Genomic DNA, 72,089 nt, shown 5'->3' with positions numbered 1-72,089 from the left:
TACAAATCCACGAGTTGTGAGTCAGTACCGAGTAAGTGTATATTTTTAGTGTGTCTGTGTTTGCGAATGTTTCTCTTGTTGTGCGCTGTTACGTTATTCAACATAAACTACCAACTCGCCCAGTCAGCAGTCTTGTCAGAGTGAACAACATTTTTATCCACTCGCGAAAATATTTTTTTTTCTCTCTAAACAAATTTAAACGATCTCATCATAAAGGGATACTGAGTCGAAACATAAATATACCTCTCACGTTCAGAAATAAGTAAAACATGATCAACTCTCTCTGCCAATGACAATCGCACGCTTGCAATTTTGAACGGATGGCCATGTTTTTCGTTGTAAAGGACCGATTCCAGTGAGCGCTTGAAAATCAGCCAGCAGAGAGCGCGACGCATCCCGGGAGACGTGACGTAAACTGGCCCATCATGGACAAGTCTGCTTGGGGGCTGGCGTGGTTATGAGCTTCGCCACTTACTGTCGTCACCGCGTTGCAACCTGGCCGTTTTTAGTTGCCCCTGCCCGCTCCCCACAGGAGTTAAATTGGCAACAGAGAAGGAAACTCGGGTTGGACAGGGCTCGCTCGGACGCATCTTGAATTATTGCCTCCGCAGAGCGGCTCTGCTTTTAAGTCCAGGGTGACGCAGCTACATTCGGTTAATTCTTTTCTAATAATTCTTTGGTGTCGTTTTGAGCAAAACATCGCTGTCTCTGTGGTGTTTTTCCAGAACGTTATTTACATTTAAGCGAATGAAATGGGACCTACAATTTTGGTGCAACATCCGTTTAAATGCGTTATTCCATGGATTATAAGACTTCGGAGATAAAGGCCGGAGTCAAGTTTGGGAGGTCGAGCCTCCTGTTGAAGAAAAGCAGAAAGAAACGCGGAATATTTAGCGCTGTTGGGATTTGGATGGGCTCACTTACTTTATTTCATTCGGTGTATGTAATGTAAACCTTTGTCTGCTTCTGTAACTCGTGTGACATGTCCTAAGGGAGCATTGCCTATTCCACTGAGAGTAATATCAGCGACCGCCAGAGGGCCACCAAAAATAACTTGATGTCCAGACCTTCTGCCCTTGCAATACCCGGCTCCTAGAGACCAACCCGTATGTCCGACTCTCTCCGTCTCTAGAGTCTCCCAGCCTCAACCACGGAATTTTCGGATCCCTTATGGCTGTGGGCAAACTTGCCCCCCTACCGTATGTGCACAAATAAGATCGAAACACCCTAGATGAAGGGTACGGTGTGTTTAAGTGTGATTTACTAATTGTCTTTAGAAAATTCATCACAGCTACACTAATGTTGTTTGTGCGATTTGTTAAGGGCGGTCCAAACCAACCCACAAAACATTTCCCGCAATAATTGGGAAGGCAGAAATGACGTAGCCCGCGACGTCACCGGTGACGTATTTCCTGCACTCGTACCGGGGCCTGCATTGAAAGTTCAATATATTCACTTTAGCCGCACCTGGGCGAGGTCAGATAACACCGGAATTTCGTAGTAGCCAATCAGGGAAAGGCCGGTCCACCCTCCTCGCCCTCCTCATATACCTTGCGCGGAGCGGGGTGGGTGGTGGTTGGGGGGGGGGGGGGGGTGAGTTTGCACGTATCGCTTCTTGCAAATCCTTCCAAAGGACAAACGAAGTCTTAAGAAGCATTTGGTTTTGTTGCATTCTCTTCCTAGAAGCCTGGTCCAGATGATTCTACACACATTCACCCATTCCGGCTTGAGGAAGTTTTTAAAAAAAGTACGTGTTCTGTTCCACGGATTGTTCCGGACGACGTTTTGCGTGCTTGTTTAAACCGCCTTCTACCCGGCAATGCGGACAATCGTCGTTATAATGCGATTTATTAAATAAAATTTCTTCGTTAGCATTTTAAGAAGCGAAAATAAACATTAGGTTCAAATTAGAAGCTCGCTGAGAGTCATTGAAAACCACTAAGTAAATAAAAATAAAATTAGAAGCGCTTTGGAAGCGCGGTTCTGCGCCGTAGGTACCACTCATACAACAAGGCCAAGGCCGGCATTGCGACAACGCAAATGATGAGCGAGCGATGGTGTTATCATCTGCATTTTCACAATCTCAGCCTTGAGCCTGTTGAACGAGTGGTAAATTTACCTCACCACCGCTTTTCCCACGCATCTCCAGATCTTTCTAAACTTTACTCAATTAATGATTTTTATGACGCTAAGCAGTTTGTTTATTAAGAACCCCATGGTAATTTTGACTAACAAAAACATTAATTAAGAAATCTTAAGTCCAATCCAGCCCGACCTAGATGGCCTGTATATCTTACCTATAGGTATAACATAAAACTTACATGCATTGCAATAGGTATTTGTGCACGCGTTGTAATAATAGTTTTATTTACAACCCCTCTATAAAAATATCTGCAACGTAAGATATTTTTATTACTCGAAACAAAGGCATTTACAGAAATCAACTGCCTCAAATATATGGAATGGTGCCAGTTCGGTTTTCTTCTATCGCAAACGTTCGCGTGTGTGTTTTTATAGCAGAGCTGTTAAGGGCTAGTTTCCCCAGGATCGTGTCCGCCAGCAAATAAATGTCGACACAACACTTCGGACAGCTACGGACATCTATGAGTGACGGCGGCAACCAGACAACCGGCTTACCGGTTGTCTTGTTGCCGCACTTTCCACTCTGGCTTTCCGACTTGCGGCCGGCCATCACTTCATTCTCACCATAGTATAGCTTCGTTGCTCTTCCTTCTCCGCCAAAGCAAAAAAACTGAGTTTTTTTTTCTAACCTTATCATTTATTTTTTTCATGTTGAGTTTTTACTGCTCCAGCGACTTGCGCTTTAGTTATCTTTGCTCACAGGATTTCTGACCTCTTGAAAAAGAAAACGCAATAAGGTGGTTCAAATAATGTTTTTATTAGACCGTTTTCATAAATTGTGGTCATCTTCTTTTAAGGTTATCTTTTCCCACATCAGTGCCAGTGGCCTTCGGTAGGTTCCTGCAACAATAAAACATGGGACATGGTTCACAGATCAACGCTTTGAGAGGCTATTCACGTTCTTTCTAATTGGTACTACGTCAGATTGTTCGTTTTTCTAAATGTATAAAAACAACTTTCTGAGAAGGCACACAGCGGCATTGCAGGTTGCGATACACAGAAAACTGCCATACTGTTTTTCACTTAAATTTAAGTTTTAATTTCAATTAAATGCTTTGTTTATACTCATACCTAACCACTTCCAGTCTTCCCAGTGTGTGGTGTGGACTCCGTCGTAGGTAGCCCAGGAGGACTTCTTTTGGGACGTGTGTTTGGTACTGCCTGTTCGTCCGACCTAACAGATGCTGACGATTTGGTAGAGTTAGTGGTGGGAGTAGAGAGGTCAGACCTACTATACTCATCGGGCTCATTAACGGGTGAAAAATACTTTGATTCATCTCCAGAAGGTGTAGTTGGCATCTCTGACCTAGGTAGTTCATCGGGTTGAGAAGATCCACGAAATGCTTGAGGAGCTGCGGATTTCACCGATCCAGTAGATCCGGGAGATCCAAGAGATCCATGAAAACGAGAAAATTCAGGGTGAAATTGAGATCCTATTGACCTTTCAGAAGGATTAAATCCAAGAACAACTGTTTTACCTGACCCAAATCCACGGGGTCCACGATCTCCAGGTGACCCACCTGACTCCGATTCTCCAGGTGCTCCAGGCATTCCGCCGCCATTGGACTGTCGCATTCAAATACATTTCGTTTTATCATGCACCCCACCGTTTGCAAGCAATTAATTTCAATTCGAGTTAAGTTATTGTAGTCGGTTGCCGTAAAACGTAAATAAAAAAAATAAAGAAATACCACAAAGAAAGTAGCTCAGCGTTTCATAATGTCGTGAGTAAAAAACCGAGGTTAAGTGTAAACTTGTTATAAGTCATTTCAATTTTTAGATGAAGAGGTACACACCATTTAAAGGCAATATCACAAGCAGTGTATAAAACATCTTACACTACGGAATAATTGGAGCAAATTTTTTTCAGTGATTTTAGTTCTTTTAGGTACCATTTGAGTTTATATTGGTATTACTACCTAACTAAGAAAATAGTAAAATCTTAGATTTTTGCAACAAATATAGTAGCTTAATTATATATATAAAAGTAAGTATCCAACTCACACTCCCTCCAAGGTTGCCACTGGGCGATCTCCCTGCAATTGCACGTATATGTTTAAGGTTAACGAACATCTTAAATATGAAGTTTCCGACAAATAAATGTGAAGAGCAACAGGAATATTAAAGCAGTTGAAATAATGGTCATTACTCACTCGTAGAAGAGGGCATGGAGTAAATGTGTATAGCTAAACCACATTTAAGGCATTCATAGGGAGCACAGGTTTCTTAAAAAAAAATGCAGACGAATCTTCATACCCCTTTGCTTTATTTGAATCCGAAGCATTTGCACAAAAAATATTATCCTATTATCGCTCATACCACCTTCTCAAAGTGACTAGCTTGGAACTTATTACTCCATTCAGCCACTGCTTCGCAACTGTGACTTCAAGTCACTGGGTGCTACAATAGGACTTCATTTGGTATTTAATATTGTGTTAGTCTATGTCTCCTTCAAAGGGCACATATATTTCGGATCAATTCGATAACAACACATCATGGTTCTCTACAGTAATGTCGCATAAGAGATGACGTACTGGAAAGCCAAACAAAAGTTTTATCACCAGAGAGTGAACTGTGCAAAGATTGATGACAGAAAAATCAAGGAATTAGCTCTCACAAATATAAAGGAGAGTATTTTTTTTTCATATACAGTTATAAGGCGTACGTGGGGTCGCAACTAATCTAGTTAAGCCGTACCTGTGTAATACACAAAAGCTTCTTTATACGAACTAAATTAGTTCTCAGCGATTAGAAGCGAAACATGGTATGGCTCGGGGTTCCATATTAGGGCCAGTGTTATTTCTTTTATATAAATTTACATAAGAAATATCTCAAATTTCTCACATATGGTGATGTACGCTGACAACGCAAATATATATTTTTAATTTTTTAATAGAATTAAAAAATATATATACAACACAACGCACACCGAGAGAAGAATACAGAGTGCAATTTGCAAAATGGCTCGAAATAAACAAATTTGAACTTAGAGTGCACAAAACAAAATATATCTTATTCCAGCCCCGTCAGTAGAAAATATAAAACCCCAAAACAACTGCCTAATTTAATATTATCCCCATTTTTCAAGTACATGATCAGAAGTTTCTTGGTGTTTGGTTTAGTGAGCAGTTTACTTTGACAACTCATGTAACCAAACTAAAAAGTGAATTATATAAATCGGTCGGATGCGAGTGCAGAATATCAGATTTAATACCCAACTGGCTTAAGAAAACCCTTTAATAGTCACTGTTTTACTCGAGCCTCTGTTAAAGAATTCTTTTCGGGGGAGCAACAACAATGACGAATTATAATAAATTGCATACACTTCTGAAAAAGGTTCTGCGAATTTTTGAAAACTATCGAGGTAATTTTCGCGATTCTCATAGTAGTCCATATTTTAAAAAGCACTAATTACTCGAAGCACTCCAGATTTATTAGTTCGAACTGATGGAAGTAATTTACGAGTGGAAGCTGTATCAAATAAATGAATTTCCTAGACAACGAGAATTAAAAATTACAAAGCGAGGAACTCCGGAGGTAAGAACAAATTACGGAAAACAAAAATTCACTCTGAATAATTAGAACACACATGCCGACTTTTCGCTATCCTTTCATTCATATAAGGGAGAAATTAGAAATACTATAAACCACAAAAACATTGGTTTTGAAAAGCAAAATTTTTAAACTTTTGTAATCTGAAAGATATTACATCAAAACTCTGCCAAATGCTCTTGGGCCTGCATCAAGATTTTATGTTTGATTATTAGTATTTAAAATCTTTATTTTATTGCTTCTCTGTGTCAGCACATCTAAAGAGATTTTTTTTTGTGTGTCTCAATAATGAAACCAGAGTTCGTTTTTTCTGCCCCTGGGACGAGTCAAGTGTTTATTCTCATTTAAAAAAAAAATGATTTCATGAACATGACAATATTTTCAATGATTGTGGAATTAATATTTTGAGTCCTATGATTTTTAAAGGAGAAAAAGAAATGTGGCAATGACATTTTGTTGAGCATATTTTGAACTTTCTTTTATATAAATGTGTACATCCAATCACATAATACCCATGAATGTGCCAAGTGTAATGCTTCTCCTTTGGTTAATTTTTTTTTTATAACTGTGTACTTACTTTTTTTTTGTAACTGTGTACTTCAGTCAGGCAGAAATGCTTTTTGTCTCTGCCTCCCTACCGGGCTCGACCCGTGAAAATCAAATTGTACAATAAAACACACACACACACATGGACAAATCCGTGGTGTGCTTAAAATTTGTATTTTTTTCCGCACGTCAGCATAATTACGCTCATAACAAGGTGTAAACATATTTAGTTCAGAATTTATCCTGTATATTCCCATTCAATATCGTGTTCCTTGCGCTTTGTCGAATCGAAGTGGCGGACCCACCTTGTGGGCACGTTCGCGCCCGTTATCTCGATTACCTGGAAACCTGCTGCCGTTGGAAAACCTAGCAAAGCCTAGCACATAAAGAAACCTAAGTATGCCACATTGGCGACGACGGTGTACCGGTAAATTCATCATTAGTTTGAAAAAATTGCGTATAACAACTTCCTTTTATCAGGAGCACTCAATTGCCCTAACGTCCTAGAGGAACTAACATCTGCTCAGACGCTCGGAACAGGCCCCGCCGATGCAGTACCAACCAGATGAGGATGAATGATATTGATCGAATGTATTGAACCATGGTTAAAAGCGCTAAAAAAAAGGCGTACACAAGATAGATCTGTACGTATTTTTTTAGCGCTTTTAACCATGGTTTAATACATTCAACACCAACTAGCCCAACAAGTTCTTTTACAGTATATTGATCGACTTTCGCGATCTCGACAAGTCAAAATGATGTGGTCTATACCTAAATTTGCAAAATATTGCTCGTCGCTAGCGAGGTTGCAGGTGGCAAGAAGGGAGATGTTATGGCTGTGACACGTAATGTGTCGACCTATGCGTTTTTGCAATACCTTGTTTCTGTAAGCCGAACGGACTGTTTGCCCGGAGTTCCAAAAAAAAAAGCGCAAATTCAGCACTACAAGTCACACCTAATTACGAGTGCCGCATTATCAGTGTTCTACGTGCGTAATCAAAATTGAGGTGAAACGTTGTCTGGCTTAATGATGATACTGAACAAACACGCGCGCACGTGCGATTTTCAGGCCGTTTTGACGGAGGCCTTGTGCAATTGTTCTTGTATGTGGGTTAAGGGTCGGTTATAATATCAACTTCCTGTTGATGGAGAGGACGCTGACTTTTAAGTCAGCGCGCGAGATCGCGTTAGGCGTGTCACTCACGGTACAGCACACTCAGTGTGCAACTACTCATGACTTATGTTGTGAGCTTAAGGAAAACGTTCTGACCATCAAAGGAGGCGCCGCCAGCGGCGTCGAGCGCCCCTGTGTGACGTACCTTCTTCCCATGGGACGGTCATCATGCCCATTCGGATGTCTCGTTTAGAGGGATATTTTCCCATGGCTGTGGGGACAAGAAATAGATCGCTCAAGTTTTGTAGGAGCAAGTCGCGTAGGCGACTAACGCATTAAATTTAGGGGCCTCCGAAGCGCCGGAATTGTCATTGATGTTTGGCTCGGTCTGGAAGGAAACCAGGTGGAAATTCCGCTCAACTGTGAGAAGGCTCTGACCATCATCTCCGAGAGGAAATATTTAACGTCGATGCACAGTTTTTTTCTCCCCCACTCTCGTCTCTTTGTCTTCACTCGTATATGTGCGGCGCCTTCTCCGTTTTCAGAGAACAGCATGTTCCGGTCACCTATGCACTCTAAAACAAGCCCTTGCGTCTGCTTTTCCGCACATCTCTCGGAAAGCCAATCACCGCAACTTACGGTGGTAGCTCAGCGAATGACGATGCTGAAAGATATGTTTAGACTAAGAAACGCAGTCTGGGTTGTTACATTTAGCAATGCTAAGTGTCACGCTTGGATTGCTTAATGTCATAACTCAAACTGCGTTTTTTGTCCAAACATATGCTCCGGCATCGTCCTTTGCTGAGCTGCCTCCATAAGTTGCGATGATTGGCTCTCTTAGTGATGTGTGGGAAAGTAGACACATAGGCTTTTTTTTTAGATTGCGAAGACCAAGAAGTGGCGCTATCACTGATGATCGGTCATCCTAGAAAATCAACCCTTTCTTCTGAAAAATAAATGGTGTAAGCAAAGTATTTGTCTCAACTATTCTCAGAGTTCCCTCGCAGAGTTCGCTGTTCGGCACAGATTAGCCAGCCTGCTAGGCAAGTGCATAAAGCTTCTCAGTGAACAACTGGGAGAGCTTGAAGGAATCAACGGCACGCAGCCCATTTTATTTGAATTTCGTTAAACCACGTGACATATTATACGCCCTGCTAGAAATCGTGGAGAAAGGACTCGAAAACCTTTTAAATCCTCGGCATTATCGCCAAGGATAATAGGAGCGATGGGGCGGCGCCGATAGTGGTCGCCCCAAAAAAGGACAACTTCATTAGACTTTGGGAAGAATACGAGGCCGCTGTGAACCGTTCCGTCTGACAAATTGCAGAAGGCTTTATTTTTTTTTTTTTTGCTAGTGGCAAGTACTTTAGTAAGGTGGCTTTGACCAGTACTTACAACAGTTGGAGCTTTAGCCGTACTTGGAAGTTTTACACAACCAACGCTACGCTACACACAAAGTCACTTGCCAGCACTATATCTCATATCGTTCGGAATCTTCAGAGCACCATCGATTTTTCTGCGTATCATGAACCGGATCTTATAAACATTTTAACATGTGCGGTGTTATCTGGATTACCTCTTGATTGCATTAAGTGCTCTCGAGGACCACCTTCGATGGTCGGACCATGTTTTTGCTTGACTAATGGCGAACGAACTTCAGGCTAACCTTCAAAAATACGAGTTCTTAAAGAGCAGCGTCAGCGTGTTATCGATCGGCTACAAAATCAACGGTCAGGTAACTCATTCGGCCGAGAGCGGGTTACAATCCACCCAGAATATGATGTCAACGCGGAATGGGAAAACGCCTTCAAATTATCAAAGTAGGATGTTCAGCGTAGAAAGCAGCTTGCTCATTACAACCCGAGCAAGTCTTTCTACCTTACCTGCAATGCATCTCCATGCGGAATCTTGGCAGCCATCTTTATGCCATATTGCTGAGCGCGAATTGCTTTTACTTCCAGAACGCTCTCACCAAGCGAGCTCTAATACGCAAAAACTGCAACAGGAGCTGTTTGGTATTGCGCTCAGAGTGAAACATTTTAGAAGTACTTGTACGAGCGAATATGGTACACAAAATTAGGTGTGGGCGATTGATTGATTAAACTAGCGATTAATGAACTAATTCTTTAATCATGATTAATTTTCGAACCGTTCAATCGGTAACAATTTGACAAACCAATTTAAAGTAAAGATTGACTGCTTCACCACGCAGAGAGGAACCGATACACACATATAAAGGGCAAAATTTGGGTAAAATTTTAACCTAAATAAACTGTAAGGGCGAGATTTGTAACTCTAGAAAAGTGTCCTGTCCACTTCAACGCAGTACGAGTGTCCGTTTAGTGCGGTAGATACTATTCTGAGCAATCAAAGGAGACCGCTCTCGCCCGAGAATATCAACGAACCTCTTTGCCTCGTGCAGATGAAGTAATCTTTTCTGAGTGTGTCTATAAACTGTTCTCAACTACGTATAGAGGTTTATTCATAATCGAAATTGTATATTGCGCCGTTTATTACATCATCAGGGCAAAAAAAAAAATGTAAGTTTTACTTTAAAAAAAATAATATTTATAGGAATGAATGATTTATTTATCAATTAATTAATCGATTAAAGGGCGCGTTAAGTAGGGTTACAATTTGTGATTGAAGCTCAGCTCTACAAAATATATTGTGCGAACTCCTTTGGGGTTCTGTATTTTCAGTCACTGAAACCCTCATTTGCAGATCATAACGATAAAAAAAAAATCAGAAACAGCAATAACAACAACAACAAATAACGTGGTACACGCTGGGAAACAGGCCATAAGCGCGTACCAATCTTCCCTTTGAAAGTTGGTTTTCCAAGAGCTCCCTTAAAAAAAATCTGCGTTGTACAGACGAACTGGAGTAGACGTCTGCAAAAAAATATACTGCGCAGTACGTCAATTCCGTACTGCGCAGGTTTTGCAGCCCACGTGTCAGCGCCGCAAGTAACGTGAGCAGTGTTACGCATGCGCCAACCGGAACAATCCGCGCCATTGTCGCGCTTCTGTGGGTCACTTTCGGTTTTGAAGCTATGCGCAAGGATGACACTTTTCGTCGTGCAGCCCCCACTTTTACTTTTTTAATTAATATTTGACGTCACGGCTAGACTGTAAAAAGGATGAGCGTAACTGTACTATGCTCCAAAACCCGAAAACTTTAGAAGTTAGTCAAGACGATTTAAATATTAGCTTAGTAGTTAACCACTCTCACCTCTTTTTTGTGGCCCCCCTGACACCAACTTTCTCATAGGTTTAAGAACGTACTAAAGCAAGTTCCCTTTAAAAAATATATATTCTAGTTCTACAAAACATAATTTATATAGTTATAGTCGACAGGGGTGCCGCCATCTTGAATCGAGGAACTTCCGGTATGCTGGAAAACATAGTTTTACTTTCGCCACACCACTGAGAGAAGCACAAGTTTTTATTTCGACTGTCTATCATTCTTGTTTTTTTTTTCTTTTACTGCATTCGTATAATAGTTCCAAGTTGTAATACCTCGATTGTTTTTTGATCCCGCTTGCCGTGTTTGTCAACTACGTGGTTGGAAACGAGGATGAACGAAAAAGGTTTATAGCATTCAGCAAATTTAATACATGGAAATTCTTTTGAGTATAAGTAGGCGTCGTCAACTTCCTGCGTGGAGACACACCACAAGAAAAGCAGCAGGTGAGTATTTTATGCTTGGTAGAAGAGCGTGTTGGTTCAAGTCATGGATGAAGAAAGAACAAAACAATTAAAACAGGGACAACACAACCACATCTTTCATGGTTGTGGTTTTGTTGTCCCTGTTTTAATTGTTTTATTCTTTCTTCATCTATGAGTATTTTATTTTAGCGAAAATTACTGGTGAGCTCTTACCACATGGTATTCTCCGAAAGTGTAAATCGATGCCCAAATTCTCCTAGGAATGCGATTACCTTCATTTTTGCGTAAGAAAGCGTGATACCATGAAGTGCTATTGATTTAACATAGGGGACACACTTGCACTCTTTCTATATATATATATTCTTTTAACTTTAATAACACTCGATCAAGTGACCAACTGCGCAAATTGGAATAATTATCTAGTACAACAAGATTCAATAGCACATAGTAAAACAATCAAATTATTAGTACCGGCTTAGGGGTGTTTTAGAACAAGCGTCATATACGTATATTGATTTTATGTATGATACTTTTCTAATATGCTATAATTTTATTTGCATATACATGTACCGCGGAGCCTGCTCCACCACAAAATGTTCGGTGATTAAACATTATTTTTATTTTTCAACACACGCAACTTAACGAAAAAAAAAGCCGTCATACTTACATCTCTTTGCAACCACAAGGTTGGTCAAACAGAGAACCAATATTGGGAGAGCCAAACGCTTCATTATTGCAAGTGAGAGTTGGTCCACGAAGGCCAGCTTGTCATGAGAAAGACAACATATTCTGTCCTTTATATATTATTTTGAGGCCCGCCAGAAAGACTTTTAGTTGCCATGCGCGAACACTCCACTTTCCGCTAAATCTTACATAATTTCAAGCGGAAACAAACACCTGCAGTAAGTCTCGATCTGAAAAGAAGAGATTAAAAAAGAAAGCTACAGATTCCACGAATTTGACGCTATGATGAAATATGCAGTATGTATTAAACACTTCTCGTTTTCGCGCCATTAAAAAAAAAAAAAACAATAAGCACATACGTACCGCGTCACGCATGAGATACGTGAGGCTAGAATGAACGCCCGAGGTTGCGAAAGGAACATGTGCACATGAGTCACATTTCTTTTTTGCAGTATGTTTTTTGCGCGGTCTTTGCGTTTAGAAGAAATTATCCTGAGCACAAATTCTGTTTCATTTATTCTCGCTCGCAAAATTATTTTAAAAACAGGGTGTAATATAGTTATAAATAATTCTAATTATGCGAGCTAGTATATTATCGAACATAATTAAACTTCCAAATAAGAATATAATGTGCTTGCACCAAACAAGATTTGAAAAAAAAAGTACTAAGGACCAGAATTATCCCCTATATTTCGTTGCAGTTTAGGAAATACAGGTGGGTGCCTTCTACAAAGACTCCCAGCTTCCTCCAGCGCCTTTGGACAACTTTACATGGGAAAGAAAACATCACAATTTAATAAAGACCGATTCAGGACGCGCATGGTTGTCAAGCTGCTCCATATACCGCACCATCAAAGGGATGTACCGAAAATGCCTAATAAATGTAGGTTCGCTATGCCATTTATCAGCTGATTCCGGACAGTTGCTTAATATTTCAGATATTTTATTTATTTATTTATTTATTCGTACTGCTCGCCTTTTTCAAGACTTTGGCAGGAGAGGTACAACATAAATTCAAATATACAATGCTCGGTTACATAAAATCAACACCGTTGGCAGTGCCGCACAGCACTGCAGCACTAAATACAAGCATCGATTGACACCAAAAGAAACACAAGCGTGCAAAAGATAAACGTGAAAATGCAGTTATTTCAAAATTAGAACACGATCTGAATCACACATATGAAGGAACAGTAAGGCAAACGTGCAACAAGGTTTTGACAGAATCATATCTACTATAGGTTCGCGACAAAAAACCGTGACAACGAGCCCCATCGACCACGTTGGCCAGCAATGACTCGCAAGACAAAAAAAAAAAAAAAAAAGAAACCGACAGGGAAAGCTCACAGCAAGGTTAAAAACACGATTGTCTATTCAATTTGTGATAGAAACTGTGATAAAGAAACGCTCTCGACCTTGTCAGCTGGCAAGGAATTCCACTCGCGGATAGTGCGTGGAAAAAACGAATGAAGAAATGCATTGTTTTTAGCAGAACATTTTTTTTTTTTAATTAACAGTCGATGTGGTCTCCTTGTGGCCCGTTGTTGGAAGAAAGAAATATAATTGCTTCTGTTGATTTTTAGGCTGTCGTTCACAATAAGGTACAAAAATTTTAATCTGTCCCTCCGGCGTCTTGCTTCCAGGCATTCAAGGTTAGTATCTGCTAAGAGCTGGCTTGGTGATACTGACCAGCTGTAGGTGTTGTAAATAAATCTAGTTGCCTTTCTTTGTATTCTTTCCAGCTTCGTTATGCTTACCTGCGTGTGTAGATCCCATACCACGGCGGCGTATTCAAAAATAGGCCGTACGTAAGTTTTGTAGGCAATCAATTTTGCTGATATGCTAGAGTGACCCAGGGACCGTCTTAGATAGCCTAGCTTTTGGTACGCGCAATTTACAATGATGTCGATGTGGCTGTTCCACCGCAGATCGGATGATGTGATGACTCCCAAATATTTATAAGATTCCACTTTTTACAAAAGTACGCCATCTATCTTGTAGGGAAATTGTGAAATGTTTTTCTTTTTTCGCGTGATGGTCATACATACGGACTTTGTTGCGTTGAGTGTCATCTGCCGCGTTTTGCACCACTGTTTAATTTTTTCCAGGGAATTTTCAATAAGGAGATGATCATCAGGAGTACTAACTTCTTTATAAAGGATGCAGTCGTCTGGAAAGAGATTAATCTAAACTGGAACGTCGTTTAAGAGATCATTAATAAATACGAGAAACATTAGGGGCCCGAGAAGTTACTACTATCTGAATTTACTACTATCAGTCAATTTGGCACATATCTTTGATGGTTTTATACGAACTGGCTCTGTCTCTTTTCAAGGGGCTCTGTCCTTTTATATATTTGTATTGACTAGTGAAAGAAAACGACACTTGAAAGTCAGCGCTGTGTCTGTGTATCCTTTCTTTTGCCCGTGCGTCTTTTTGTGCTGTTTTTTTTTTCTTGCTAGACATGTATGAGGTGTTGTTTGTAATCTGCGGTATGATTATCTATTTGCGTACTAGGAATATCAATTTTTTAAAGATAGATTTATGCTACACGTGAATGCAATGACAGAGAAAAAAAATTATCCTTCTCCGCCATCTTTATATATCTAACGGCTAAATATTATATTTTTGGTTACAAATTCCTTTTTCTTTCTGTCTCTGCGATTTGATTATTCCTTCTACTGCATCGTACAAGACGGTACTCGGATATCCAGAGGTCTTGAGTCGATGTATTTGTGTCCGAAAGCTCTTTCCCGCCTTGTGGTCTCTTGACTTCTTGAAGGCTGCGCTAAGACAGTTTTTGATAAATGCCATTTTAATGAGTTTTGGATGGAAAGGCTCATATTGGAGTAACATTTTTCTTGATTGGGGCAGGGCAAGTGTGGTTTAGTTGGAATATCATACGTAGATCAAGAAATTGAAGGCTGTTGTCTGTGGGTAGCTCGTGTGTGAAGTTAGGTCCAGTCCATGTGCATTTTCAGTCAAAATTGAACGTATTTTGATAATTTGTTGCTCGTTATTTATATCAGGTCTAGAACCAGTTTTGTACTATATTGATGTTATCACCATTTCAATCTGCCGAGCAAGATTCAATGCTTTCGCCATCAGAAGCAATGTGATACTCCCAGACATCGGAGGTATGTTCGGTCAGGCGAAATCATGAGACGCCACAGCAAAAGTATTTGCAGGATTCTCCGATCCGAGTTGTGGAGACAAGTTAGGTTTTACCGTGAGTGCCTGTGGGTACAAGCGAACACTTGCGCCTCCGGTTTCAACCATGAATCAAGATACAAGTCCTTGCTCCACACTTCAACCAGAATGACAGAATCTCTCTAGAGGACCTACATACCACACCTACGATATCTACGAGCGAAACAAAAGGAGCGCCAAGGCGAGTTGGTCAGATTTTTCGGCGAATCCTTCCTTCCTTTAGACGTTGAAAAATTCCGGTGAAAGGCCCCATATTTTATACGGCTCAGCACATACAAAGAGTACAGGTGCTGTCGACTATACCCGACATCGTTGCGAAATCTCCAGAAACTGACAGAACCAGATGTATTGATGAATGCATTGATGTTTGGTCGAAATTCTTACATGTTGATAGGAAGACAATGATACCTAGAGGAGTCGATTACTTCAAAACACACAATTTAAATCTCCTAGTTTCAGATAAGGAAGGGGAATTTGTAATTTGTAGTGCGCCCCAACAAAATGTATTTCCAAAAGGCGACTTTAGCCATACAAAACAACTTCAACCTTTTGCAAGATATAAAGATCAAAAACGTGAAAGCTAAAACACTTCAACTGTGCTTCAAGCTTAAGTTAACAAATCTGGAAAAGCAAATATCCGCATCCAAAAAAAGAGTATTTGGATATGTTCTTTATGGCAAAAACACACAAAGTGGAATGTCCCTTCCGTGTAGTCGTAACCGAAAAAGAGTTCATGGCAAGGAGCTATGTCAAGATTCATATTTAATCAGTTATCAAACCTTCGTCTAGAGGATCTGCACTTGTTTTCCAACTCATAACAAGTTATACATGATATAGAAATGACAACATACTAGTACAATATGGTTTTTCGCTTGACGTGGAAGATTTGTTTTATTCAATTTCTCATGACCATCGGTTCGTAGCTGTAAAAAACTGCATCGAGGAAAATGGTACCATGCCCTTCCAAAACAAACCTGTCCTAGATCTTTAATTATTCTTGGAGCTATTGACATTCTAACTAGCTTCCACTGTCGTCTCATTCAACGGGAATGCTTAGCTGCAAAAGAAAGGAATTTGCATTGGATCATGTGTGGCACCAGTGTTATGCGTCATTTTCTTATCCAAATGCGATCGGGCCATCACCTAGCGGGTATCCAACAATCTACTAATAATCCAGCAAACTACTACTAATAATATAATTAATAAATCTTTATTATTACATGCATCACAACAACCAAATTCTTTATTTGCTGGTGCTTGCGATGACGCTGCCCAAGGAATAATATGATGAGAGGGCACACCTACGATAGGAAGTTTTCTCTCGTTTTCTCCAGTATCTTCGATTACGCGGTTGTTCTGTGCTGCGGCGTCCTTTATTTACGCGAGCTTAGCTTTGCGGCGAACGGGTTTGCCGGAAGCGGGCCGCCGGGCCGAGCTTCATTTTAAGAAACGCGGCTAGCCAAGGGCTGGTCGGAAGGGGATCCGGACAATGTGGTCCTGGACATTATGGTCCTGGACAATATGGTTCCCGACAAAATGGTCCCGGGCAATATATAGTCCCGGACAAAATGGTCCCGAGTGTTAGGCCGGACGAAAACATACCAAGTCATTTTGCGGCATTTTTTTTATTTTTTTTTTAACTTTTTTTATTGCTTGGTCTTCGCAGCTTTCTGTTATTAAATGTGATCCTCGAAATACTTATGTTTTCGAGCCGTTTGTCAATCTAGAGTTTATCATTTTTTAGCTTAATTTTCACCATTCCTTCTTCTTTTCGAGCGTTTAACTTGAGTTCCAACCAGTCTACCGAGCAATGCAACGGCTACTTCTAACATTCTGCACACAGTACGTACAAGGGAGCCGTACCATGAATGACCCTCTGAACCGCGTGGGCCATATAAACACGTTCCCACAGTAAGTGCCGCTTCAAGATCGTAAACCTTTTATGGAACAAAAAATAAAACGTGCCATGTGTTTAAAATCAGTTTATTTCCATTGTTATTTCCCGATGTTGCAGCAAAACATGAGTTATTTGCACGATAAATTGCCTTTTACGAATCGACATTTGTGCGGCGGAGAGAAGGTCACGGGAAAAAAGCTCACCGCAGAATAGCTCACCGGAGAAAAGCTCACCGGAGAAACGCTCACCGCAAAACCGGCAGATGAGGTTTAGAAAAGCTCACCGGCCTTTGAGCGAATGTGAGGAAAAGGTCACTGATTGTTTTTCATTTGCCTAGCGGATTGTGCGTCACACGTGCCAATTTAACACTATTAGAATTTGTCACCTCATTAAAAATAATTGTCCTTTCTTTAATATTCTTGAAGTTCATTGGGCATATTTGCTAATTCCTCAGAAATTAAGTATCACGCATTCTGCATATGAATGATGACGCCAGTAGCCGTAAAAAAGACAACAATTTACAGCTCGACAGTGCGTCGTTAGTACATCTGTCAGGTAAAGAGTCTCTTTTTTTTATTTTTTTTTTGCGAGCTAATATGAATAGCAGTGTGTGAATCGTTTCAACTCCGAAGAGTGTGTGGTGCCTGATAGATAAGTAGGTGTTTTTTTTTAATGTAATCAGTGTCGGCTAACCTGTTTTCTTTCTCTTATTTTAATTCATCAAACGTTAGTTGCCAGAACAGTTTCGTCCTGTCGTGTTTGTTGTCTTCACACCATATTCGTCGTTTAAGCGGTTTTCATCATGTATAACGTTTACCAACTCGCCCAGTTCGCTACCTTATAGATGGCTAGTCCTTATATAGGTCACGAGTAACAACGGTTACAGTGTGCAGCTCTGAAGGTCATGGGTGACTCGCCGTAGAAGGGCACTATCTCACAAAGGCAACGTGTGAAAACACCAGCACGAATGGCTAAAAAACGTGCATTTCCTTGGAAAAGAGAAACCTCGATATCCCACTGACCGTCCTATCCTGTTTTCAAAGGTTAACTAAAGCTTCAAAGAGAATTCAGGCGCCGAGTAGTTGCGCATGCACTTTCGGATTTTCGGCCTTTACAGTTTTTCTTTTTCAGGTTTTAGGCAGACATTAATTTTTCGAACTTTTTCCTGTTCTTCAAGTTCATAAAGTTTTCAGTTAGGCTTTCGTTGCCTAGAAAAAAAAAAAACTCTCCCGGAATCATTAATTTGGGAGCAATATTCCCAATAGGCTTTATAAATATTACAAAAAAGGAAATTTTCTTTTTTACGAAGGTGACGAATTTCGATGATAAGAAATTGATATATATATATTACGCACGATCCAACAGCCTCCATATGAAAAGAGGAAAAACACCGGGAGCTTTTCTCCGTATCCGCCGGTTTTGCGGTGAGCTTTTCTGTGGGATTTATTCCATTTCTGTCACTCCCCTTAAAAGAAAACGCTGTAGGTATCAGCGACATTTTAGGCAGAGCGTAAAAACGGTCGAAAAATTTACTTGGGAACATTTTGTCCAGGTTTGCACTCGTGACCAAATTGTCCGGGACCATTTTGTCCGGGATCACATTGTCTAAGACCATATTGTCCACGGGTTGGATTTGGCCCGCTGGCCGTTGTTTGAAGAACCTTCGTTTAGCCGATCGACCGCTTTCGAAAAATCTATAAAAACTCCCAACGTTAACTGTTTATTTTTTCTGTTTTTCCAAATTATTTATTTGAGGTTCAACCATGCAACCGATAAATCGTCCACTTCAAAATCCGAACTAAGAATATGTGATAATTCAAAAAAATTCGCACGACTGAGTTAGCCGAACCTGTAAACGTTTTTGCAGACATTTAAAAAATAGCGCTGACATTGGTCTATAATCCGGTAAAAAAGATTTGGTGCCGAATTTATTACGTATCATTTCACATATATTTTATTACATACATATATATTGAAAACATCGCCAATATAAACGAGGAGGAATGCAGGGAAAAGACAGGACCTCGTTTCTATTCATCCGCACTTATGTTCATGCTGTTTTTCCAATGAAGCTCTTACCAACTTGCTTAACTTTATATTTGAATAAACTGTAATAAATATTGCGATGCCCATGAGGTGTATGTGTTAGCGATTGCGTTGAATAATTATCGCCTATACCAATGTTCGTAATTAGGCGATACTCTTCATGCGCACAGGAAAAGCTTATTCCATGTCGAAAATCAGCGAATTGAAGAAAAACGAAACAGACGTGAAACCCATTTAAGCGCGGAGGGAGCACTAAAAAGCAAATCATATAACATTCAGGTTATTTTGAATTTAACGGAGGTGAGCGTAATATACAAGACGCGATTAAAACCACGGTAAGCATGATTACAGTTTTAGAATCGTGCGTGTATTTCGGAATTTTTTTTTTTTTTTTTTTTAATTTTCTCTCGCCCCAGTCTGCCTGAAGACTGTTTTGAAGCCAGTGTCGTCATAACGCCCTGCCTTTCTGGGGCTGTCATTGTCCATCCCACTAGCCGCCTTGCCACCTTCTGCGCTCCGCCACGCTTGTGAACTGGGCTTTAAAATGTGTTTTGAGCATGCGCTGCTTAGCTCTCTTCTTCGGAATGTCAGACGCCGTGCATTCGTCTGCCGCCCAGTGAGGCTGCAATCTTAACTTCGATTGCAATCAGCGTAAAAAACGTATAGGACAATGCAAGTTTCTTTGTTTTTTTTTTTTTTTTTTTTTTTTTTTTTAATATCAGTCCTTCGAACACCCTTATCTTAAATATTTTCTGTTCTGCTGGTCAAATTCCTCTCACAAGCCACTCACACAAGGATGTAGCAAGCCCATAAACACCCGTGGCATATGTAGTATTTCGGTGTTCAAAGTGCCCGCGTTATAGACGTGTTGCAGCGTTTCTAAAAGCCGCTGTTCTGTTGGTGAATCATTAAAACACGTGGTTGTGAGTCATGTCGCCTGGCGTCTAGTGAACTAATCGTGGCGTTACTCAGAGTGATGTAATTTCATGCGATCGCGGTCCGTGCAGAGCTATCTTTGTTGAATCATGTTCGTTTTAACTTAGAGAAAGTGAAAGATTACGAAAGCCAACCATTTTTTTTTCAACCCGACAATACGAAGCGGCACTAAAAAGCATGTTTGTATAATTAGACAGGTTTCAAAATACAAAGAGACAAACGAGAGCAGTTCGTCTTTTGAGCGCAAGTTTCCTAGAGCGCATAATGACATTTATGATGAAACAGAAAACGTAACGCTTGTTAAACGCTGTATTCGAAAACGTCGCTTCCAACCACCTGCACTCTCGTTGCGAAGGATATTTTTTTTTCGTTTTTCGGGCAACAGAATTAAAAAAAAAGGAAATTCTTCACTAAACCACTCAGGAAAAAAAAAATCTTTTTTGTGAGTTAAAATATGAAGAATGCTTTGCATTGGTCAGCGTTTGGGGCATCTGTATATTGGCGAATTTATACAATATGTTATTGGTATATAGCCTCCGACAATTCAAAGGCGCACTGCAAGAAAAAAATCCTTTTTTAAAGAATATAGATAGAACACGAATTTGCTAAAACAATTTTTCAACGAAAAAAAAAAATTTTTTTTTCAAATGTTTACATTGTTAAGCACAATTGAGGTGCAGAAGATGGAGACTGCACCCCACTAAGCCCAGCCCCGCGCTTACAAGGTGTGAAGGTTACTAGAACAACTCAGTGACAATGTCGCAGTCTGAGTTGTGACATTAAGCAATGCAAAACGTCACGCTTGCATTGCTTAATGTCACAACTCAGACTGCATTTTTTGGTCTAAACATATGTTTCGGCATTGTCATTCGCTAAGCTGCCTCCGTAAGTTGCGGTGATTGGCTCTCCGAGTGTTGTGCGGGAAAGCAGGCTCACGGGCTTTTTCTAGAGTGTACGTGTCCCCCCTATGTCCTTTACGAATTTTTTTCCTTTTTTCCATGCAGTAGTGGGGCGAGTTGACTCTCAAACATCTCACTATCACCGCGCAGCCGATCAAATTGCGGCGTTAGCCGAGACGAGTGCAGAACGACGAATCAGGATGCGTGAATATAATAGGCCACGCCCCGCGTTTCTTGAGATGTCAATGACAATGTTACTGTATAGCCTGAAGAAGGCTTACTGTTTTCTTCTTTTAGGCCATATCATGGCCTCAACTCGTTTATTCTTTTAAATTGTACGAAATGTTTGTTTATCTGAAGAGAATTGCCAAAGAAACATATTGTTTTCGTCGCAATTGCAGCTGAATACCGTGCAGGACATTTTTTCCGCAATGCTTTAGACAGTCACGTCGACAAAACACGCACGCACACATGCACGTACACATACACACGGACACACACATCATTCCAATTCTCCTTCAAATTATGTTGTTCAATGTCCTCGTCGCTAAAACGGTACGGTTAACACTTGGATTTAGGAATCGGTCCAGGCAGGTATTTTCAGCAGGCACTAATAAAATAATTTAGAAAAGTAAGTTTTTTCTTGTTTTTTTTTCTTTTTTTTCTACAGGGAGATGCTCGTCGAAATCAGGAGCGAGATTATGTTGAGTCGATTAGTCGCCGCTGAAATTTATGCTTTATCTTCGACACGAGTTGTGGTGCTTATGCTTCCCGATAGCACGTTACAGCTCAAAACGGCAAAACGAGGCTAAGCATTGCGATTTTGATCACTTTCTTACTTTGCTATCAAGTCAACTTAAAAACAAAGAGGATATTTAAGAGTAATAAGATATTGGAGCCTGTATACTTGCTTGCACAAGGAAACAAAAGAAAAAAGTATTATCTACGACGCGGCACTTGACCTACCGACGTGAAGTCAGGTAAAAAAAAAAATGGAAAGAAACTTTTTTTTTTCTACTTTGAGCAATCATGTTTTCCGTAAATCAAGATTACTTGCTTGATTCTCTCGGGAAAACGTAGATGCTTCGGCAGAACTCACAAATAGTGCGAAGAATAGATTGACTGGGTACGTTACAAGTAGCTAGGCTCCTAAACTCTTTATGGTGCTTAACAAATTGACTACGTATAAAATAACTTGCTTTGCACTACCGTCAACGATATAACATAAGACGCTGTCGTGAAAAATAGAAATTAACTTTTGCATGCAAGAAAAATATCTCACGTCGCCACAAGCGTGTGCGTGAACAGTTTCGTAATACCATTACGATTCGTTCCTAATTGTTTCACAGACCCAGTAATTGAATACCTAAGAAAATACATAAATTACCATCGAGTGGCGTTTCAAAGCGTATCGCACAAGGCAGTTCGACATTTCTCCCATACGTGTAACAATCGGAAAGCAACCTGCAGCTCATATATTACCATAAGGCGTGGTGCTGCGCATAAAATTGCTTATAGAAGAAAACAAATCTTGGGGTGTGCGTATACTAGCTCTTGACATTACGTATTTAAGAAACGTCTAACGGTGTGTGAATACTGGTTTGAATCAAATACTGCAGTGTCGTCCCTAGCTTCAACACTGCAAAGAGTGATAGCATGTAGTGGCTTACCTTTTCCCTGTGAAGGCTGTGCATGATGCAGTGTTCAACAATTCGAACAACGATTCGCACGTAAATAATTAAAAAGCCTTGCCTTTCATTGTTTTGGTTCAATGCAGGTCCGAAGAAAAGACGCAGGTCAATATGGGTAGCGTTTATCCCATAAGCCCATGTACGGAGGCTTTCGCCCCTGTATGTGTACTGCGTAATTTCAGTTGTATTTGTGTCCCAGCCCAAAGAGTAAGGCTAAGTGAAGTCAGCAATTTGTTATCACGTCACCTCCTCCTCCCTTCTGTAGGTCAATCATAGCATATAAAAAAAGTTTAATGGGTCTGACTAGCAAAGACCCTTGCAAAATGCTAACGTTCCTTACTCAAAACACGTGAACCGAAAAATATTTAAATGGTGAAAGGAACATTTCCTTGAGCAAAATTGGCTTTTGGTCCTAATACATTCGCCAGAAAGTATCATAGAGGTCCGTGTGGCCAGCTGTTAAGCACATAGCGAATTAAGACTTCCAACACTGCTAGGATGCGTTCTACCAAGCACCTTATTCGTCATGCTGTTAATAGTAAATTCAAAAAGTAGTTTGTGCCTTGGGGCCTTCTCACCTTGTAGACACCGAAAAAACTGCACGAACTGTCCTGAAGTACGACGATGTTATACGTTGTTTTTAAGTGGGTGCAGACCTCATCTCTCCTTTTTGCTGCTTATCCACTGGTATAGACAGTGCAAGGCAACGCATACCATATTTCAATGTGCATAAAGGAGTATGGTTCTATAAGGCATTCACGACATGGACGTTCTCCAGATTTTAAGTTTACTTTTGCAATATATAAACAACGAGAATATACAATCTTTTTCATACCGCAAGATTCTAGTTTGTAGTCGTCTTTCAAAAATGTATCTTTTATTTATTTTGACACCGCATTACATTCGTCTTCATTACAAGGATCCTCTTCAGGTTCGTTTTTTGGGGCCGCTTCGGGTGCAGCTATTCCTGACTCTTCGGGTACAGAAGACCCCGGCTGCTCCTCCGGTTCGGGTGACTCCTGCCCAGGTACTGGGAAAGGCCCTTGCTCAGGTCCATTTGGTGCTACCTGTTCATTATCATCAGTTGGCCCCTGTTCAGACTGATTTGGTACCATTGGCTCGACTGCAATACCCGGCTCCTGCTCAGGCTCGTATGGTAGCCCCTGTTCAGGTACAGGCCCTGGCTCCTGTTCAGACTCGTTTGGTGCTACTTGTTCCGGTACAGGCTCCGGTTCTTCTTCAGGCTGATTTGGAACCACTTGTTCAGGCGAAGGCTCCGGTTCTTGTTCAGATTCGTCTGGTATCACTTGTTCTGGCGCAGCGCCCGGCTGCAAAATTTCGGGTGCAGGTTCCGGCTCACCTTCGGGCTCGGAGGGAGCTACCGGTTCGGGTGAGAATCCCGGCTCTGGTCCAGGTTCGTTAGAAGGTACTTCTTCTGTTCTAGGATCGGGTAGCGCTTCAGAACCGTTCGGCACGGCTTCTTCGGGTGGACCGAGCGGTTCCTCTTCAGGTCGAGGCGGCAACCCCGGTTCAGTGGCGGGAGCCCCCTGTTCCGACTCCGTCGCCGAGTTAGCGTCGGGCTCTATGGGATTCGGCTGTGCTTCTGTGGTTCTTGTCTCGGGTGTAGGTTCGACGTCTGCTCTGGACTCCACATTTAGGACGCACCTGCCGGCCTTGCAACTTCCTTTGCCTCGGAACCACGTCTGAATGTAAACAAAACGGTTCGTACATCATTATGCCGTATGCGGGAAAAAGCTTCTTTAGCAATATGCGTCGCTCTTACGCAAGCTAACAGCAAAAGCAACGCTGTTTTTACATGTGCAATGTTAAATAGCAAACTCTATTAGTTTTGCCAATTTTTGAAAATCAAGGTTCTTTTTTTTTAAGGGGGGGGGGGAGGGATGTTGGCTGAACTTTGTAGCAAGACGTCCCTTAAAATATATTCACTTACAATTTTTTTAATCTCCAGAATTTACGTCAAGACAATAACGTGTTTTCTAGCAATATTAAATTAATTCTAGGGATCGCTCGGTTATCCCAATTTTCTTTGCTTTCCGTTCAGTGCAAAATATCAGATATGAGGCTTTTCTTTTCGAAGAGAAAAAAAAAAACATATTGAGAGGAATTTACTTGTAGAGTACTTGCTTCTGGAACATAACTCAGCCTATTCGCATTGAATAGCTTTTGTTTCAATTTAGAGCACGTAAATTAACCTAAAATGCGATATAGCATCAGCATCGTTTGAGACTAAGAACGTTTTAGCGAGTACACTATTTTATCTACATGCTGTGTTGTGTTATATTGTCCGCAATTCCTAGAAATAAAACTTACTAACTTATCCATTATTTATTAGAACCAAGGAAATAAATGGCTCTCCGGCAGGCGTGACTCATTAAAATCTCTGGTTACAGCACATTTTGTCCCCAAATAAATGCTGAATGTTTTTTTTTCTCCACAACAGCGCGCATCTCTGCCTTAATATAGCGCTAATAGTCCGGACCCGATGGCAAAGTTTCAGAGCTGGCTATTATCCCAATCAAAAGTTATAAGTAATATGTGAAAATATCAGTGGAAACATGGCAGCCGATCTAACCCACAATGCACCCGCGAACACATGAAGATGAATATCGTCAGCTACAGGAAATGAGCCTCATTTTCGGATTCAAATTTTGAGAAGTCACCTATAACTTTTTAATATGCTAACGGTTAGTTCTGAAACTTTAGCGCCTGCTCCTCGGACCTGTAGGGCTACATTTGAGCATCGACTGAGCGTTTAACGATGTGTCGCTTATATTTAAAAAAAAAAATGCGAATCTTTTTTTTTAGTTTATAGAGCATTCTTGCTGAAGAAAACTTTATTTGTATGCTGAAGGCTTGTCCGCCTAAAGTGAAACGTTTTCAACTTGTAAATGTATTACTCGTGTTGGTTCTTTAAAAGGCATGGGCATCCTAAGATGGGAAAGGCAAAGAAGAAAGATTGTGAACTCACAATTTTCCACTTTTATTCTAAATTTCTAAGCAACTTTCCATCGTTTCACGTACGTATAGCTGATGCAAAATTCATTTCCAGTTAGCTTCTATCGAACGATTATGCTGTATTAAGCCTAGACCGCATGGAGTGTTTTTGTGCACGCGAAAGCGCGACGCGCTATGAACGCGCGGGCACCCGCATGCAGCCAAAGCCAAGCGCCGCCAGCCGCGCGTTATCAGCGTTGCCAGATAACAGAATTCTCAACACGCGATGTAAATGTTGACGCAAATACTACAAAATGAGAATTAAATAAGCAAATAACTAAATAAAACGGGTTTGTGTGTCAAAAGAAACACCTTTTAAATTTTTATATGGAAAATAAAAATGCTTTTGAACACTTTGAAATGTGCTGAATACGAAACAGCGTACTGCGCAGGATCACGTGATAGTTCGACCGACCCTCATTGGGCGAGAGCCGCTTCGACGGCTAGGCGCGCGCGTCTTTTTCTGGGTCGGCTGGAAACCAACGCTCCCGCGAAAACGCGCGCCGGCGCGCAGGAAATGACGTCAGTTTGACGCCAACGCGACTGATGGTACGTTTACACTTGCGGATCCGCTAGCGGATCCGCCCAGCTTTTGCCGCTGGGGCGAAACGCTGGGCGGAAAACGCGGCGGCGAGCCGTTTTGGTCCAGGACCTATTTCTGCCGCCGAACGAGGCGTTTCGCTGACCGGAAGTGACATTCGTGAGCGGCGCGACGCTGCCTACGTTACGAGTACGCGTTCTTCCGGGAGCAGCAACGCCCGGGAGAGAGAGCCGACGCGGGAACTCTCGCGCCTTCTCGTCATATTTGGCGAGATGTTACGGGAACCGCTGCCGCAGCCTGCGCTGCCGCCACTCCTCGAAGGAAATAGATGTAAACGCAACCCGCTCGTCACCGCCGCCGCCGGGAGCGGATCCGCTCCCGCGGCAGCGGATTTCTATTCAGGTGTAAACGTACCATGAATCGCGAGCAAAAACGCGCCATGCGGTTTGCGCTTTAAACTAAAACAACGCAGCGTTTTTTTGTTTGTTTTTTTCTACTTGAGTACATCACACCTAAATTTCAGCGTTTTCAGTTTAAACCGAAAAAAGTCGATAATAGTTTTTCGAATTTATTTTTCCGCATTCGGTTTGAACCGAAAGAGGTCAGTCTCTTCAACCGCCGGGCGCGCACGGTGGAGAGGGGGGGGGGGGGGGGGCGGCATTTTTGGGGATGAGTTTTCTTAGTACTTTGTGCGCACTGGGTAGTGCAGCACGTTGTGCTTGAAAACGTGGTACTCACGGGCCGGCCCTAGCGGTTGAGCACTTGGGCGTGAACCCAGGAAACTATCAAAAGGGGGATTTTGTATATTTTTTTAGCTTTTTGATTTATTTGAACACGTCTACTTGACACGACGCTATATGCTTCATCGCAGTTCGTTTTTCTAATGCGGTTCTAGTCCGACAAAACGCTCGCGTCGGGCTACTACTCACAGGTTTACTAACAACGTTGTGTCGTACATTGTAGATAAGGGGCGTATAAACCAAAAAGGGGGAGACAGGGCGCGCCGACCGGAGTTTGCCCAGGGTGCTTGATGGCGTAGGGCCGGCCCTGGAGGTACACACTAAAAATTTCAACACCCATGTTCGTGTTAAAAGGGTGTTTTTCCGAGCTCACACCCTTCCTACACCATTTTTACATGATTTTTGAATATTCAAGGGTGTACGGAAAGGCCTACACCCTTCGTACATCCTTTTTACACCCTACGGCTACCGAAATCGTGTTAAGAGGGTGTTGCGGTGGTACACCCATGATTTCCGAATCGTCGAACTCGGAAACCGCAGACATACGCGCCGACAGCAGAAGTCAAGAAGCAGCCTGCTTAATTTAGAGGATTTCGTGAAGTTCAAGTAAGCACAATGGGCAGCTGACATCCAAGCCAAGCCAACGCTCAAGTTGTTTTCAAGCCAGATGAATGCCGGCGTTGTGTACAAGCTCCTTGGTTGTTTACGTGCAAGCGACCACGAAAATAGCATCGGTTACTCACGCACTTCTGCTCAGAATGGTGAGACCACATCGGTTCTATTATGATACATTCCGTCTTATCCTGAGATGTACTAAAGCGAAGGCTAGACGTGCGAGACGGTTCGGGCTCACAGCTTTACTGTGAGCCTGTACCGTAAAGGTCGGTTCCGACACTTGCGTTTGAGTGTGTTTGTCTGCGTTGCGTTTAGAACCGAAAACGAGTCACCGGCACATCTGTGCTTCGTATGAAGCGTGGATTCCGATTCAAAGAATCATCTTGGCACGCGATATAAGCAGCAGGGATGTCCTGGTTTCTCGCAGCCGCAACGCGGTCAAACGCAACTGTTTGAACCAGGCTTTACGTGGTTGTCCTGTGCTTGTCCCTCGCGCTTTATTCTTTCGATTTTAAGTATTCATTTTCAACTCGCTCGCTTTTAACAGTACTAGTAGATACTCAGGCTGCACGAGGGTTCGTGCAGTGCGACCATCTAGCGATGCTATGAGCTTGTGCTCGAACCTTGGCTTTAATGGGCAATCATCGGGGATATATGACACACGATGATGCCAAGTCTGTTCACGGCGGACTCTCGTGCTGTTCTGATTGGAGGAGAAGGGGCGTGTAAAAAATTGGCAAATGGAACATGGTTAGCGACAGCGCAAATATATGTTGGAAAAAGTTCAGAACATTGAAGTGCAGCAGCCTGAAACTTTGGAGTTAAGCAATTAGAGAATCATTTGAAGACATCTTTAGAGGTTCAGCCTTCTCTCCCCCCACACCAATATCGAAGGCTGCTAGGATATTGGTTCAGGCTAAGCCCTCTGTCTTTCAGTCAGCGAACTCGAGCCGTTCCACCTGACCTTGTTATTTCATAACAGATATGTTAGAAAATGGAATGCAGATTTTCTTTACACGGCCAAAACATAAAGTGTTATCAAATAATACCTGCCATATTCATATTCTACATTTACAGACCGGGGCTGCCCCGCCTGTGGAGGGTGAAGATGCGAGCAGCCTCGAAGCCCACCAAAAGTGGCTGTGTGCTGAGAGCGAAAGCTGGTGCCTGACGAAGGCCAGATTGATCTTCGAAAGGATGCGACTGCCTGCAAATGGCTACATGTGTTGACATTGATGGGCATATAGACTGCACAGAATGCTTATCCCTACCTGATGGATGCTAGGAGGGTATGCGTTCCATATTTTTTTACTGATCTCTACGACAATTGCTAAATTGCGCTTCCCCGTTCCGTGATTGCGGCTGCCGGACGACCATCTTGGGACACGGAAAATTAACCTTTTGGAGCGTTGCAGAGGCTGGCCGGCAGCGTGCTGAAGACATGTTTTTTGCTCGTTTGTCGTCATTGGGAGCGTTAAAGTGGCCCTGCAATAACTTTTTGACTGGTTTTTAATTTGGACCGAACCTGAGCGCATTGAACGTAGTAATTTAAAGAAACTTTTCTTTTCTCAAATTTCGCTTTATTTTAAAAGTTATAGGCAAATTAGACTTACAGAAACAAGCAAAAAATAACATCCTTCATGACGTCGTAGGTCCTGGTTTGAGTGGCCGTGAAGTAGTGAGCTCATCGAGCGCTCACGGCTGCCGCACTCAGTGTCGACGGCTCGAGAGGGTGCCACTAAAGCACGTGTTGACTAGGCTGTATGAAGCGGGCGGCCAGGGCAGCTCGCATTGCATTTGCCGCGCGATTAAAGACTAATTCGGCATAACACTTCATTGGCCACAAACGACGGCAAACACGGGGTAAAGATCAGTTCAGAACGGGAGCCACTTCGCTCTGCCATACCGCCAAAGGGTCAAATCGCCAGCCAAGCCCGCGCCGAAAGCCTTGGGAACGCTCGGAACCGGTCGGATCCTCGAGCCGCTATACGACCGCAGCGCCACCGCATACATCCGGGACCTTTCTAAGCCCATTGTTCGTCGGAGCCTCATCCCACTACGCCTTTCTAGTATGCGCCGTTTTTTTCACCGCTTGGTGGCGGGTTTGTCGACGGGTCTTTTCTTGTTTCCGTACTTTATAAACTGCATTTGTTTCTTTTCTGATCTAAAATACTGAACAAAAACTACTTTCATACATAATTGAAACGGTTCGCGACACTTATATTTTGTATCGACTAAAAAAAATGCTTTTAGCGGCTCTGACCAGTAGTAAGCCCAGGACCAAAGACGTCACATATTCCGTGCTTTCGGCAACGCGGGTCGCCCTCGTAGGTGGAGGAGGTTTCCGCGTCGTCCGGTTAAAATATGACTCACTGATATTTAGTTATTCTCTCCGTGCCCGCTGGCTTACCCGAACCCAAAGAGACGTGGAAACCGCAAAAGAGGTAGACGCTTAAGTATGATTGCAACTCCCCTTTAAGTCCACACTCCTTTACTCCTACTCTGACGCTCCGAGTTTCATACTCCAGGCACAGCAACTAAACGGCGCATGGCGTACACACCAAATCTATTGACGAGCCGCACAAGCTCCTTCCCACCGCACGGTTATGACGAACCTGGCATCCCGTGGATACGGGTGGGAGAAGCCAAAATTATTTCGGTGGTAAATTAATTAAAGCCAGTGTAGAGCGGCAGGGTACAAAGTAAAAGAGACGGCGACGTTATGAAGTTTCTACGAACGTTTAAGTATTTCTGAGAGGTTTGGAGACTCGCTTCGAGCACGTGCGGGGAAAGGCACCTTGGCTGATCTATTTATTGACCGTGCAAGCTGTTTATATTTGACCGTGCAAGCTGTTTTCAGGCGAGATGCACGAACAAACCTTTCCCGCAATGCTAACTGATGCTTCGGCTTTCCAATCTAAGTATCTTTATTCGCTGCAGCTGGACTAAGCAGTTTAAAAAGGGCAGCCGTCCCACTGTCTTCTCAGCAACTTTTCTGTCGCCGAGCTATCAGCACGCTCGTTCGATAGATCACTTTGTTCTCAGGCAAGGCACATGAACAAACCTTTTCCGGAATGCTAATTGCTGTCTTGGCTTTCAAATCAAATTGTTTTTACCTGCTGGATTAACCACTAATGGACTGAAAAGGAGCAGCTGTCCGGCTACGCCTTTTGTTTCAACAATCTCAACAATGGCAGAGCCATCTTGTTTGTGGACGTGACATCACGGAGCGCAAAGAAGTCACTTGTGCTCCAAGAAATGCTCGGAGCACGAAGAGCACGCTCGAGTGTCAGTCTCCGGCGGCGCTCCCCTCTGTTTAGTGAAAGGAGCGCCAAACGCTCGCAATGTGTAAACAATAAGAATTTCCTTTGAAAACGCATAAAATATTTTGCAACAGCGCGGCACCGCAGGAAAAAGGCACAACTTGTCGAACGTCGAGTCTCGCCGGTCTTGCGGCGTAATCAAAGCTTCCTTGGCCTGCCAAACTGCTGCGTCTCTCTGCCTTTTCACGCTTGGATACTCATTAAGAATCAATGCCATGGCAGAGCTTTGAAGGTATGTCGCACATAGGCGTCTTCTCTATCACCCAGCTGTTCCAGCGAGTTGCTATCAATAGGAAACGAAATCGGTGGTTGCTATTATGGATTAACCATGGCTATGTTCCAAATCTACTCAAGTGGATCACATGACAGCACAAATAGAGCAATGCTGTGGAAGAAGACAAAGATGCAGCACTTTGGCATGCCAAGGAAGCTTTGATCATGCCGCCAGAACGGTAAGATTTGCGTTAGACGAGTTGCCTCTTTTTCTTGCGGTGCTGAGCTTTCGTAAAAATTTCCACGTGTTCTCAAACGCAATTCTCACTGTTCGGGGTTTTAACAAACTTCTTCGGTAAATGACAACGAACGAGCAGAAAACATGTCTTCAGCTTACTGCCGCCCAGCCTCCACGACGCTCCAAAAGGTTGACTGATAATCTTTGTTCCAAGGTGGCCATCCGGTGGCCGCACCTGAGCTGCAACGACCAAGCGGAGACACGCGATCCAGCAAATTGTCGTGGAGATCAATGGTATTGCTTGCACGGCGTACTATTAGTCTTCAGAGCAAACACAAGTGTCGCTGCGGCCGCCACGTCTTGATTGGGTGAGGTGTACCGTGACGTCTGGTGACGGACTCCGCTTCGCGTTCTGGCATCTAGCTGGCATCTAGCTGGCTTTCCTGCGCCCGTTTCCTCACGATCGGAGGTTTGTGATCATGCTGACCTACTGTTCAGCGCTGCAATGCAATTTCCAAAAAGAAGCTGGTATCATATTCTACCACCCGAAAATTTCGAGATTAAAGAGAGCATGGACAGTCAGACTAAGGATGGGAAAGGCACCGTCAACATCGGCCGTTGTGAGCTGTAAGCACGTTGAGAAGCGGGGCTTCGTTTACCCAGTGTACAAGGCGCTGGGTGAGACTTATGCCGACAGAATTTTCATAGCTTTTCCAACCGTGTTTGTCACGTTTACCCTTATAATTGGGTTATAAGTATGGAAAGCTATCGGTGGAGGCAACTCCATCGATGAACCCCCCCGCCCCCTCCACACAATATAAGGCGGTTGTGCAAGGGGTTGTGGAAGCGGCGGTGTAAGTGTTTCAGACACTGAAATTCTGTTCTTTGCAGATTCATGAGTTAAGCACGAGACACGTGCGCGAAAAATCCATCCGATCCGACGTCCGATCCGACAGTACGACTGCCTGATCCGAAAAATTTGGTCGCTTCAGGTGTCAGATCGGCGATCCGACATGCGTCAAACGCGCCATATAGTTTCGCACGGCGGACGGATTGTCGGATGCGTCCAGCCAATGACAGCACAGCTAGCGCGAACGTCATGATGACATACTTGGTCTGTCGGGACGAATAAGAAAACGGGACGGGCGACGGGAAGCCGGACGCGTAGATCCCGCTGATCCATTCGAGAAAGATGGCCCCGGCAAAGAATGCACGCGCTAACAAGAACGAGCTCCTAGCTTCGCTCGTGCGAGCTAAACCATCAATCTGGGACCAGAGATCTATGAACGCGGACCACCGCTGGAGTGCTTGGAAGTTGGATCTCCTGGGCGGAGCCGAACGGATTGTTGTGTCGCTTGCAAGGTCGGAAGCATGTGCGTGTGTCTCAATTCGGAGCGGCGTTCGAACTGTCGGATCGGACGATTCTGCCGTCCATTTGTCTCGCGCTTTAGGAGAACATCAGACCTTGCTTTGCGGGCATACAAATGGCATCTAAGTCAAAGGCCTTTGGGCGGTCTCACTTGTAATTTTCTCCCCATGGCCCAGAATATATTTAACATGTTGCTCGAGCAGAGTGCAGCTTTTTCGCTGAGACGTTTTTGTCTAGAAACAAAGTTGAAAAAAAACCTCTTAATTTATTCAAATCATCAGCAGCGTTGATTGTGCGAGATGTAAATATACTGCAATGCTCCTGCAAGTGTGGTGGCATTTCTTCCTTTTCATATACCATCTGTGATTCATGCACTGTCTGCCCTGGAAACCATGCTCGGAATGTTGGTTGAAGTTTCGCCTGCAGCTACAGACCATACCTCAATAAGGCCGCATATAATAATTCGCATTTCCTACGTAAAATGCGCACAAAAAAACCAAAAAAAAAAAAACGAAAGTAATATGCCGACAGCTAACGCCTCTCGGTCTTTGTAGGGCGAGTGAGGTGGTAAATTTTGTCCTCAGCAGGACGTCACCCCGGCTCGCTGTAAAAGGTCGCCTCCCAAACTTCTCGGTGCTAATACTCTCACCATACAATGCACCTGTTATTTGTTTGGCCCCTGGTCATGAAATCATTCTCAGTTTGCCATTCCATCTCACCGAGAGCCCGATTTTGGTCATTGAGGTCTCAACCGGCTTGCACTGAAGAAGTATTAGCGAGTTCGTTTCACGGCACCCGCAGCGTGGAGCGGGTTCGTTTCAGCCGGCACTCCACAAGTGGTTGCACTCTCCGAGTTTGTTTCATTGCTGACACCCCACGCGTGCATGCACTCGCTGCACCGAGAAAATCGAGATTGCGCCAAAATGCAATCCCGTCGTGCCTCGCTCCGGCTAGGCCGGCAAGGTGCTGGAGCAGATGACGAAAGTTTGTCTGCTACGATGTGTCGCAGAACTGAAAGGAAAAAAAGTAGATTTCCTGATAGAAATTGCGTCCCGCGGGCAATGGAATCAAACGCGAGCTTGAACTGTGAGCGTCTCCTATTTCATGAAGGAAGCAGTTGACAAACCGTGCTTTATTTGGAGGTTTTAAGTCGCTCTGTTGCCGTAAAAACGCTGAAATATACCAGTGTGTAAAGAAATGCTCAGAACAAATGCATCAGCGGCCCCCGAGATATTTATCACCAACTTGTGCGGGTGAAAAATTGAACATTTGTCGACAAAACTGCCCCAGCAGAAACTTTGACTGCCCAATAAGCATCGGAGAAAGCTAAATTTAGTGATCTTACCCGAGGCTTCGGCAACATCATCATGTTTAACATTTACCTACTTCAGCTAACTTGCCCCGTCATATTTTGTTCGAGAAAGCTCTCGTTCTCGACGCCCTCACCAAAGCTAATATCTGATCCACCTGTAATGACGATCGAAATCGAAAAGTTTTGCTGGGTATTCCAGCAGACTAGTTTTAAGTACCCTTTCAGTGGTCCACGCATAATGCCATGCTGAAATGGATCAAGCTTCTGCTCGGACAGCATCATCCATTTTCTTCAGTGTAAACGGTTATGAGAATTGAAAGATCGCAACCAGCTGCTTTGTAGACAGCTGGTTGCGGAAATTTACGCCGTCTGTAACTATCCCTATGACAGCCGAGTTGCTTGAAGTCATCGCAACTATAAACTACAGGCTGCAGCGACCAACGTTTGTAGATAAACGTTGGTAGCGACTGTACTCTCGCATTCCCACCCATCACTCCGAACAGCAAGGCGCCAGTTTCGGTTTGAGGTCGGTATTCTTTCTACAACATAGATGGCGGCAGCATCAGTCTTCCGCACTTGGTGCATTTGGCGAATTCGTTTGAGTCCATTTCTCAGTGCAACACTCTGCGAGTGCGATGCATTCTGGGAGAGAACTCGAACGGTGCCAGTGCGTGTGAAGCGAACTCGCTATAAAATACCGCTACCAGACGCATCGTCTGCTAACATGAGGGAATAATAATGAGTTTGTTTGCTACTAGGTAGGTATCATTCTCTGACAGAAACAAAACGACGAACAAACTGGCAAGTCTGTTCGTCGTTTGACGAACAGACTTGTTCGTCGATTGCCCCTTTTTGGCTCTGTTCGCAGAGCCAAAAAGGGACAATCGTCTGCTATGAATTGTGTGCTGCGCAGAGTGAGATCAAAAACTAATTGAAATATGGAACATCGGCTATTTTACGGATGCAATTGTCCTGTGCTTCGTTTGGCTATGCTGATTTGTTTTCTGGCTGTGTGTAACTTGACACCCACTGGTGCTAAAACAAGAGCTTGGGACAAGCACCCACCTTACCACGATATCACTCTCACTATCCGAAAGAGTATTGGATTTAATTACTGAGTGCCTTTTCCATTGACAAGAAGGCCCCAACATTTTCTAAGAACTCCAGTAGGGTTTTGTTGTTGCATCTTTATACTCGCAACTCATTCACTTTGCCAATTTCGTTTTTCTAGCCTGGCTCAGCTGGCAAGCTGAGTGGCGAGTCTGAAACTGTACCAATATTGTTTCCGGTCAGACTGTCCATTATTATTTATTGTTCTTCCCTGCTATTGTGATATGTCTGCACTGTAGTCATGACAGGGGCTTGAATGGTGGCTCCTACTTTCTACACATGGGTCCTAGGAAACATTTTGTAAGTGATGAGGTGCCCACAATCATGGGCGTCAGCAAAGTGGCGGAAAAGGGGGGGGGGGGGTATATTCTGAAGGGGTGTAGCTTTCAAACCTATAACTTTGAAAGAAAACAAGGTTTGCCCCCCTCCCCCTCCTTTTCCTGCAAAACGTACTGCAGATGCCCATGCCCACAATCTAGGCCAACGGTTCTGGAAAGAGGGTTTGTGGAACCTCTCCGTAAAGGCATTTTAGGAGTCCGCAAAACTCTGCCGTCAATAATTTTTTTTTTAAATATGATTTGGGGCATTGAGTTGAGCCTAGTCCGGCCATGGCACATTCACAGCTCCGGGAGGAAGAGGAATCTACAGAAGAATACCTCCTTTCACTCTTCCCCCTTTTTATTACTGGTAAACACGTTTGCAGTCCACCCCCCCCCCCTTCCCCTTTTTTTACACTGCCTGGCGTCTCCCATCACTTCTGCCAGTCCAAAAAGGGTTTGCTTGCCACGATTGGCGGTTTTGTTCTTTTCTCTATAGCATCCTTTCTGCTAAAGTGGAAAGAGTGTAGACGGAGCTTCTTCCCCTCACCGTACCGTCTTAACCTGCAACATACTATACTCTCGGGAACAAGATCATAGCCTTGTATCTTTTCTGCCGCCACAAATGCTGTGCTTAGCATGTTTTTGGCAGAGCCTTTTGCTGCCACCACATGCCACGCTATGAAGTGGAGTGCCACGGTGTGTGCGTGCCACCTGTCGCATAAAGCAGTGCACTTTCAAGCTGCGCGGATGCAATGACGGCAGAAAAAACACCAGCAGAGCGGACAATACAGAGCATGTTATTAACAGCACTGGTTAATTCCCAATAAATCACAATCTGGATCATTACAGTAAAACCATTTATTTTTGCAAATCGGTCACAGAGGACATAATTGCGGCCACTAAATTTTGCGAATTCCAGACGCCTGCATTCAAACTCTTAAAGAGATTATAAAAGCAATTTCGAAATTTTATTTGATGTCTGAAATGGGCGTCGGGCTCATCTCAGACACTGTTGACCAAGTTCCAGCCCGAACAAAAGTTTGTGTGCCGCACCAATCAGTTAAACAGTTGTGGTAATATTTGCGCGGGGACAATGCCTGAGACCCCCCCCAAGACGGCGGCAGAAAGGTGAACTAAAGTGCGCCGTCAAAGCGTGACGACAACGGGCTCCTCGTCAGGCGATTGCTTCAAACGGTTTAAACGAATGATGCGCTCTTGGTTTAGAATTCGGTAGTGAGATGTCATACAAAAAAGTAATTTGAATGTTGGATAATTTTTTTAAAGCTGTAGTTCGGAATTAATAGGTTTCATAGTGTGTATAGGAATAGGTTCCATAGCATCTGTAGCGTGTGGGATGACAAGGAAGATGACTTGTGGAAATAAATGACAGCTGTATGCTGTGCTGGTTTTGAGACGGTGGTGTGTATGTTCCTTTTTGTTTTCCTTGTCTCAAGGAAACAAAATTTTGACAGCAAATTTTGGACCCTGCTAGTGTACACGTTTCTGATCCAAAACTGACTTCGAGACCCAGTAGGTTTCAAAGCCGGTTTCAAATAAGAAAACCAACGCAAAAGTCAACTTCGAAACCTGGGATGTTTTGAAGTGATTTTTGGCATTAGTTCCCGAAAAGATATGTCATCAGTTTGGTGGCCGGGAGCTAAAAGCATTTCATGTTTAAAATCATACTCATCAGTGCGGCCTTTATTATTCTCTGACTGAATCAATTCTGCTTTAATATGCAGGAGGGAACCATTTGGCTTTTCGAAGGCTTTACTGTGGTCATGGCGGCCTACTGGCTTTTCGGCTTCGCCCATGGCCAGAAGACGTACAATACGAGCTGCCTTCTTGAGAGGCTTTGTCTTATTCTAATCTACTCACAGCTACGGCCAGTTGCAATCAAGGTGATTAATACAATCAAGAAAACACCTGTAGCCTGATTGCTGATCACATAGTGCAATCGCCAAAGTCTGTGAAACTCCTGCCAGGATTGTTCCGATTTTCGAAATCATTAAAGGCTTTGTTTGTTTTTCTTGAGATGGCAGCTGCAAGTTGTGTGGCTCACATACCTAAGTATGCTTCAATTCATGACCAGCTTTATTCATTCATATTCATCACATTTCTCTAGTCCTCCGTGTTGTTTCCTAGTCATCAAACTATTGGGCACCTGTATGGAGTAGTTACATTTTGTTTTTACGTTTTTATCAAAACGGTTTGTGTCACCCTGTCTGGAATTCATCACCCTTGCTACGAAATGTCAAATTAATCTCACGTTGAGATACTTTTTAAAAGTGGAGATGACCGGCATTAAATGTTGTGTTTCTTTATCACTCCTGTTCATACTTTGTATATTACTTCAGTCAAAAGACACCACCAGTGTTCAATACGCCCCGTCCGAGCACAAGCTTTTCAGCCTGGATAAGGTGAGCGTGAGTGAGCACGTACTAAGCAGTACCGAAGGTAATGAGCGTGCACTGCTGCATTTTCAAAGTTTCATAAATGCTCTTTTTTAGAAAAAAATAAAAGCCAGGCATTGTTGTGGTATATTCATAACATTGTGGCTTTCTTGAAGAATGCGGGCATTCTGAAGGTGTTGCCGAAGGCTTGCCAGGGTGACAGCGCGGTCGAAGGCGACAAGTGCGAGCTAGTACACGCTCTATCGCAAGCTCTTGTTCTGCGAAAGCGCTTCTCAAAGTCGCTCTTGCATGCCTGTAGCCTTTGCTGCCCTACAGTGGTAATGGTAGGCAACTCCGGCTGGCACAAGAAATCATCCAATCGCTGCCACACTCCGTTTCCCTTTAAAGGGCTGGTGAACCGAAATTTGGATTTCTAGAAAACGATGCAGAAGCCGGAGGCGGGACGCTACAATCCCTAAAACACTACTCGTAGTCACAAGGCGATATCTCGAATGGACGGCCGTATTTTTGGAGAAAGAGGTTGAGATTAAACGAGGCCGATGAGGCGCGTGACGTCAAGATATCTCGTTTTCTCCTCTCTGCTTCGCCCCCTCAAGGCGGCGAGGCGGAGAAGACGCGAGGTCGTTCCCTTTCCTTCTCGGAGAAACAAGACAAACAAATCTGTCAAATGCGCCTCCTATTTTTAAAAGTAAGGTCATCCATTCGAAATATCGCTGTATGAGTGATGTTTTGGTGTTTGTAGCATCTTGTTACACGCTTTTGCCGCCGTGTTTTATGGAATCCAGATTTCGGTTCAACATCCCTTTAAGTGCAAGTGAAACTGAAATGCCAAGAATGAGCACGTTGTCCTGAACGACAGTTGCACTGCACAAGCGCGCATGCTTAGCAACATTCAAAGCATGGAGCTTGCTCTTAAAGCCTCTGCATCAGGCTTCCTGTTGCAGCTCGTGGTACCGAAGCAAGCTTTTGGGCAGACACTTTTTTATAAGCAGAAACTTCACCTGGCACCACAGAGCTCCGACCGGTACTCGGAGTACTTAGTTGCGGTATTTTAGATAAAACAGAAGGGCATTGAGCAGTGCAAACTACGATTATTGTCAGGTAAGAAGTATTCAGTTGCAGTAATTGTTTTGCTTTACATACAAAAAGGCTGGAGTATGCTTAAATGCTGGGCTAGCAACCGATTGCTACCAGGGGCCCTATGCTACACGACGGGACCAAGCGGAATCAAGGGACCGGGAGCCATCCAGCGACCTGGATGCAAAGATGGGTTCAGCTTTCACGGGATTGGTGCCACCTGGATCTTGTCCCAAAGGGCCAGCAGCAGCTGGATAGCCTCGCATTGCGATGCGGGGATGGGGATGCCGAGCGAGCTCGGGGCATGCCGCCCACTCAGTGTGAGGGCCAGGTGCTCCCACTGACTGGCTAGGTGCATGTTCATGAGTTCCTGGAAGGTGTTGTATACACTTAGCAGCCGGAGCTTGGCGTTCGACGCGTACGGCGGCACCCCCAGTGCCAGCTAGTACCCCTTGCGAATAATCACGTCCATCTTGCCCTTACCTCTCGACAGCAGGTCAGGTTGAGATACGGATTTGCGCAGGCGATGTGGCTCACGACGAGTGGTTGGGTCAGCCGGATCAGGTCCGACTCCTAGAGCCCGTGTCTGTGACTCGTTATCCTTCTCACCATGCGCATGACTTGCGTGGTTGTCTTGACGAGTCGGTCGACCGTGTACTTGGCTCCGCCGTCCCGCTGGAGGTGAAGGCCCCAGTATCCGAACCCGCTTCACCACCGGCACGGGGGTACCATCCTTTAACGTGAGGCGGATGTCCGCCTTCTTCTTCTTCGGGAATTGGCTTGCCCGCGCGGAGGAGCAACAGCTGAGACTTATCGGTGTGCGCGCTGGAGGTTGCCGGCCTCGAGGTAGTTCTGCACCGTCTCAATGACTTCTTCGAGGAAGTCTTGCCTCCCGCTGTCCGATCCCGACGTAGCCCAAATCGTCAGGTCGTCCACATAGAGTGGCATAGAGTGTATGCTTCATCCGGGGAATCCGTTCCAGTAGAGGAGGCGGCTTGCACATCGCCAGGTAACAAGGTGGGTGACAGGACCGAGCCTTGCCGGTTGCCCTTGCTCGGTATCGGGATGGTGCTTGTGCGGATGGACTCGATTCCGATGGTGGCCATCCAGTTGCTCAGGAAGTCCCGCACATAATCATACATCCGGGGCCCGCACCCAGTTGAGGCCAAGTTCTCGAACACCAGCGTGTGACTGACGTTGTCAAGGCGCCCTTTATATCCAGGGCCAGGACCGCCCGCGTTGTCGTACAGGAGATTCTGTCAAGGATATCCTCCTTGATCTGAAGCAGGACATCCTGCGTGGAGGTGTGACCAGAACCCGAAAATGGTGTTCATGGTGGCATTGAGTTCAATACAGGATGGTCCCCTCAAATATCGCTGTAAACAGCTCATCAGGGCATGGGCATTGAAAAAACTGAAATGGAGTGTCCAGGTCTGTGACGCTCGGCGGTATACCTGATAACCTCTATTTCTTTTGGATCCTTTTCAAGGGAGTATATTTTCCACTTCGGGGCACTTTTCTTGTTTCTGGCACTTACTACTGCAGGAACTGTTTCACCCTCACTTTCTTCTTTGCTTTCACAGCACTCATTTGATGTTAATGTGGAAGGGAATTGGCCGGATTCCAGTCTTCGTTCCTACGTAAAATGTGCTGGCGTCCAATACCTGCCACAAAAAGGGTACTTAAGATTCCAAAAATGACTAAGAGTGTGTAAACATATGATGCCAGCATTTCTTTTTTTTATTTCCAATGAGCAACATTATATTATGCCAAAACTCTCCCTAAATGCACACTGCATTTCAGAGCGCGCTAAAGTCTGCCGGAAAAATCGGCGCCTGCACGCAAAGGGGCGTCGTTTCCTCAGCAGTGTATTTTACCTTGTGAAATTTTAAGGCGCTCCTTTCTTTTGCAGCTAGAACATCCTTAAAAATACTAAAAATGCGTTCGCCACGGACGACCGAGTCTTCCGCTGGCAAACGCTGTCGTTTGCGTACGATACGCCTTGAAATTTTCACCCTATGGTCGATCAGGCGCCGATTTGTCCGGTTGCTTTCCCATACCTTGAGCCACCCAGAAACACCGCGCGCCCCCGTAAATAAAAAAAAAAAAAAAAGAATGGAACGGCACTGAGTGTTTTGTTTACTTACCGACTTTGTGCGTGGACCGCGCCACGTTGCGCTGCCTGATGCACCCGCGTTTTGGAACTAATTCAGTTGACAGTTCCCTCCGAAGATGAAGCCACTGAAGCCACGGCGGCAATCGTACTGGTAGGCTGTTCCCTTTCGAACGGGCGGAAGAAGACTACAAAGAATTCGGCAGCGAACGGGCGGAAACTCGATTACGTACAGCTTCAGTAGTCGACGCTTTGTTTTCTCGATTGCGTTCGCGGCGTTCACCGTGGACTCGCGCACTCGGGCGTAGCCGAACCAGCCGAACGGCCGAACCAGCTGGACGGCTGCCGGCGCGCGTACCGACAGCGTCGCCATAGCAACCACGCCGCGAGTGCGGTTGCCAGACAGAATTCACACGATTTTTTTTTCTCGTCACTCACGTTGAGTTACTAGAAGTTAGGCGCGTATCATTATAATACATTATGCTGTAAGAAGTTATTAAGGGATATGTGTACCTACCTAAGACAAATGCAGAAAAAATATTATTGAAAAATAAAATTGGCGTAATCTTTTCATATCTTGATTAAGACTAGCGTGGTCACTGGGCTAACCGATGCGCGAAATAGGAGGGCATATATACCGCTCGGGGCAGTTGCCGGTTTGTATAAGTAGGTTGTATATACTATTTGTTGTGTGTTGTGCAATTGATCAGTGCTTGTATGCGCGTGTGTATGTTCAGTGTTGTGTGTATGTCGATGTCGTGAGTGAATGTAACCGCGCGGTGGGCAGCAAAAAAACTGCTGTTTTCTTTTTTCAAATGTTTATCACTTTTTGTTTTCGTCGCTAGATGGGGGTTGTCGCCGCCCAATTTGAAAAGTGTGGCGGTTGGTCATCTATAACTATTAGAGGGCTGGATGCCATTAGTCCATCCGTCGTGTTGATCGCTCCGAGTTGTTCGGTTCCGCTGGCAGCTGTGTCGCCGTGTTATGCTGCCTGATTGCAACAAAAGGAGGTTAGGCGGCTTCCCCAGCGCGTGTTCTAGGTGCTGAATGCCGCTGTTCACGCACAAACGTTCATGAGTGGATAACGCACGTAACAGAGGTGAGCACAGGCAATTGGGCAGGAGATCGAACTATAGGGGGCGCTTTATCGAGCTTGTTGTCCCCACAGCCCGGTGTTTACTCACACAACATGACAAAGAAATTTAACCTCGCCTAGCACGGCCTGGGCACGAGCGCTTCGTTCTGACCAGTGCTTCAGTCGCACGAGGAGTGGCCTTCGAATCGTCATCTTCGATTTCTCGGAAAAAAAAATAAACAAGAAAATACGGTTTGTTGTCCCCACAGCTGAAGCGTACCGCTAGAGGCATGACTGTTCAATCTCCTCCCCAATAGCTAATCGAGAGCCACACGGAGCGCGAGTGCGATACCTCCTAGCCGCTGTCGACAGAAGGTGCCGGAGCGATTCGTTGTCAACTTGTCCACGGCAAGTGGGCGTTTTGTTCAATAAAGCCAGCCTGTCAGTGTTTTGTAAAGCTATCCCTTCTTTATAAGCGCTTCTGATGCGATGAAAATGCGACCGGCATTGAGCAGGCCGAGCGAGACTTCGGCGACAGTCTCGGCTGTTCAGTCTCCAGCGGTTTCGGCGTTACTCGTATTATTTGCGGTGTTGGCGCTTGGACATAGAGATGTTTGGAAAGTTTTTTTGCGCCTACAGATTACACCAAACGAGCGTGCGAGTCGTATGCTCTTGCTCCGGCGAGAAGCCGCGTACGGCTCGCCAGGCTCGTATCGCCTGTCGCATACTGGCCGCCATATTGTTTTTAGGGTGTTAGCAGTTAACACGATTTTCACCACCTCCGGCGGCTAACACCCTTACACGAATAAAGGCGTTAGCCAGAGGACGAGCCATTTACACGAATAAGGGTGTAAAAATTTTAAGTGTGTACTGGTTGTCTTTTTGCGATCATATTTGATTGATTGGCCAACATTAAATATACTGCGGTACATCGCTTGCTTAGCTCGCTTGTTTGAAGTGTGAACGTTAAGAGGGAATTATCTAAACTTAGGGAGACAAACAGGAAAGAGAGGCCGCATATTAGGGAAGAAAACTTGGGAAACATATGTATATGTATTAAAGCCCATTTAATAATCGTGACATAATTGGAAGGGAAATGTACGGTCGCTGTGTAGACCAGATCTCACTTTCTTGTACTTGTGTGTGCGTGCTTTTTAATTTCTGTTCGTCTGATGAATATACATGCCATTTTTGTTACTGTCATTTTACGTAATTTTATGTTAACATTAGTGCTAAAACCAGAACACTTGTTTGCCGAAAAAAAAAATGAAAACGCCTCTAGCTGCATATTTATTCACCGATAAAAACCGAAAATATGCGTTCAGTATAAAAACCGAAACAATATAAAACAACGAATTTAAAAACAATGAAAACCAAAAACCTCTAGTTACAACTGAAGTTTGTGTGCCTGTGTGTGCCAAACATATTAATAATCACTCCATTAAATGTGTATATACTCTTCACGATGGAAGACGTTCTTAATATGTGATCTAACCAGTGAAACCTTATTTCCCGATAAAACATATTGTTTGTTACACTTCATACCAAGGATGTTATATCAAAGCCCTATGCAGATGTATAAACAAGCTTTATGCGAAGCGACTGTAAGTCAGGTAAAGCTGAGGGTTCTCAAACAAAGTATTGGTACTGCCTTCATTCAATGTCTTTCGTTCTTAAGCAGGATTTAAATATTTTCTCTATTAACACATTAGTCAAACTTCAGAATTCAGCATGTTTTGCACGACATGGACGACACGGTGTTTAATATAACACGTAGACACTTTTTAAAATTTATTTCTTTATTGAGATACTGTACTCAGCTTCAAAAGATCACCAAGTTCTATGCTGATAAAACCTGCCAGTACTGATTTACTACTCGAATAATATGCAAAGGGTAATTAAGGCAGGGCACAAACAAATCTGTTTAGCAAACATCTCTCCAAATAAAATGAATGAATCCCAATATTTAGTAAAAATAGGAAAGAAAATATTAATTTATTAAAATTATCTGTAAGCAACTAACACTTCACATTCTGCCATTTACACTGACTTAACAAGTGTTTATAATAATAATAATAATAATATGAAATCAACATATATACTCACGGTGCACGGTGAGCCGTCCTCTTCGTTCTCTCTTCGAATAGGCCATCCGTAGCACAGGTAACTACACTGAATCCAGGAGCGCTACGAAGGAAGCAATAAGAAACAAATTCGAAGCGAGGTATATATTTGTGATTTCTAGAGAAAAAAAAAATCAATCGATCAAATGTTAACACGTACAGTATTAGACAAGCTTGCATATCCTCAGATATGCCCACAAGTCATTTGCTCTAGTTTCTCTCGAGATTAAGACATGCGCATATGCTAATTTGGTTCAGGTAAACTTAGGATAATAGCGTGTGCACACTCTAAAAAAAAAGCCCGTGCGTCTGCTTTCCCGCACAACACTCAGAGAGCCAATCACCGGGACTTTCGGAGGCAGCTCAGCGAATGACGATGCCGAAACATATGTTTAGACCAAAAAACGCCGTCTGAGTTGTGACATTAAGCAATGCAAAACGTAATGCTTGCATTGCTTAATGTCACAACTCAGACTGCGTTTTTTGGTCTAAACATATACTTCGCCATCGTCATTCGCTGAGCTGCCTCCGTAAGTTGCGGTGATTGGTTCTCCGAGTGTTGTGCAGGAAAGCAGACGCACGGGCATTTTTTAGAGTGTCGTCACTGTACCACTTTAGCAACGCAGGGTGGGGCCATTATGTTCACGCTTCTTCCGTCGTGATTGGCTCTTTGGGCGTTCCCATTTGGTAATTCCGCAATCTCATTGGCTCAGGGACGATAATGGAATGCATGGGATTCGCCACACCCTGCGTCTCTTAAATTTTCGGTGACTATTGCAGCTCAAACATTTGAGTTATAGGGTTCATGTCCGCCGGGAAAATGCAAATTTAAAGCAAAACTAATAAAAAAAAACGCGGTTCTGTTAGAAGGCTTCTACGATAATATTATATTAAAAAAATAACTGCACGTGTCTACTGATGTCACTGTTTCATCGGCTAACTTACAACTCGCGGACAGGGAGTAAATGACGGACACTTACAGCCCGTCTTTGAAACGCCCTTGTGCACTTTTCCCCCTCGTCGTTTCTAGTGGGGCTACGTCTGAACCGTACTGAAAAAAAAAGGTCATATAATATTGGGTTAGTATCGGAGCACAGATCGTCTCAAAAGTTATGTCGCCAGGGTGAACTCCGAAGAACGTATGTGTATTGGAAAAGACGTACGGTAGCGTCCATCCGCCAAGGCAGCGTAGCAAAAGACCAGGGCTAGTAGAAGGGCCAGTGAAACCTTCATCTTCCTGGTGTTCTTTGTCCTGACGTGACTTGGTGAGCTTTCGGACACTTACAAGTACAAGACCGACTACGGGACCAGGCGCACTAGACTTCCCAAGACAAAAGAACGTCGGTGCTCTTATTAGGCCATTGTGACCTTATATTTTATCTCCTCCTGAACAGCCACTGCTTTTCCGAAGGAAACCCCACGCCTATCTCAAAAAAGACACAGGATCCCGGCGGCTCCTTCCGCCAACTAGTTCGTGTGTGTGTGTTTTTTTTTTCACTCTATATCCTGAGCATGTTTCAAGAAACAAAGTAGAAACAAGATCTTGAGCGGAACTAGGTTCACTACAAGGCACATATCCTGCAATGTTTCAAGTATATTTGTGAAACAAAATGCTTGTTTTGTATATATGTTCGTAACTTTAATTGAATTGTCTTCTAGTTTTTTTATTTGTTACGGTTATAACACATAAAATAACTTCTAATATTTCATTTATTTTTTACTTGAAAGAATATAAATAGCAAGTCTTATGTGATGCCAAGCAACACTATTATGTCGAAACGTTAAGCGACGAATGGAGCATCATCTGCCAATAACTAAACACTTCCTGTGGAGATTTGTTTGTCCTTTGTCCCTCTTGTTCCCTTTTTTCAGGAATTATTTCTGTCATACTTGTTGTTTCTTGCTTCCTGACAAGTCTTTCATCGTCGGGTTTGCCAGAGGACGCCTTTTCTTAAAGTGCCATTAGTGTTGGAAAGCGAAACGGTATGCCTTACTTATAACAGGAAATTTATGGGCTATTTGATGATGCCGATCTACCCTACCACATATAATACGAGAGGTAAAAAATGAAAGACGTTTACAATCCCCTGTGACGCCGAATTAGAGCGCAGCTCTTGAGGAGGAGGAGGGAAGGGTACTGAGGGGAGAGGGTGGAAAGTCCCCCACAAATAACATGGGTGTGGATTGACGTGTGCTTAACGCAAGTCGCAGAAAATGCACATCTTCGGTGAGAGCATCGCGTGTAAATTTGGCGGGAGTTTAGCGGGGCAATTTTTTCCCCTAACTTTAGCGGGGAACTTTTTTCGTTGAATATGTCGGAGAAATTTTTTCCGCTAGTTTTAGCGGGGAATTTTTTCTGCTTAATTTAGCGGGGAATTGAACGTCATCTTCATCGTCAGCGTCATCGCGTGGTTACGCCGACGGCGACGGTAACGCCGACGGCGACGCCACTCAAGCCGGAAACGAATGCCTAAGAGCTGCGCTCAAAAAAACAAAACAAAAAAACGAAAAAGAAACATGAGTAATTAAAATCGTTTAATCCTCTACTGCTGAAAAAAAAGTTCTATTGTTGTATAGTGTCCGCAGGTGAAGGCACATCTCACGCAAAAATTAGCTTTATAACATGCGTTAGAGAGTTGTTGCATCCTCATAATATCGCGTCTAAGAAGTGAATGTCTTTACGTCTTCCTTCTTTTACTCAACAGCCTGCCTTGTTTTTCGTTTAGTGATTAGCCTGTAAATTTATATAAGCATAGTGTTTTCAAAGCATCATCAAACTTGCTCCAGTTGAGGGCAACATTTCATGCAGGTACTCTAAGCATGATTTTTTGTTTGTCTACCGTTTACTCTCGTCTTCTATAGAATAAAACGGAAATAATGTTTCGAAACCGCTCCCTCATTCGAAATTTTACAAAGCCTATCCTGACTGTAAATATACGTGGGTGTAATTGTCCCCTTGTCAGATTAAGCGAAAAGTGTATTAATTGACAAAAATGACGCAACGGATCTTCAACTTCAAACAAACTTTTATTGAAAAAGCACAACATAGTTTTATAGAAATCACGCAGGGTATAAATAATGTATACTCCTTATGACAGAAATGCACAACAGGGACGCTTTACCCTCTCAAGGAATCAATCACCGATCTGCTGAACGTGTAAAAATATATATCGTCGGCACAACAAATTTAGTTTCTTCTTCTAGCAATTCTTTTATAAAATTGCTAGAAGTTTATAATGATACCTAAACTCAGATCAATACATAAAAAGTGTGTATTCGCCATTCTTGTTAATGTTCGTGGGTATTTAGATCTCGGAGAAATAAAGAGATGTATGGACGTCACTTTACTATGGTTCTAATAAACGTCGACCAACTCTTCGAGGATCAAGAGGGGGCTCTGTCGCGGGCCGATCTTCTGATTCTGACTCTGTTTCCGGCATTGGTTGGGTTACTGGCGCTGGTGCCGGCTCGGGCGATGTCGAGGAAGGTGAGCGCCCTCCACCATTGGGCATTGGTCTTGGGTACTTTGGGGTCACCAGGACGTATGTGTAAATTGTGCCTGAGCCTCCCGGATGTATCCTAGGTGACGGCACAGCAGGAAAGGGGTTCCACGATCTTCCAACGCATTGGCCGGCCTTGCAAAAGCCTCGCTGTTTGTTGAAAATCTGCGTTAAAGCAAAAAGAAAGTTCATAGGCTGAACGTTTTTAAACAATTATACAACAAGCTTTAAAATACTTTTTGGGGTGATTCTACGAAACATTTGCATACCAATCAGAGCTAGTTTTTGTTATCAAAACCATTCGAGATCTTGATACGGTAAAGCCTATTCAACTTCCCCTACTTTGACATAGAGGCTGCTACTCATATTTAATTTTACAGCATTTGAAGTGTATATATGTTGTTGTTCACAATTACTAAATATATTTATCAAAATAGGTTGGTTTTGTGAGGAGCTTATATTTTAACGGGAGAAAGAATTATGTTGGAAACTGAAATGTACATACGCCGGCTTTGTAAATTAAGAAAGATTTCTCGCGAAAAACTGAGTTCTGCACAACATCGTAAGTAAAGGGAAACGTTTTAAATCAACGTAAAAGTATGCTATATAAAAAAATTCACCTTTCTGCTAGCCTTACTAGTGCGCGCCTTTATCTAAGAAGGTAGGCATTGCAACACCATAGGGATAGTTATATACAAATCTCGGGAACCTTTTATTTAACCTGAAGTATCACATAGTCTGCAAAAAGCTTTGTCCGTATTGCTCAATGCATACGGATTTTATATATTCAGGTAATTTCTCAACTTCTCTGGACGAGCTTTTTCACTCCACGAGTAGGAGAGACGAAAGAGCCTAAAAATGTTGACACGCCTTTGTCATGGGTGCTACCATAACAACATATTTAAATCAATTATGTCTACGGTTATGGTTGTAGCGCACCTACTAACGCATTCAAATGCTCAAAACGATACCGTTTTTGTTTGTTTTTTGTGTTTTTGTTTATTTTTATATTTATAAAAATATGTACATAGCGCGTTTTCATCGTCAGCCTTCTTTTAGTATGATCTATGAATATACTTAAGGACACTAATATAGCATAATAAGTAGAATCTACATGTAGATGCCTGCGTGTCAACTGTATTTACAAGGGAATTTCGTAATACGTGAATGACCCCTCGTTATGGGTTTATGCTCAGATCACTTTCATCAAACTTGATCTTATTTTTGTATTGATATTGACTTTATGCATATGCACTTTTCACTTAAAATGTATGAACGATGTCTAAAATTGTATGAGGAGGAATGAACAAATTTGAGTTAGACTCATGGCAATGCCAAAGCTGAGATAACGATTAGAAATTTAAAAAAAAACATCAACAATGAGCTCATATCTGCGTTCCCACATTATCGAAGTGTATCATTCGACCGGCCTCATCATTAAATCGCAATGATTGACTCCTCTTGATTTCCGCGACTATTTTTGATATCTAATCATGAAAAGGCAGGGCTGACATGCGTAAGTCTCACACAATGTGTGTTGAAAATATGACATGTGTAAGAAGCGAATACACTGGATATGACGAGTGTGATATGTTAAACCAAAGAGGCCCAAAAATGGCATTTACACAACGCGACGCAGTTAGCGTGAACACGACACCCGTGCTATTCATAATTGTATAGTCAGCGTCTAACAGCAAGTTTTAGTACCAACTTTGGAACTTTTTATAAGCACACTCTTCTCGACTAGTATTTTCATGATATCCTTTCAGCTACAGACGGGAAATTAAAAAAAGCAAGAGATCGCGTCCTCGTAGTAACTACGCCGTGCGCTATACGTCCGTGTAGCCTGAAGATATGAAAACGCGAACAAGACATATCTCCACAACTCGTTTTAACATCGTAAGCTACTTTCTTTTTTACGTTTCATAGACATTAAAAAGAAAGTTAAATATTTTTGCTTACAAGGCACGGCTTGCCGTCGTCCTGGGAACGGTAAAAAGGCCATTGCCGGCAAGTGTAGCCCTGTTGTACCCAAACGAACTGGGGTAAGAAGAAACAAAGAGGTCATACACACATCAGTATATAAATGAACTGTTTACAGAGGGTTAAGTGTAAACTTATCTGTTAGCAGTTGCACTCTTTGCCATTCATTGTTTTGTCTCATCTGGTTTGCACCAAGCATTTAGGTAAACACATTTCCCCATTTCGCATCTTGCCTTCCGTGAGTTTAGCAGTGTGCTTAAAGGGACACTCTGGCGACTTTGTTTTAGCTATTCCAACTAACTATATATATTCGGAATCATGCCGTCTTTTACTCTTTCCTGTACGCTATTTAGTATCGCGAAAATCACAGTATTTATTGGGAAATCGGCCAGTACAAATTATGGCAAACCAGAAATTTAAATATACCCGCGTTTTTCGGTGGCGTGACGTCAGGGGAAGATAGCTTACAGGTCGAACGGGCTGTCTAAAAAATGGACTATGCCGAGCATTCGTTTCATGCTGCTGCGCGGGTGCTGGAGCGAGCTTCCATAGCATTCATTTGACACCACGAAACTGGTTGTAATCCGTATTGAGCAAAGTCTGCAGTTCAAAGAGTGAACCCCTGACTTCCCCTGACGTCTTTTTTTTATTGTTGCTAGTATATACTATAACTTTAAAAACACGGTGAGGACGAAAACGGTAAATTCAATAATCTTCCGAAACACACTAGTTTGGCCTGATATTTGAGCTACTATTTCAGCCGCGATGTTTGCTTGTGTGTTTAGGAAATTTACAGGCAAATCGGGGGCTATGAAAAACTGGGAGACGTTCAGAATTTCCTGTAATGCCGAAATAGAGCGCAGCTCTTGAGGAGGAGGAGGGGAGGGTACGGAGAGGAAAGTATGCCCCTCCTCCTCCTCCTTCTCCTCGATCCTCCCCCTCCTCCTTCTCCATCATCCTCCTCTAGTTCTCCTCCCCTCCCTCCGCCCTCGTGACGCCACTCGTGTACCTAGTGACCCTCGTGACGTCACTCGTGAAGGACTCGTGAAGGACTCGTGAAGGTCGTGACCTTCACGCGACCTTCACTACAAAGGTAGTCGTGGCCTTCGTCGTGACCTTTAGGAGTGACCTTCGTGACGTCCCTCATGACCCAGTGACCCTCATGACGTCACTCGTGACCCTCCTGACGTCACAGATGTCACGTGTGACGTTATTATGGGAAACGTTCCATAATGCAACGCGCGGTTACGCCGACGGCGACGGCGACGCCGCTCAAACTGGAAACAAGCGCATAATAGCTGCGCTCTAAAAAACGCCGGAGTACCCCTTTGAGGGCATCCCAAACTAGGGTTTTCAATGCCACATATTTCTTCGTAAAATAGAACATTTATCTAATCTACAGCTGAGAGGGTGGGTTGTATCTCCATTCACTGAAAGGTTGAGAAACGCAGTGCGCGACGGGTCCGGACATAGCCTCCTTTATATTCACAAAGCCTGGCAGTTCGACGACGGAGCCATAGAGTGCCCGGTCGAAGATATAGAGCGGGAGGATCTGGTAGCACAGAGCATCAAAAAGCCATTTCTCGGGGAACCTCGACGTCAGCGCACAGCTTTTGCAGCGGCGAGGACCCGAAAGCTCGCGTTACGCCGCAGCGCCTCGCGGCAGCGGCGAGACGCTGCGTTTCGGCGTCTCGCCGCAGCGGGGCGCCAGTCGCGTGGTTTTCCTCTCATCTGTTGTCTGCCCCTCCCGTTTTTCCATTTTAGCGGCCGCTTCTCGTGGCGGTCTGCCAGGCTTTGTCAGTATATAGGAGGCTATGGTCCGGAGCATCTAATTATCGCGCAGCGGTTAGTGAGATTGTGACATTACTCAATAACGACTCCAGAAAAACAACCAAAGTTCAGGAATCGTGAACATTATGAGATTCTCGCCGCATTTCTTCAGATGTCGGTGACTATGGAAGCCAAATCTGGAATGATGAAACCAATACTCACGGAGTGTGCCGGGTACGGTCTTGGACCATTTTGTACAACATTATATGCTAGACGAGGGCGGTGGTAGGTTCGAAGAACTGAAAGAGTAGGTGTCAACATAAATTTTGTGAAAGAAAAATTGAGCCCCTTAACTAACCTAATAAAGGTATTGTCATCAAATAAAAAAAAATCACCAACTAGTTTGAAACATACAACGCAAATGGGATAGTATTACACAAAACGTCATGTATTCAACATCTAGAAAAATAAAGGATTATATTTTTACGACTAGAGTTCAGCCTATAAACATGAAACCATGTCACAGGTCACAGTTCGACCCCAACTGAGCAGCGGTATCATTTAAATTTTTCATATTAACCCCATTGAAATGATTTAGAATAACCCATGAGATCAAGAGTAAGAAAAACAATTCTGAAATGCTTAAGCATGGCAGCAAATATATATTACTAAAAAAACTTAGCTACATCCCGGTTCGTTTTGTTTTTCTAGAAAAACGTTCAGTTCGCGCAGCACCGATAAATGGCCCGTCGTAAAACTCTCAGTGTTCACGGCAATTTTTTCCAGCGAAGGAAATACTACTGGAAAATTTGATTCAAGTGGTTAGTTGAATCACAAGCTTTACCGGTGCGATTTCTGAAACATGTGAATGAGAGGTCACGGAGAATCGCTGATAGCAGATGTAAACCGGGTAGTTGTTTGACGCCAATAATCATATGGGGTACTGAGCCACTAAGTAAACTACGTTTTAAAGTAACAACACTGGGGGGGGGGGGGGGGGGAGTCCTATTGTTGCGTAAAATGAATGTTGGCATTGATCATTAGTTTTCGCCGACGTGCCCGACGAAAGATGCAATTTCGTCGTCTTGCTCTCTAAAACAGCTCACGAGGGTGCAAACCGATAACCACGATAACCTCCTAAACATCGTGTCTTCTGCTCAAAATGTCGCGTTTCAGAAGCATAGCTGTCACAATGGGCGCCTGTTAGGCTCTAAGCACAGAGATGACAATAGCCGCGATCTGTTGGCTTGTAAACAAATGTCACGTGGTATACGAACGCACGTAGGAACGTCGTGGCGGCTTCGGACAATGGGAGAGAAGGGTGCCAATAATCGTACTCTGAGGGGAGTCTTATCGTGACTACAGGTAGCATTGCGCGTCGTTCACGGGCCTCGACCTTAATTTTGTTTTGCACACTCTTATAAAGAGGGTATCACCTTACACCCCTTTGTCCCATATCATGCACCCCAATACTTCCATTCAACGTACAGAGCACTATAGTCGAACAGACGGCCCCAATTTTTACGCGGGGCTTAATAACGGTGCGATATAACCTTTTAAATAGATACAGTATGTATCAAAGACTATTTAAATAAAACACTGAAATTTTGCAGTAGGGCCAAGAAAACCCTATTTTTTTTTTTGTAGTCAAAACAGGTGGATTAGCTATTTTAATAAGTTTTCCCATACGGCTATCAAGCCCCTCGTAAAATTTGGGGCTGTCTGTTCAACTATAGGGTGCTGCACGTCGAATTGAAATTGCGGGATATATTATATAGGACAAAAGGTGTAGGAATACGCCTTTTTTTAGAGTGTATAATCTATGTCTTACCAGCTGGAATTAAAAACGCTAGCTGAGCCACCTGGCCAGCCCGCCGCCAGATTCAAAGGATTCCACCGTATATTTCATTTCATTCATCCAATTTCACGACTGCGCAAAGCTGTTTTTTTTTTTTTTTTGCTACGGAAAGATTACAGTGGCAGCAGTAAATAGGTTTAGTGGCAGAAACGACATCCCGTGCAATAGAAAGCTGGAGCCATCTATGAAAGGTGGTGTGAAATAGACGGCCCGGCGTTCGCCAATGGTGGAAGTTCAATTCTCCATTACTCAAGATGTTGACAAGCTCGATCTCAAATGTGGATTAAACGTACAGGGATTAAACTTTCAGATCAGGCCTTTGCCCCTGCGGCTACTTTGCGATGGTGTTTCAGTTTTCTACGAAAGGTGGTGGACGTGTGCGCTGTAAAAAAAAACAACTACAACCTGGATATGTTTTTCTTTGATAGGACCTAATATTTAGATAAAAGACGTCGTAGTAAACTTCGCCGGTTCAACCTTAAAAAAACGTGACCTGGAGTTTGATGTGAATACATACTGGCTGAACACTAGCATTTTTGAATGGAATACAAAAGGAATAATTAGAGACACTCGTCGAAAGAAACTCCTATTATTGGAGGCTCTCACAATTGAAAAGGGCCTTTATCACCGTGGTAACCCTGTGATCTAAATCAATGGCGGACAGAACCTTGCTTCCTCTGATTCAAATTTCAGGCGTCACAGGTGCTATGAACGGGTTTGGCACGTTAGATTGACAAGAAGCTCTATTCCAGAGGAGGCGAGGCAACGCAGCGGCAAAAACGTGACTTTTAGAAGCTCAAAGCCCACGCGTGTCGAAATGTGGGGCGAAAACTTCTTCGACCTAGCGGCGAAAACGTAAAACAGAGAAACGGCATCAAACAACAATCAAAGAAAGAATAAAAACACTTAAGGACAAGGACAGACAACTGAGTTCTTTCATCTAGCAAAGAAAATTTACTGATGTCTCGTTCAATGCGTGCTATCTGCCTCCCAACTATTTCAACTAACAAAATATGATACCTGAAAAAGAATATGTATATATACACCGGGAAAAAAGACAAAAATCCCCAAATAAACTAGAAGATAAAAAGGGTATAAAAAGCAGGCTGTTGGTGTAGCGGATGGGGCATTTCGACTCAAGGCAAGTTACGCAAGTGCGCCGCCCGTGCGCTATTTATAAAACTGAAACGAATGCCATTAATGCATCATGGCTATTATAGGACTTAGCACGTTTACTATCGTTGTTGTGGTAGTGAGCAAACTGGTCTCGTCTCCAACTCTTGCACCCCCCAAAAACGCTGTTAAGGGCATAAAGGTCTAACATCCTATACACGTATTTTCGCACAATATTATATATATGTAACATCATATATATATGTAAATATGACCTGAAAAAAATGGGGCGTATTATGTTCGGGCACGTTGTATTGAATTTAAAAGATTATAGAATTCATCGGTCGTAAAAGTCTCAGAATATATCATGTTATATTTATTTTAAATAACCAAACTTCTAACAAATATTTTAATGTGACTGACAGAATAGCGTAAAACTGAACGAAGACGAAGGGACACACATACGACACGATGGCATCAGTCCTGTCGCATATGTGCCTCTTCGTACTTGTTCAGTTTGCGCTATTGTATTAATGCTGAGAGTGAATCAACTTGCCCAATACGAAGTCGTGTTACAAAATATTTTATATTTCAGCTTCCAGTATTAACAAGAAAATTTAAAAAGATCTACACATTCAATAAAAGGACTTGTAGGTCATGTTTGACCGAATGCCTCTCCCTCCTTTCTTTCAACTTTCCAGTACTTCACCCATAAGTTCAAATATTATTAAAATTTCACGAAAAACCTATTTGAATACGCGTTGTTATATTTAGATTAATATTAGAGGTTGACTCATGCTCGACCTATTCTTATCGGGTTTTGTACCCACGATACTTTATATCTAATACACCGTCCGATTTAATATTTCAAATTATGGCTGCACAAACGTTTGTGCCAAGCACTCACTTCAGCAACTTTTGAACGTTTTAACCAAATGAATAGTCTTTGCTCTCCGGTGCATATCCTAAACTTTCTTTGTCAGAAAACGAGCGAATTATTTCATTATGTTCACGCTCACCGTAAGTAGCATCAGCAAGGGCATGACAAACGAAGGCTGCTAGTAGCAGTACCAGTGAACTCTTCATCCTTGCGCTGTCCTCAAAGCTGGCCCACGTGGGCGTTTATCTCAAAACTTATATTATTAGTGTTGGCGTAGGCAGCATTTATAACTGGGTGTCGGAAATTTCTCGCACGTGGTGTTGTCTTTCCATCTACCTTCACGGACGCGCCACCTCCTTTGCGTTTCCAGGGTAGGGTATGTCGGTATCACGAGAGTTGGGCAGGAAAAAGGATGCACCGCCCCGGGGTGTCGTGCAGAGATTCTGCTTTCTCTTGGCGCGTATCCTGCGGGTCTTCGCGCAAGAACGTTTCAGTTTCCGGACGATAAATAGCTTGCTTGTGCAACCTTACTTGTCACACGTGTTTATGCTATCCCATTCTTTGGGTTCTACTTGCAGTCACGCATATTGATACCAAGAAGACAGGAATTAGCGTAAATATAAAAATGGCCTGGTCGAGTTGTATTTAAGTACTGATAAGAAAAAGACTTCCAATAGCGGACAATTTTGTTGATATTACCTCTAATTTGTGGATAATTATTAAGAATGCTGCTTCAATTATCCCGTTTGTTCCGTTACTGAGGAAAAGTACAAATGTTTTTATAGTTGCTTCTTGTGTAACCTTTGCGTTTCCATATCTCTTAAGGGATATCACATTGTGCAGGTTTTTTAAAAGAAGTCTAGGGTTTTTAGATAAAGGTTCGTTTATAATTTGAGGAGACATTTAGTTAGGCGTCATTCATTGTCTCGGTAATATTGAATTTTCCTCTCACAGCGTACTCAGGCGCCAAATATATTTTGACCTAAGAATAATGTCGTCGATGTGACATTGCACGATACGAAAACTTGAAAGTATAAAACAGCGAGGACGGGGACAGGACATCTTTCATTTAGCAACAACATAGAAAAATATTCTATATTGTTGCTAAACGAAAGTAGTCCTCTCCACGTCCTCGTCCTCGCTGTTTTCTACATTCAAGTTTTCGTATCTGTTAACCAACACGTTCGTTTTCAATTGTTGCTGACATTGTACACTACGTGGCCACGTAAAATGGCAGGCCAAGTGAGAAATGGCAGACTCCACTTTAAATATATTTAAACCTAACTTATTTTTGACCTCGCCATTTGCCAATCTTCCTGCCAACCTCGCAGAAAGAACGCACAGTGTTTTTGGCGCTATATCTCACAGTACTATAGTCGGCAACCGCTCACGAACTCGGAGCGTGGCCTCTTGTCTGTAGATTGTTGCTTCGTTGTTGGTGATTCGTTCGTAGGCAACATTCTCGCCGAATATCCCAACATCATTGGCTTTGCGACGATGATTGATGAGGGTAACAAACCGTTTGTAACATATAAATATATATCCGCGCTGTTACACAAACATGTCATGTCATACTAAAAGTAATAAATGTTACAGCACAAGCTGCACCTTTCAGTCAAAACTTCCTTTTTTTTTTTTTTTTGCTTGAAGGGGGCGGGGGGTGTTTTGTTGTTTGCTAAGATCCCTCCGAATCTAGATTTCTTCTTTGGAGTGCTCTGCGGGAAACTATGGTCAAGTATAGCCTAAGGTCATTCTGGCGATATCCCGCACTGCCTGGTGATAGATACAAAAGTGCAGAGGGCAAGGGAATCGGCTTAGAAGATCAAGTGGAGGAAACGGTTTCTTGTTTTTTTTTTTTTTTGTTCCTACGCTAGGTTGCTCAAGCTGCCGCCCGCCATAAAGGGTGCGGCTGGTAGCATTCATCCATCCATCCAAGGAAAGCATGGAGCGGCCAGTTTTGAACATTTTATTATCACTCTACATACAGTGATAGAGAGCCTTCATCTGACAAGAACACCTAAAAAAGCACGAAACAAAAAAGGAATTATAATGAGAAACGCCCTCCTGTGTTTCTCCTAATGTTGATGACTATCGACGCAGGATTACTTTTCTAATGAATCCCGTAAAAGTGACTTCACAGCTCCAAACAATCCGTTGCTAAGGGCGTTGCCACCAGAGATGGCAAAGTTTTTCAAAAAGTAATTAAATTACATTACTAATCACTTTGTGAAAACTACAAAAAGGTAACTAATTTACATTAAAATTTACCGCGCACTAAAAGTAACGATATTACATTACAATTACTTTCCAAAAGTACTGAAATAACTTTGACATTACTTTTCAATACCCTCAGGCAGTAATCCATTCTAATGTTATTCACTGTATATGAACCAAAACTCAGATATTCGTGCTTAAGCGCGAGACACATGCGCGAAAAATTCATCCGATTAGACGTCCGATCTGGCAATACGACTGCCTGATCCGAGAAATTTGGTCGCTTCAGACGTCGGATCGGCGATCCGACGTGCGGCCAACGCGCCAGATAGTTTCGCACGGCGGACGGATTGTCGGATGCGTTCAGCCAATGACAGCACAGCTAGCGCGAACGTCACGATGACGTACTGGGCCTGGCAGGACAAATAAGAAAACGGGACGGGTGACGGGAAGCTGGACGCGTGGATCCCGCTGACCCATTCGAAATAGATGGCCCCGGCAGAGAATGCACGCGCTAGCGAGAGCGAGCTCCTAACTTCGCTCGTGCAAGCTAAACCGTCAATCTGGAACCAGAGACCTATGAAAGTGGACCTCCGCTGGAGTGCTTGGATCTCCTGGGCGGAGCCGAACGGATCGCCGTGTCGCATGCAAGGTCGGAAGCGCGTGTCTCAAACTGTCGCTTGCGGCAATTCGGAGCAGCGTTCGGACTGCCGGATCGGACGTCGGATCCGACGATTCTGCCGTCCATGTGTCTCGCGCTTTACACCACAAAATCCTAATGCGCCTCAAAGTGAACCACACTGAACAGTCGTTTTCCTGACGGACTTCATTGACACAGGTGTTAAACATGATAAAAAACTTCATTGTTCGATGTGACTCAAATACAGTCGACTCACCAGTTTCGCTATTCATTTAATGGTGAAGGTCATTAGTTAAGGGGGGATATGTTTCCATCTTCCTGATTTAGAACAAGTTATAGCCCACCTGAGTATGTTTAGTCGGGCTATGGAAGCTTGTTCTTACATGATGTCGTCACGTGAAACGCCTCTCCCGCCTCGTACGCAATCTAATTATCTCGAGAGTACTAGTTGACATAATTCCGATCGTTCCTCTCAAAGAGTATTGTTCCCAAAAACTCGAAATGCCCAAATTATTACGCGTTGTCACACAAGGGGGCGGGATATTTGCGAAGGATGGCACAATCTTCCTAAAATGTGTACTTTCCCAACAAGCGATTGGCAATATCAGCTCATAGCATAGCTTATTTCAAAATAAACTTCACAATGAAAGGCAGCGAGGCATACCGCGAGCCTCACTTGCTTTGCTAGATTCCCGCCTTTTCCGACTACAAAAGGCACCTTTACTTAAAGAAGCCATGACACGAAATTTGGGCTGGAATAAATGCATTTAGATTGGGATTAAAAAGTAAGAAGGGCGGAAACTCAAGAACCTGATTTTCGGTACAAAAACTTCAAAACATAGCGTACTATTTCGTGCCTCCTTCCCATCGAAAGCTCTCTGCCTATTTTCATTTCATTTCATTTGTTTGCCCTTAAAGTTCCTCATTCGAGAACATTACTAAAGTGGGGGTGGGGAGATTATTTGCACTTGAGAGACAATAAAAACACTCAGCTAAAAAAAAAGAATACACACAAGAGGTTAAAACAAAGCAAATATGAACAGAATTGATCAATAACACGTAGTCATGCACAATCAATTAGTGCAAACATGGAGCATACAAAAAAAAAAAAAAAAAAAAACACTCGGGAAAACAATTGCTTTCCGAGATGCTAGACTAAACAAGCGCGGAATGTGAGGATAAGTTCTCCGGTAGAGTGCTCTGTTTGGAAATCGATAGTGAAAAAAATTACTTAATAAATCCGTTAGTGAATCCAGAGATCCGTTGCACACAGTGTTTGTTAGTCTGGGGGAAGGCCGGGGAAGAGGTTGCGAGAAATGTGCTCTAACGTCCGGATGATAGTGGTATATTTTGAGAAAAAGTCAGCGTCGTGAACATTTATGGCGCGTGGGTAATGAAGCGTAGGTGCGATTGTACCCAGAGAGGATGTAGCGAGCGGCACGATTTTAAATGATTTCAATCTGGGTGACAAGGTAACCTTGGTGAGGGCATCATATGGCAGCGGCGTATTCAAGTGTTGGTCGCATAGGTGTTTGATATGCTAGCTGGCGAAGATTCGGAGCAGCAGAGTGAAGGCAACGCCTGATGTAGCGCAACGTTTTTGAAACGGCGAGTGAAATGGATTTGATGCGTGCGGTCCATGATAAGACAGATGCAAGGTGCACACCAAAATACTTAAATGATGAGACGGCTCCAATGGGTTGAGCGCCTAGAAAATATGTGCATGATAAAATGGAGCGCTTGCGGGTGAAATGGACGAGCTTGCATTTTGAGCAGTTGAGACACATTACCCAGTCGGAGCACCAATTTATTATTTCAGCTAAGTCCTTTTGTAAGAGATGGTCACCAGGTGAATTGATTTGGGGCTACAATACAAAACCATATGCAAAAAGATGCACTTTAGAAAAAATGGAGCGTGGGAGATTGCTGATAAAAATTAGGAAAGGTAAAGAATCGAGAAGCAAGCCTTGGGGAACTCCAGACGTAACGTTGCACAAGCCAGATTTTAGGTTGTTTACGACTGACAACTGTACCCGGGAAGAAAGTAAACTGTGAATTCATGGAATAACGCTATCGTTACCATTCAGTGCGGAGAGCGTTGTTAGTAACCGAAGGTGTGGGACCGATCAAAGGTCTTGGACAAATCTAAAAAAAATATCGCGTCGGTCTGAGGATGAGCTTTAAAGTTTCCATGTTATTTGTAGATACATTTTAGCAACTGGTTCTCGCAAGAAAACCCTCTCCTGAAGCCAAGGTAAAGGTTGTGGGTTTGAGGCCAACGTCGCGAAAACAGAACTCGTGCTCGGCCACCGGCGCGCAACGTGAGCGCGAGCCACGAAGAAAGCTCGGGGCTAGGCAGTGCCTTCGTTGCCAGCAGACAGTAAAGGTGTGTGTTCTCTGAGTTAAGCCTCGTTGGTCCTTCTTGGTGTCCTTCGTTGGACCAGCGATCGGCGCTCCGGTCGGCATTGCGGTGGAAGGACATTAAACGGCTTTCACCCTGCCGTAGTCTCGATCCAGCCGGCCGGGCACGTAGCCGGGGGTCCGAACTATCGAGTGGTCTCCCGCGCTCCCATTGCCCGAAGGCGTAGGAGTCCAGCGCACGGGGGGGACAGACCGCGCCATCCAGGGTTTGGCGCTGAGTCGGATGTCTGGGCCCGGGAGCTCGCCAGGCACAGGACGGCTCGACACCTTCTTCAGGCGGTGGCGGGGGCCGATATTGCAGCTCGGCCAGGAGCGTCTCTTGTATGCCGTGAGCGTCCCGGGCCAGGTGCTCCAGGGTGGAATATGTGCGGCCATGCAAGTAGGGCCGGAATCTTGGGTGGCTCTGCTGCATCACCCAAGCAACCCTGTCCAACTCCGACGTCGTTGGGCAGGCTCTGTCATAGAGCTCCTGCATCACCCGTACATATTCGACGAAGGTCTCGTCCGGGTGCTGGGTCCGCGGCGCTCCAGTTCTCGCTGGACTCGAGACCCAGGTGGAAGAAATTCATCTTGAAACTTCCGCCGAAAGTCTTCCCAGGTGAGGAAGGGGGCCACGACGCGCCACCAGCGCGCGGCGCTCACCTGGAACGCCACGGGCAGAAGTCGCGCGAGGACTTATTCGTCCGAGGATCCCGTGGCGAGCTTATAGGGCACCAGCTCGGCCAGGATGTCGGCCACAGACTTCCGGTCGTCGTAGCCCCTGTACAACGGAACCGGCACCTGGGGTCGTGGCCCTTGCCTTGGGGTCCATGGTCAGCCAGAACCAGGCGTTGCGCGACCGTGTCGCAGAGGTTGGCCACCCGAGCCATCAGGTCTATGGATGTCGGGTCAGGCACCTCTCCGGTCTCGCCTTGGTCTGCGGCGGCTCTATGGAGGGTCTGCATCGCAGAAGCAACCGCAGAAAAACAGCCAAACAGAAAAAAAAAACAGAACAAAACGGAACACAAAAGACCGGAAAAACACTTAATATACAACAGTATGCACAATATAAACAATGTTCAAGCCGCGATGACAAAGATGGCGTCGGTGGCCGAAGCCTAGTCAAACGACCACGTAGGCCTATCGGGGATGGCAAAAGCAAGAAAACCCGGGCTAACACGCCTATAGCGGGCTAAAAGCCTGCGGTCCAACCCGCGGGGGAGCAGTAGGCCTCGCGTGAAGCGCCAACTAATCTAGGGTTCGGTGCTACTGCTCACCCGAAAGAAGGACCAACGAGGCAGAACTCAGAGAACACACACCTTTACTGTCTGCTGGCAACGAACGCGCTGCCTGGCCCTGAGCCTTCTTCGTGGCTCGCGCTCACGTTGCGCGCCGGTGGCCGAGCGCGAGTTCTTTTTTCGCGACATTGGCCTCAAAACCCCCAAGGTAAAGGAGATGCGGTTTTTATCAACATGAGACATGATATGGGTATATGTATTTTCAGAAAGTTTCGATAGGGTACAAGTTAACGATATGGGTCTATAGTTCAAAGACAACGAACGATCACCGTCCTTGAATACCGTGATAACCTTTCCTAACTTCCAATCAGATGAAAGACATCCCTCTGCGAAGGATTGTGTGAATAATAAAGCGAGGAACTCACTGTATATATATTTTTTTTGTATTCTAGAGGATTTTGTAAGAAATGTCATCGGGTCCGTGGGACGATGAGACTTTGAGGCGATCGATAAGGCCGGCAATACCGGCCGAGGAGATATTTATAGGACCCACCGTATGATAAGAAGCAGGGAGAATTGTTGAAGTGTTCCAAGGGCTCTCGCAAGTGAAACTGGAAGCGAAGCACTCGTACTTTACTGAAAGGCAGGAATTTTCAGGAATAGGGCAGCCGTGGACATCAACGAACAGAATAGAACTAGGGTCGTCACTTGGAGGAACCAGAGTCCAAACTTTTTGGGATTAGATTGCATGAGAATGTGTAGGTCTCTATTAAAATATTTATGCCTTGCCACCTTTATCTGGCGGGTGCATTCCTTAAAACAATCATAGTAGGAGTCTCGTGCTTGCACATCGATGTTTTGTTTTGCTTTCTGAATATACGTTTTTTCTTGTATCTCAAAGACCTGATAGCATTGTTGTACCAGGGACGGCGGCGGTCACTGCGAATCCGTATCAGTGGCACAAATCGCTGAACAAGATCCTGCAGTTTATTCCAAAACAAGAGCCAATTGCATTCAACTGTCCTTGAAGTGTGTGCTACTAGGGATTTCTGATAATATGCTATCAATTCCCGATTTACTGCAGCGCAATCGACTGGGGGATGAGGAAAAATCAAGATTCATATATTGTTTAGTCGAGTAGGTGAGTCAAGCACTTGCGATAGGTTGAACGTTAAACACAATTCAAGAAATTTTCGCGAGTCACTTGGGCCTTTGGACAAGACACTCGACTAGCATATATCCGGGAAGAATTGAAGTCTCCGAACATAAAAATATCGGCATGCAGAAAATGGTTTCTTATTTCTAGGAAAGTAAAGTGCAGTTTGATTGTGAAATTACCATCACTGCTGGGTGTTCTGTAGCATGCCACAAGTACAAGTCTTCGCAGTCTTACATCGGCGGTACCCAAAGCACGTCACCAGGCCCCAACGCACGATACACGACACCCGATCTCCCCATGCTCCCTTCACCCCTAGGTTGAGTGTGCGGTGGGAGTTACACGCTTGCCGGACCAATCAGCCGTCTCCCTTTCATCACCTGACCCCATTCTTTGCGCGTGGGTACGCGCGATGGAACGTGAACACGCGGCAAAATAATATTTGAAAATGAGCGTGATGGTGAATAAATACGAATACTTGAAATGATAAATCATCAAAGACGGGGACGGAAGCAGGGCCTCTTTCATCATGAAAGAAGTCCTGTTTCCGTCCGAGTGTTCGATGTTTATCCTTTCAATTATACATGGAAAAGGATAGAAGTGTTGAAAAAATTGTAAGGGTGCAGGCGAGCTGGTGGAAGTTAACCATAGTTTTGTTTAATCCGAGACTGGGGTATTTCGAAAAAGGGACGAGAAGAAAAGAGGCCACAAGGAGGCGACGTCTTGAGACGTCGCCTCCTTGTGGCCTCTTTTCTTCTCGTCCCTTTTCCGAAATACCCCAGTCTCGGGTTAAACAAAACTATAGAAGTGTTGTTGGCCCAATGATCACATAGCTTCCACAGTGCTGTCAGCCTAGGGGAAAACGGGTGAAAAAGTAACTTTTGCCCGAATTTTCAGCAACGGGAGAATAGCGATGCTCGGGTACACAAATGAGGATCCGAGAAAAAGGGGAGTTCCTCCATTCCCTTGTCTTGAACTGTTTCGCACGCTGCACGATTTGTGAGTTGAGTAGAAAAGCTAAGAAGAAAAAAGCTAAAAAATCATTTCATGACCCTTTTAACAAGGTCATAAATACGCTCGAAACGTTCTGGGGCCTATACAAGGCATTTGGGAAAAGCGTTTTATTCCGGTCGTTTGTTTTTCACAATGGCCGAAGCTTACGGTGCGACCTTGCTGGACGAAAGAGCAAGAAAGCTGGGGAGTTTGCGAGCTTGTCCTGTCCTCTCACGCGTTAAAATGCGTTAACCTCATTGGTTATGCGCCTTTCTCCTCGTATCCATTGGGCCGTTCACCCTAAGCTGACAGGGAAGTGAAAACTGCGTGCTCATTTGAACAGTAATATGTTGCTCATTTGAGCGGTAACACATCTATCTTTCGCCAGCTAACCGCGCTCTCGTTCATACCAAATGCGCAAAGAAAGGGACAGGTCAGGTGATCCAAGGAAGGTGATTGATTGGTTCTGATGAGCTCGTAGCTTCCACTGCACTGTCTTAGGGGTAAAAAAAGTATAGTATCGTCGTGATGACGTGACGCTGTAAATTCGCCTTGCCTGGAAGTTCGTGATTTATGGCCTTCCAGCGATGTCTTTACACGTAAGCTTTTCTGCTTCGCCTTTCCAGCCATCCTTTGTGCGTCTGTTGAGTACTTCGCACGATGCTTTGCGCTTCGATGGCCGTCGTATATTTGCTTTGATGTCTCTTTCACGACATTTCCTCATGCAAAATAATTTTCTTTTTTTGTTTAAAGCTCAGAAACAAACTTTCTCATTTGGGACAAAAGTATTTACAAAATAAATCAGTAATTATCACGAAATTATTACCCGAAACTAATTCATTACATTACCAAATTACCAGCCTAGAAAGGTAAATACATACACTACTCACTGCCAAGAAAAGTATATAAATAAATTACTTATCACCACGCAAAGTAATTTAATTGCTGTAATTTTATTACAATAATGTCATTGCGCCATCTCTGGTTGGTATGGACGAATATATGGGACTGGATTTCGCTCCGAAACAACCATCGTTAAAAATTGCACGTGGAATTTTCTCGTCTAAAACGAATAGACACACGAAGCCTACTTTTCACACTTACCACGACAGAGGTTTGCCGAGAATCGCTTGTTTCTGGAATATTAATGCGCACGCATTTACTGTCCCACGTGGTGAAGCCGGCAAGCGGCACCTAAATTCCCATTGGCTGCGACGTGTCATGTGGCTTTATAGTAACGGCGTCATATTTGCTAAGGAGCCAGCCAAACTGCTTGCGGCGCAACGCAAAGAATAAACACACTAAAAACTTCAACAAAGAAACTTTAGACTGCTTACGTGCAGCGCAGCGGATTCCAACGCGCAGCAGATTCATACAAGCAGCGCGCCATGTCTCCTTTATTCACACTACGCTCCGGCGGTGACATCGCGCTCCCCCACTGCGCAGGCGCGGCACCCCAGCCGGCTCCACGGCTTCCGTGACGACCCATCTGCGTTTCTGTGCGTCTGGCCAATGGGATTTAAGTGCCGTTTCGCTCAGCCAATGGGAGCTTAGGTGCCGTTTTTCGCTTCTACAAGAGGAATTTAGGTGCAATTCGTGACACAGTCTGACGAACACCGGCTTCTCTCCATGGGACAGTTAATGCTTTCGCATTCATACTCTTAATGACGTTAATTTTCTTAGGGAGGTTCATGTGAACAAAATAAATTAATGACTTTGAAAAATTTGTTTGTACATTTTGGCCTGGGTGGGAATCGAGCCCGGGCTCCTGGGGTGCGAGACGAACACACTTCCCCGACGCTACGGCGGCTCCACGGGTCCGGCTGACTAAAGGTGTGCCTAGTCCATGCGTTATGCTTTCGCATTCCCACACGTAAGCAGTCTTAAGTGTCTCTGCCAAAGTTTTGTGACGGCCACTTTCGGTCCTCGAGGTGTCTCGAGATGCCTACTGCAGACGACGAACGCATAAGAAATTGCTGATTTATACAGTCTGAAACAATTTGAATCGTTTGCATAATGATACAAATTTGGTTTTGTATTTATTGGAAACATGGCAGGTCTAAGCAAACTCATCAAGTATAAGAAATCCAGTTGTATTTGCGTCTGATACGGGATACTGCCTGACGAAAATCGTAACATGTGTGGAGATCTCCTAAAAATACAGCGAGAGATGCTTCTGTTTAGAACATGTTATCAAAGCACAGTCAGGGCCTCGTTTTGATTTTACAGCTGACGTACACTGAACGGAAGGAAAAAGTATTTTGAATCTAACACGATTGGTTCGAGATACCAAACTTCGTTTTCCTAAACAGCAATATGGGTGTGTGTTTTGTACCTGCTTGTTACCATCACAAAAAAAAAAGAAAAAAAATCTTGCGGACTTTTTGTTTTTTGTAGACCCCAAATAGCGAAAGAGCTGGATTAAACATCAATTAAGTTATATATCTTTTACGGACAGTTCGCCTTATCACACAAATGTACACTGAAGCAACTTTTGTGCCGTCAGAGCTCCTTGCAAGTTGTGCTGGCCTGCATTTCAACTTGTATGCACTTCACGTTGTCGTCGTACGTGATTCGGCTTCAAGGTGTTTTTTTCTCTCCTCAAATATTGCGGAAGCCTGCACGGGCGTTAGCGCGCTCGGGCACCTCGAATCATCGATCAAAGCTTTGCACGGGCACTCTTGACTTCCTAAACCCCCATTACGTTGACCTTACGGATAGTAATTACGTCGCTGATAACCCATTTAATTTAAACCTGTCACGGACTGCCTCAGAAATAACCACGGAACCTGCGATGCCATCGTGTCGCGTGCTAAAAAGGCAAAACCTGGTGTGAAACTTTCTTACCGGCGTTTATCTTCGCTCTAATCCACTGAGACGACAAAAAGTCATCGTGATAAAATATTGAGAAAGTAAATTTTAACTTCATGTCGAGTGCCATGCATTTGTCCATAACAACAGTCCTAGCGATATTTGTTTGGAGCACAGCGCCGTGGTGAGGCGTCATCACTTATTGGGTCAATGTAGCTTCAAAAGTAAGACAAGCAGGACATATTTTTGTAATCTTAAGTAACACCGCCATATAGACATTGACTTATTAAAAACGCAGAACTTGTCACGTATTTACGTTCGATACGTTTTCTTGGTGGTCTTATTGGCTAAAGTTGCAACCTTATGGGCTGTGGAAGGATACTAGGAGGCTTTGCACTAGCGACGCTTTGCGATAATGAGGTTCACAGTGATTATATTTGCATCGTTTGATTTGTTCACCAAAGAGAGTGCGAAATAAAGGCTTTCTGCGAAGTACACTGTGTAAAATAAGTACAGAAGTTTTCTTCACCACAAAAATACACTACGCATCATCGGAAGTCTATTTTCTGCCCAAATGTAGCCCTAGCGGTTCAAATAAGATGTTAAACTCTAAGAACTGGCCGTTATTTGATTCAAAATCTATAGGTGATTTCCTGAAATTTTCAATGGGAAAATGGCTGCCGACGGAGCTCTCGAATACGTGGAGTTGAATTTCGCCATTTAGCAAAAATGGGCACAAACGGGCCCCATTTTACCATAAGCATTTGCTGTAAATCACCTATAACGTTTGAATGTTGTAACGGAATGTTTTGAAACTTCGAAATCTGGTTCGGACCTTTAGCGCTACATGTTGGCGGAGAATGAGCGTTCAGAAAAGCTCGATTTTTTTTTTTTTTACTTTGAAAAAACCATGTAAATTTGTGGTGGACACCCTGAATGAAAATGTTTATTTATAATTTAGCGCCACTTTATTTCAAACCCCCTCCTTCCCGTTAGGGGAGGCGTTTATAACTAAATAATTTATGCGGATTGAAACTCGAGTATTGCCATATGAGATTGTTGTTTTATTAATTCCCCAACACGATAGCTACTTTTGTTTTAATTGGTTAGCACGATGAGTTTCTATTGTATACATTATAATCTTAACATGGGTTGACTTTCTTGAAGCTCATTGTGCTTAAAATTAATGGAACAAAAATATGGCGGCGTCAACGATTCGCCTCACACTGGAGGCGTTGGAATTACACTTCGGTTGCAGGTTCTGGTACTTTCGCTGTTGTTGTTGCCACCGGTTTTATCGTCACTGGCAGGAATTCTTTGACGCATTTTCCGTCGGTGCAGACACCAGTGCTCAGCAGGAACAGCTGTAATAAATATGTCTATATATGTATGTCGATATATAGAGGGTGTTTCATTTTACTTGCAATACAGTTTTTAAAAAAAAAAATGTGAGGGACTTTTACGCAGGTGCTGTCCTTACAGTGTATTTAATGGGCTCGGCGGACGTCAGACGCGGCAATATTCATCACGATATATCGACTAATTAAGTAAAATTGCCCAAATGCCTTTGAAGTATTGGTTTAATGAGTCATGTTTTATTTGGCGTTTTAAAGCCAATCACTAATAACCGCTAGAACAATTTAATCAATTTGCGAAATGTAATGGTGCTCGAGATATTCCAACGTAGCAGAGCGCGTTGAAAACTACAGAATACACAGAAATAATAAAACGAGATGAAGGACGAACACAGACGCACACAGTTCTTTTGATCTGTGTTCGTCCTTCATGTGTTTTATTCTTTCTGTGTATTCTCGAGACATTCATCCGTAAGTTTTCTCATGTTCATCGGCAGTTCAAAATGCCGAGCAAACAAGAGCGCCTTGTTATTTAGGGTGGGGCGCCGTAAGTAATACGGAGAAGAGTGAGTGGAAATTTGTCAATATATAAGCAGCTTCCGGTCGATGCTTCCACCAACCACTCGGCTGCCGAGATAAAGGAGAGCTTGTTGACCTGCTCTGTACGTCACTTTTGTACATTGATAATAAGGCGCACTTCGGGCGTCCAATTTATGAATTGACGATAAACATTAAAAACGTATCGGTAAGTATCTGAAATATATTTTTCTTTTCGTAAATTGTATTGTATTCTACCATCGAAAAAAAAAACACACCTTGCTTTTAGAAGCAACCTTGCTATCGTTTAACTAACGCTAGTTATTTTTCTCATGTGCTTTTAGGTATGAAGGTCAAGTGGCGCCAATTAAAACTCAACAATGTTTCCTGGGCAGATTGTGTCTCTCTTCGAAATACTTGGTACAGACAATAATGCGGTTCACGGGTGCATTTTTTTACACTGAGTTGATATTACTTCAGAAAAATAAAGCTTGAAAACAAGTACAGGAATGATAAAAAATAATAATGTATAATATTAATGGGCCGTGCTTGAACTAGCAGAGCATATCAGAAGACTTGTATAACAAGCAAAAGGGCAGACAGCATACAAACAGGGACAAAGTAGAAGTTCACACCGGACAAACGCTGACTCTGAACTGAACTTTAATAAAACATAATTAGCAACACCGAACACATCACGGGTGGTCAGTCTGGCTGACGTATTTCGTACCTCCTTTTTTTAATCGCAGGGGCTTCTAAAAGTTTCGGAGTCAGTCGGTCTCTGCTCTTGCCAATAATCTCTGCCTTCTTGAAGATGGGTCGACCACATAGCTCGTGCATTAAGGGGGCAAGTGCCCCACCCCCAAATGCCGCTCCCATTTCTGATTGTAACGACAGGTCACGATCCCGCCATTTGTGGTTGACGCATCTGCTCGTCTGAACAATATAGGTGTTTATTTTTTTATACATAAGTAAAATTTTATAAATAACTCCAACCTTGCAGTCAACATATTTATTATTGTGCTTTACCAAGCAAGTGAGGCCTTTGTCTTTTTTATTCGCAACTGTAGGGCAAAGTTGCGCGAACTTGCAGTTGGCCGATAACTCCAAGGGCACATCGTACCGCAGCGCAACGCTTTTCAAGTTTTGTGAAAACTTGTTTAGGTAAGAAATGACAAGCGGTCTTCTGTTTGGCCTTTCCTTCCGAGGGTGAGATGCGCAAACAAATGCCATGGAAAAAACTTTGGAGGTCCAAAATGCCTGACGCCCTTCATCACCCTACTCTACCCCAAAGCTCCCTCAATATATGACAATGGAACTTTCGCAGCCTCAAACGCAAAAAGAACACCTCCTGCAGTATATGTTTCACACAGGGACGCAGCCGGATATCATTGCCGTTCAAGAGACCTACGGCGACTTTCCACTTCCCGTCTATGACAGTTTTATAGAACCCAGCATCGTCCCTGTACACAAAGGACAGCAAGCACCCCCTCCCCCTCAAACAATGACGGTCATATACGTGCATGGTGCTCCAACATCATGAACACCATGGCCAAATAGACGCACCATTGTAAACGCACTGAAGGGCACCATTGTATTGACACCCACCTTCTCAAACTTTGGAGAAAACGCCGCCGAGTCGTTAAGACCTCGAAGAAGGACAAATCCAGAACCACTCTCCAAGGGAAGATCTCACGCCTTACTTACGAAGCTCGGGAGTATGCAGACCAACTAGCTACCGACATATTGCTTCAGACATGTAAGAATATGAGCGATAATCTCCACACTTCTAGGGTGTGGCAGATCCTGCGCACCCCGCTGGGACAGAGCCGACCCCGTAACTCTTTACAGAAACTGCAACTGAATTAGACGGGTCGCCATCAGAACTTACCGACCAAATCCGAGATGTTTTCTATCCGCACTCTCTACAGAGCATTCAAAACCTGCACTACCTAGGGTGACCACCCGTCCACTCGCGGGACTGTCCCGCATTGAGGGCTCGTGTCCCGCGTCCCGAAAGAAATTGCCACATCTTCAAAATGTCCCTCATTTCATCTTTCGTAAAATTTACTCTGCAACTCATGGTGCTGCCGAGCAACGGGGCACGGGGAAGCGCGGAGGTCGCTGGTAATCGTGTGAATCGCAATGGTATATCAATCGTTTATCGAGGAACTGCGGGAAGTGACCGTTTTTTTTGCAGGTGATCTGACGCGCATGCTCTGTTGTGCCTTCTTCCTTGGTTGATAAAATATTGTAAGAAAACTTGCTCGCCAAACGTTTAGATACAACATATTGTAATTATTTTCAAATCGCTGCGTTAATGCAAAAAGGTTGCTGTGTCTTTTTTTTTTTGTGAAAGCAGCCACACAGTGCAGAAACCTGCAACTCACAATGGTAGAAAAAGGACATAATGTTCAAAATTTTTATAGGACCATGTTGGAAGAAGTAAGCATTGACAGGAGACAATAATCCGAAAAACAATTATTGCACCTTAATTTCATTTAATGAATTAGGTTCTGCTGCAGTTGATTTATATGTTTTCAATTTTGACACATGTAATAACATATCTGCCATAAAAAAATATATCACTGGGAGTGAAAATCATTTTAGCCTAATTGCTGCAATACAATTTGCAGGTGCATAAACAGCACAGGATACTAAATATGTTAACAGAGCCCCGGTTCGTGGTGTCCGTGCTCATAAATTTTGTCTCCCCCCTCCCCGCCCTCCCCGCGTGTCGCGCATTTCGCTAGCAGGAAGGTGGTCACCCTACCACTACCCCATTCACCACCCGAACCTTTGACAAAGTATATCAAATCGTATTTCACGTTAGAGGAGCTCTTTGCAGTCCTCCGTTTTTTTACGCGTACCACAACTCCTGGACCCGGCGAAGTCACGTACGGAATCCTCTGAAATCTGCCTGACACCAAGCTAATTGGAGTCCTAGATATTCTTAATGACGTATGGAGCTCTGGAAACATTCCCGCGGCGTGGAAAGCTGTCAAGGTCCTAGTCATCCCGAAACCTGGTAAACTCCCAAACACCAACAACAACCTCTACCCCAATTCCATGACCTCCTGGTGGGGCAAGCTAATGGAGAAGATGGCGCTTATTCGACTGGAATGGCACCTCGCCGCTCATAACCACCTTGCTCCCACCGTGGTCGACTTCCACTTCGATGTTAGTACCCAGGACGTCGTCCGCCACATCCGTGAAGTTATATACGCTTACAAAAGCGCAACTAAGCTCCGTACAATTGCCGGAGTGGAGATTAAAAAAGCTTTTAATGGAGTAGACCACTCGGCCATTCTACACAACCTCGCCGACACTCGCCATGGCCCAACACTTGTTAATTATATTAAAAACTTCCTTACAGACCGGACGATTAGAATCATAGGCTCGGACGAAAAGCCATCCAATCCTCACCCTCTGACTAAGGGAACACCACAAGGCTCTGTCTTATCACGAACACTATTCAACCTCGTCTTGAAGGATCTTCTTCACAAACTCTCAAAAGTCTTTTGCCTCCAACATGTCATATATGTAGGCGATGTGACCATAGGGTCCTCAACGGGCAGCCCAGCAGACCAAGCGGAAACTGTCCCGGCAAGACTCGATATAATTCAAAGCCACGCCCGCTGCGTAGGCCTCACCT

General features: G+C 43.7%; 3 protein-coding genes across 3 annotated transcripts; all 3 read right to left on the bottom strand.

Annotated features, from left to right (window-relative positions):
* Positions 1-2,879: 2,879 nt before the first annotated feature.
* On the bottom strand, positions 2,880-11,756 carry LOC8042965 (complement C1q tumor necrosis factor-related protein 5). Its single transcript, XM_002415905.5, has 6 exons — positions 11,693-11,756; positions 7,560-7,625; positions 4,147-4,178; positions 3,621-3,708; positions 3,214-3,494; positions 2,880-2,982 (listed from the first exon to the last, which is right to left on the bottom strand). The coding sequence occupies exons 1-5, from the start codon at positions 11,754-11,756 to the stop codon at positions 3,214-3,216; spliced, it is 531 nt and encodes a 176-aa protein (XP_002415950.3). The 3' UTR covers positions 2,880-2,982.
* A 7,340-nt stretch (positions 11,757-19,096) lies between these two features.
* On the bottom strand, positions 19,097-45,255 carry LOC8050939 (pollen-specific leucine-rich repeat extensin-like protein 1). Its single transcript, XM_042290168.1, is given in 6 exon segments — positions 19,097-19,114; positions 19,523-19,577; positions 23,247-24,091; positions 43,970-44,050; positions 44,967-45,037; positions 45,150-45,255. Coding segments are annotated over 6 exon segments (1,140 nt in total). The 5' UTR covers positions 45,220-45,255.
* Positions 45,256-47,308: 2,053 nt separating this feature from the next.
* Positions 47,309-55,356, bottom strand: LOC8050940. Its single transcript, XM_029970289.4, has 4 exons — positions 55,230-55,356; positions 51,462-51,538; positions 49,449-49,526; positions 47,309-47,651 (listed from the first exon to the last, which is right to left on the bottom strand). The coding sequence occupies exons 1-4, from the start codon at positions 55,294-55,296 to the stop codon at positions 47,334-47,336; spliced, it is 540 nt and encodes a 179-aa protein (XP_029826149.2). The 5' UTR covers positions 55,297-55,356; the 3' UTR covers positions 47,309-47,333.
* Positions 55,357-72,089: the final 16,733 nt, after the last annotated feature.

This window comes from Ixodes scapularis, unplaced genomic scaffold (assembly GCF_016920785.2).
Source record: "Ixodes scapularis isolate PalLabHiFi unplaced genomic scaffold, ASM1692078v2 PGA_scaffold1__304_contigs__length_218370807, whole genome shotgun sequence".
Lineage (NCBI taxonomy): Eukaryota > Metazoa > Arthropoda > Arachnida > Ixodida > Ixodidae > Ixodes > Ixodes scapularis.
This window is presented reverse-complemented; position numbering and strand designations above follow the sequence as displayed.

Coding starts and splice junctions, on each gene's coding strand:
- LOC8042965 (XM_002415905.5), bottom strand. CDS start 11,756: ATGAAGCGTTTGGCTCTCCCAATATTGGTTCTCTGTTTGACCAACCTT. Junction 4,179..7,559: donor GACCGTCCCATGGGAAGAAG/GTACGTCACACA, acceptor GTGCAATTGCAG/GGAGATCGCCCAGTGGCAAC. Junction 3,495..3,620: donor ACCCCGTGGATTTGGGTCAG/GTAAAACAGTTG, acceptor TGAAATCCGCAG/CTCCTCAAGCATTTCGTGGA.
- LOC8050940 (XM_029970289.4), bottom strand. CDS start 55,296: ATGAAGAGTTCACTGGTACTGCTACTAGCAGCCTTCGTTTGTCATGCC. Junction 51,539..55,229: donor CCTTGCTGATGCTACTTACG/GTGAGCGTGAAC, acceptor CTACTCTTTCAG/TTCTTCGAACCTACCACCGC. Junction 49,527..51,461: donor GACCGTACCCGGCACACTCC/GTGAGTATTGGT, acceptor TTCTTACCCCAG/TTCGTTTGGGTACAACAGGG.